This window comes from Lepidochelys kempii, chromosome 23, assembly GCF_965140285.1.
Source record: "Lepidochelys kempii isolate rLepKem1 chromosome 23, rLepKem1.hap1, whole genome shotgun sequence".
Taxonomy (NCBI): Eukaryota; Metazoa; Chordata; order Testudines; family Cheloniidae; genus Lepidochelys; species Lepidochelys kempii.
In genome coordinates, this window is record NC_136402.1 from 12,666,596 (window position 1) to 12,738,510 (window position 71,915).

At 47.6% G+C, this 71,915-nt stretch overlaps 1 protein-coding gene across 1 annotated transcript; it reads right to left on the bottom strand.

Moving 5' to 3' along the window:
- Positions 1-12,477: 12,477 nt before the first annotated feature.
- On the bottom strand, positions 12,478-40,406 carry LOC140902059 (scavenger receptor cysteine-rich domain-containing group B protein). The gene is made up of 7 exons (XM_078850361.1): positions 40,343-40,406; positions 39,250-39,439; positions 39,053-39,192; positions 19,463-19,652; positions 19,266-19,405; positions 18,405-18,599; positions 12,478-13,243 (listed from the first exon to the last, which is right to left on the bottom strand). Exons 1-7 carry the CDS (start codon positions 40,404-40,406, stop codon positions 12,834-12,836), a joined length of 1,329 nt encoding a protein of 442 aa, XP_078706487.1. The 3' UTR covers positions 12,478-12,833.
- Positions 40,407-71,915: the final 31,509 nt, after the last annotated feature.

Genomic DNA, 71,915 nt, shown 5'->3' on the forward strand with positions numbered 1-71,915 from the left:
ACAGGATACCTCACTCAAAGGAAATCTTATGGTGAAAATTCATTAATATGTCCATTCGTGAGAGAAAATGCAGGCCTAGTTTTAGCTACCTTTTAAATCCTCTGTCCTCAAGCTATGCCCTTTTTGGTAAGATCTGAAATGTGGATTAATTAAAGTTCTGTGTACTAAGTAAAATAAAAACAGGAATGAAGTATTTGGGAACCCTATATGTTAGTATTTGAGAGACAATATTTACAAACAAAATTTTATTCTTAAGGTTTAGCAGTAAATATTTTGCATTAATAACGTATTTGGCACATTTAGCAACATACACACAAGAGATTAACAATCACTAAACACTTAGATATGCGCACACACACACACTAGTACACAGAGTTATCTGATAGAGCGATCTGAGAAACAGTTAATTTTTTTCATTTTATTTATCGTCACACTGAAGCAGCACCAAGGTATTAATGTTCTTTCTCTTATAAAAAAATTGTTGTATCGTGTCATACTGTCTGGACTGGCTCACGACTGTGAATGCTACCTCAGGGCAGACTGCCAGAAAACAGAACAGACCCCCCCAAGCTGGTGGTGTGTTCTATAATTAGATTTCACCAAATGGTGGTAGAGAGGTAACAAGTAGCCAGTTTCCCAAAAGGATCTCAGGGCTACCCAGATTAACCCAGGTTATTCCAGCTGTTAGAATCCAAACAGCCCAGAGATGAAGGATCTTTCCCTAACGCCATACTTACAGCTTCTTCTCACAGCAAGCAAACTCACAGGGTCACTACCCACGTGGGCTCTTCCTTTGATTACACAGAGTGAGGAATGCACTTAGCGTCTTTGACCTCCGATCACCACACACACAATGATCACTTGCCTTAAAATTAGCACTTTTCTGTTAAAGTTCTTCATTTGCGTTCCACAAGGCTTCTTTTTCGTTTGATGGGTTATTTATTTACACTGTGGATGTTTGCTATTACATTATAACAGGAAACAGATAAGTGAAAACAAATGCATGTAACATCCCACTAGTTTTCATTAAGTTTAAACACCAAATATACTCTCACCAATCGTTTACCAATCATTTGGATCTGTACTAATACAGAAGTGAATTGGTCTGCCTTCCAACTCTGGATTTATAAACATTGAATGAGGCCTGGGGCTTTGGCATGAGCTGGCACCTGGTCTGCCAGCCTCACATATAGCGCCTTTAAAACCATAACCTCTAATGCAGTGGTGGGCAACCTGCGGCCCATGGGCCGCATTGCAGCTCATCAGAGCAATCTGACTGTGGGATGCAAGACATTTTGCTTACGTCCGCAGGCATGGCCCCCCGCAGCTCCCACCACTGCTCTAACACGCCCTCCCCATGCCTCCACTTCACGTCTCATAAACGTTACTGTTTTGCCCTAACCAAAGAGAAGGGGTTCTGGTGAAATAAAAAGGACTTTACAATGCTGAAAAGAGAAACTAGCTCATCCTTTTCACTAAAAGCATTCGCTTGTTTTTGAAGTGATGCCTACATGAATTTCTAAACATGCAAAAAAACCCCGACAAAAACAATCTTCACTAAGGGCAGTTTACAAGGATATGATATGTAACCCTTCTGCCTGTCAGAGTTGGCAGCAACAAGGGCTGGGTTCAGTATCTAGGGGCTCCATTCCAATAACACAATGCAAAACCAGCTCAAGCCCCCACCCAGTGACCTGGGACAAATACATACCACCCCTGCAGCCTCCAGGAGACAATACTTCCCCTCTCGCAAGCACATAGTCTGAGTGTAGCAAAAATCCTTTTAATAACAAAGACAAACAATGTGGCATTATGTTGGGGAAACACCACCTAGAGGATTCATAACACAACCCATGAGCAAGCAAATTGGGGCATGTCCTTTCCCTTTGGTTCTTGAGTCCATCAACCCAAAATCACCCGAAGTCCCAAAAGTCCAATGACTCAACAGTCTCTGACCCCCGTCAGAGCAGCCCCAGAGTTCAAAAGTTTATCTACAGAGTTTTACCTCCCAACCTGGGTGGAGATTGGGAGGGGGGTTAAGGGGCACCTTACGTGTTCCAAAGCTGATGGCCCCACCTCTCCATGGGGCTCCGCTCTGCCAGCCACCCCATGAGCTGCTCTCAGCATCCGGCAAACTGCTCTGCTCCACCAGGCGCTCTGCTCCACCAGCCGCTCTGCTCGCCGTCCCGCAAACTGCAATGCTCTGCTCTGCCAGCCATCCTGCAAATTGCTCTGCTCCATAAGTTGCTTTGCTCGCTGTCCCGCAAACTGCTTCACCATATATCTTCATGTTCCCCCCACTACTTAACACAACACTCCGTGATTTCAGCTCTAGGTACGCTCAGCTCTTTTCTGATTTCAGCTTGTAGTAGGAGAGTCTCAGTACAACGTGAATTCAGCTCAGCAGCCTGTCACTAAACTCCTAATTCGAATCAAAATTAGCTCTGATATTCCACAGTGGAGAGAGGGGGAAGCGCACTTAGCATGTGGGGCCCATGCCAACAAGCATTCATACCTGTCCCCAGCCTCTCTTCATTCACAGAGTTTTGGAACCCATGTCCCTTGCCTAGCGAGTGCTACTTAGTTGATGGCGAGTCCCTCCATCATAAAAAAAGGCCAAGTACAGTTCCACTGTCCTTGATTCCCATTATCAGGGTGTCTTAAATATAAAGGGAAGGGTAAACCCCTTTAAAATCCCTCCTGGCCAGAGGAAAAAGCCTCTCACCTGTTAAGAAGCTCAAGGTAACCTCGCTGGCACCTGACCAAAATGACCAATGAGGAGACAAAATACTTTCAAAAGCTGGGAGGAGGGAGAAAAACAAAGGATCTGTGTCTGTCTCTGTGATTTTTTGCCGGGGACAGAACAGGAATAGAGTCTTAGAACTCAGTAAGTAATCTAGTTAGGTATGTGTTAGATTATGATTTCTTTACATGGCTGAGAAAACAGCTGTGGTGAATAGAATGAATATTCCTGTCTGTGTGTCTTTTTTACAACTTAAGGTTTTGCCTAGAGGGTTTCCCTATGTTTTGAATCTAATTACCCTATAAAGTATTTACCATCCTGATTTACAGAGGTGATTCCTTTTTTACTTCTATTAAAAGTCTTCTTGTAAGTAAACTGAATGCTTTTTCATTGTTCTAAGATCCAAGGGTTTGGGTCTGTGGTCACCTATGCAAATTGCTGAGGCTTTTTACCAAACCTTCCCCAGGAAGTGGGGTGCAAGGGTTGGGAGGATTTTGGGGGAAAGACGTGTCCAAACTATGTTTTCTCAGGAACCCATATAAAGTTTGGTGGTGGCAGTGGAAGTCCAAGGGCAAAGGGTAAAATAGTTTGTACCTTCGGGAAGTTTTAACCTAAGCTGGTAAAAGTAAGCTTAGGAGGTTTTCATGCAGGTCCCCACTTCTGTACCCTAGAGTTCAGAGTGGGGAAGGAACCTTGACACAGGGTAATAACAATTTATTCTTCCTGCCCCAATAACAGAGACACTGGGGATCCCACAGGCGCCAATGTGACCATTTGGGCAGCTATGGCCTCATTCTCGGCGTTGTGGGTGTGCCTATGCAAATGAGATTGGCCCCTGAAGTTCTTTTCCACAATTTGCCTCACCTCACCACCAGATGTCAGGGTGGAGTTCATCCTGACCCTGCTTACAGATATAAGCTCAATTGTAAATTGTGAAGAAAGTTTCCAGGATACGTAAACCTTTGATCATTTACCAGAAGGTTTTACAATAAAAATGTCAACCCTGAAAAGCCAAGCCAGAGCTTTGTAACAGCATAAAGGAGAGCGAGAACTTCTGTAGCATCTGACACTATGTGAAAAAGCTTGTCACCCCACACCCTACCCCATGCCTCTCTTTTCCTGACCTTTTTTTATTTTATTTTATTATCTGAAACAGCCATCTCCTTCTTCTCCTGCAGCTAAACTCACTGGTTTTAATCACATCAAGCAACATTTTACAAAGTAAACTGTCATAAACTTTTCAAAGTTGAATATGAAAAAAACAGGAACCTAGGAATAAAAGACCTGACATAGATTTGTGGGGCGGTTTGACTATGGACTGAAATCTTTTTTTGTTTACTGTAACAGTTTTGTATCCATTCTTTGTTAGTTGCCTTGCTATAGAAAGGGCCAGCCTTTGTCTCACAGAAACATTTGCTGTACTTCAGAAGGCTTTATTGCCTTTTTTGGATTATTTTGCCAAATTTTGTCACGGTGCATGGAGGTCGGCTCTGGGGTGGGGGATGTTTTTCCAGATAACAGGCTACAGACTTTGTCTCTCTCCTACATGCAGTTACAAAGCTTTTCAAATCTGATATTTTTTATCTGCAAATGACAGTGGGGATTAAACTGTACCCTGGAATCTAACACGTTCTTCACAATTTACAAACGAGGTTTATTAATGATAGGTTTCAGAGTATCAGTCATGTTAGTCTGTATCCGCAAAAAGAAAAGGAGTACTTGCGGCACCTTAGAGACTAACAAATTTATTTGAACATAAGCTTTCGTGAGCTACATCTGATGAGGTGAGCTGTAGCTCAAGAAAACTTATAGTCAAATAAATTAGTCTCTAAGATGCCACACTTACTCCTTTTCTTTTTGAGATTTATTAAAAGGTTTATGTTCCGTCTTCGTAATCTGCCTTTAGAGGAGTCTTTTGTTCATGGGTTTGTTTTTTATGGGGGTTTGCATGCTGGGTAATTCATTTTTTATAAACAAGTTTATGCTTTTATTTAAAAGTTTGGGATAGTCTCGCTTGTAAATATTATAATGTAATTTTTATTTCACCAGACTTCTTTCTCTTTGCTTAAGACAAAACCATGATGTTTATCAGCGGTATGGTGGAGACAAGAATTTGCTAAGAGGTTACAGTTTTAAAGGCACTAAGCAATGTGCATTTTGATAAAATCGCAGAGAAAATAATATTTTGGGGCCACTCCAATTGATGATAAAAATGAAAAAAGTAATTGTCATACAGCTGCATAAATTATTGCTACAAAAGTAAAGATGTTGGTGCATTTTGATTATATCACAGGGCTTTTTTAGTATGCCTGAGCTGGGGGTTTTGAAGCAGTGAGCTGCACAGTGCTAACAATGACTTTACCCCTCTACACCATTTAGCTTTCATGTTTCTTCACTGTTGTTCTTTTAGGGTCCAGTATGTGTCTTAGGCTATTGTGACAGGGTCGGGCCAGATGGCTATAGGAGAGTACCTTTTTTTTAAGCAAAAAGACATTTTATTTGCATAACACAAAAAAAAAAATCACCAAAAAATAAAATAAAACAAAACTATGCAACAAAACAAAGCAAACACCTTCAGGAGGGAGAAAGTGTTCACCCTGCCTTCTACCCTCTATCACCCCGCCTTCTAAATTTTGCCAGTTCTCCGGCGGGGAAGGATGCGTGGCGGAAAGGTAAACGCCGAGATAGAACAGTGGACCCGCACTCCACCGGATGGTCTGAAGCACGGGTGGGCGGGAGCTTACCTGCCGCCAGTCCCCCACCGCCAAGCCATAGCTCTTGACCCAGTTGGCTCGGGCGGAGGAGGCTGCCGAATAGATGGCCTGGTGATTAATAACCAATCGCGCCAAGTCGCCGGGTCCTGGACCACGAGGAGTACGTCATCGGCATACGCCGACAGGACCAGTCCACAGCTCCAGCTCCCACAGCACCAACCCTGTCAACTTCCTGCGGAGGAGACAGAGGAAGGGCTCGATCACCAGAGCATACAGCTGGCCCGAGAGGAGGAACCCCTGCAGCACTCCTCACCCGAAGCTGACCGGTTCGGTCAGGGTCCAGTTGAGCCTAGCCAAACACTCCGCGGAAGAGTACAGCACCCGGAGAAAGCTCACAAACTGAGGTCCGAATCCAAACGCCTACAGAGTGTTCAGGAGGTATCCATGGTCCACACTATGGAACGCCTTCTCCTGATCAAGAGACAGGAGGGCGAACGACAGACCATCTCTCCGCCCGAGTTCCAAAAGGACCAACCAGAAATAGGTTGTCAAAGATGCTGCGACCCGGGACAGTATAGGTCTGGTCTGGGTGCATCACGGACACTAGCTGCAGCAAGATTGCTTTCGCTGAAATTTTGTAGTCCATGCTAAGGAGCGAGACGGGACGCCTGTCTCGTAAATCGCGGTGGTCCCCCTTCTTCGGCAACAAGGCGAGCACTGCTCGCCTGCACGAAAGAGGGAGGATCCCGCCCTGCAAAGACTCGGCCCAGACAGTGGCTAGGTCTGGGCCAAGGATGTCCCAGAACGCGCGGTAGAACTGCACGGTCAGCCCGTCCATGCCCGGAGATTTATTGGTGGGCATGCGACGGAGGGCTTCCGAGAACTCAGCCAGGGTGAGAGGCAGCTCTAGTCGGTCTCGGTCACCCACGCTGACCGTGGGGAGTTCCTCCCAGAGCACCCAGGATCGGTCGGATCCGGGGAGAAAAGGCTTGTGTAGAAGTCAAGGGCCCTCCCACACATCTCCTCCGGATCCGTGAGGGGGGGGGTCCCATCTTCCGCAAGAAGGCAGGTGACGTGTTTCTTGCCCCCCCCCGCCATTTTCTCCAGGGCATAGAAGAAGCGGGAGCCGCGGTCCATCTCCCGAAGGCGGCGGATGCGGGACCGAACGAAGTCACCTCGGGCCCTGTGGTCCTCGAGGTGCTGGAGTTCCTCCCGCTTCTCCTGGCACGCTCCGCAGAGGGACGGGTCCTCGGGATCGGCGGCCAGGCGCCTCTCCATCTCTAAGACCTCCCGTTCCAACCGCTCTATCGCCGCATTTCACCGTCGGCTGGTGCCCCGAGTGTAGTCACGGCAGAAGAGCTTGGCACGCACCTTCCCGAGATCCCACCATCGCCGCACCGAGGGAAAGGCACGCCACTGCTCTCGCCAGGCCAGCCAAAACTCCCGGAAGGACGTCACGAAGCTCTCGTCCTCCAACAGGCTGTTGTTAAAGTGCCAATAGGCCGGCCCCGGTCTCTCTGCACGGACGGAGACAGTTACGGTGACTAAATGTTGATCCGCGAATGGGGCCGGCCGAATGGCAGAGGAGTGGGCCTGTGAAAGATGGAAACGGGATAAGTAAATACGGTCCAACCGAGAGTGGTGTGACCGATGGGCCTCCACCCGGAAAAAAGTGAACGTGGAAGTGTCATCTGGGTGATGATCACTCCATACGTCCACTAGGGAGTGATGTCATTTCAAAACAAAACACTGAAAAGTTTCATTCCAAAAAGCTCTATATCGGATGTTTTGACATTGTTGGGACTCTTTTCCTATGTTTTTTTAATCAGAAAGGCAATTTTGGCAAAAATTACACAACTTCACCGAGTGTTTTCTACTTCTGCAGATGGAAAATGGTTCTGCTGAAGATTTTCCATCCGGGTCTATTTCTTGCTGAAATACTTAAACAGGTACAAGCCCTAGAGTAGATGCAGTTATACCTGTATAAAGGTGCGGTCAGAGTTCCTTCCCCACTCTGAACTCTGGGATACAGATGTGGGGACCCGCATGAAAGACCCCCCCCAAGCTTATTCTTACCAGCTTAGGTTAAAACTTCCCCAAGGCAAAGATTCCTTTCTTGCCTTGGGACCGCTGCCACCACAACGTGATTCAACAAACAGTCAGGGAAAGCACCACTTGGAGTCCTACTCCCCCAAAATATTCCCCCAAGTATACACCCCCTTTCCTGGGGAAGGCTTGAGCATATATCCTCAACAATTGGTTACAAAGGGACTACAGACCCAAACCCCTGGGTTTTAGAACAATGGAAAAATCAGTCAGGTTCTTAAAAAGAAGGATTTTATTTAAAGAGAAAAAGGTAAAAGAATCACCTCTGTAAACTTAGGCTGGTAGTTAACCTTACCAGAAAATTCAATGAGCACAGAGGAACCCCTCCTAGCCTTAGTTTAAATGTTACAACAAAACAGGGATAAACCTCCCTCAAGCAAAGGGAAAATTCAGAAGTTGAGAAAACCAAAGGTAAACTAATACACCTTGCCTGGCTGTTACTTACTACGCCGGGCTGATTCTACGCCGGGGCTGCACAGCACAGGACAGGCTGAATGGCACTACCTAAGCATATACCATGGCCGGTATTGCATTTTCTTTTGTAAGGGTGCAGTGTGTGACAGCCCAGCTTTCCTGGTTTGACGCAGTCACAGGTCTGATGCTCTGGAACTGCTCTGTATGAAGTCAGACAGGTAGCGTGACTCCCCTCAGGGCACGCCTGTCCAGGGCACGTTACTCTCAGCCGAAGGGCTATGGCCTTCCTGGTCTGACCTCAGAGCATTCAGCATCCCTGTTCACACCATACACTTCCCCTTGGTGGGTCCACCTGGACGGAACCCCAGAGGAAGCTAGAGAGCCCTGCACGCCAGCTCCACAGTCAGCCGTTACTCTCAGCCAGCGTGTAAAACAGAAGGCTTATTAGTCGACAGGAACACCGCATAGAACAGAGCTTGGTAACACAGAAATCAGTGTAACAGCCGTGTTAGTCTGTATTCGCAAAAAGAAAAGGAGGACTTGTGGCACCTTAGAGACTAACCAATTTATTTGAGCATAAGCTTTCGTGAGCTACAGCTCACTTCATCGGATGCATACTGTGGAAAGTGTAGAAGATCTTTTTTACACACAAAGCATGAAAAAATACCTCCCCCCACCCCACTCTCCTCTTGGTAATAGCTTATCTAAAGTAACAACTCTCCTTACAATGTGTATGATAATCAAGGTGGGCCATTTCCAGCACAAATCCAGGGTTTAACAACAACCTCTGGGGGGGCGGAGGAGGCAAAAACAAGGGGAAATAGATTATCTTGCATAATGACTTAGCCACTCCCAGTCTCAATTTAAGCCTAAGTTAATTGTATCCAATTTGCAAATAAATTCCAATTCAGCAGTTTCTCGCTGGAGTCTGGATTTGAAGTTTTTTTGTTGTAAGATAGCGACCTTCATGTCGCTATCTTAGGGGCAGTCAGGGGGCGGGAAGTGGGAGGGGTCGGATAGGGGGCAGGGGCCAGGCTGTTTGGGGAGGTACAGCCTTTCCTACCCGCCCATCCGTACAGTTTTGCAACCCCAGTGTGACCCTCTGGCCAAAAAGTTTGCCCACCTCTGCTCCATATTCTGCTCTCAAGGCACATCTCTCTGGAACTCTAGCCATGCTTCTCTACTAAGCCACAGGAGCTTGCTTCTCCTTGGAACTGGCGAGCTCCCTTCATTGCTTGCAGGTTTTACATTCTAATGAATTTCTGTAATGCATCTTGCTGTGTAACTGGAAGAAGACATTGTCATTCTCTTTTCTTGTCCTGCTTCTTTAGGCATCTGGCTGCCTCCCTGCAGAGCACTGCTGGGAGACATCTCCAGCCCGGAGAGCAGGTAGCTCAAGAGGGAGCGTGTTACACAGAGTCACTTTGATCCCGTTCTCACACTGGATTTTATATTCGTTCTTTGTTATTTTTTCCTTGGTCTGAGCAGGGGGTTGGACTAGATGACCTCCTGAGGTCCCTTCCAACCCTGATATTCTATGATTCTATGATAAATGTAACCTAGAATGAAAAGCTTATTGATTCTGCACTGCTCCATATTCAGATCTCAGTTCCCTTTGGGTAAATCTGGAGTCCCCTACTGCCTGCAATGGATTTACACCATTCTAAAAGGGCAATAGATGAGGAAAGAATCAGACATTATTTATGCCTGTTATGAATTCACTTTCCCACCTGCGGCTCACACAACATGGAGCCAATTCAATGTGGGGACATTCAATTCAATGTGGGGACCCGCATGAAAGACCGCCCCCCAAGCTTATTCTTACCAGCTTAGGTAAAAACTTCAATTCAATGTGGGGACATTCAATTCAATGTGGGGACCCGCATGAAAGACCGCCCCCCGAAGCTTATTCTTACCAGCTTAGGTTAAAACTTAAAGAGAAAAAGGTAAAAGAATCACCTCTGTAAACTTAGGCTGGTAGTTAACCTTACAGAGTATCAGAAAATTCAATGAGCACAGAGGAACCCCTTCTAGCCTTAGTTTCAAAGTTACAACAAAACAGGGATAAACCTCCCTCTAGCAAAGGGAAAATTCAGAAGTTGAGAAAACCAAAGATAAACTAATACACCTTGCCTGGCTGTTACTTACAAGTCTGAAATATGAGAGACTTGTTCAGAAAGATTTGGAGAACATGGATTGATGTCCGGTCCCTCTTAGTCCCAAGAGCGAATGGCCACAGAAACAAAGAACCCAAAACAAAACCTCTCCCCCACACCAGATTTCAAAGTATCTTTTGTACCCATTGGTTCCTTTGGTTAGGTGCCAACCAGGTTACTTGAGCTTCTTAACCCCTTACAGGTAAGGAGGAATTTAGGCTACCCCTATGGTTATGACAGGTGCCTTATAGCTGTATAGAGTATTGCCCTTCCATACCGGAGTAGCTGCACCCCTCTCTACTGATATAATTGCATGATGACCAACAGACTAGATCGATTCTACGCCGGGGCTGCACAGCACAGGACAGGCTGAATGGCACTACCTAAGCATATACCATGGCAGGTATTGCATTTTCTTTTGTAAGGGTGCAGTGTGTGACAGCCCAGCTTTCCTGGTTTGACGCAGTCACAGGTCTGATGCTCTGGAACTGCTCTGTATGAAGTCAGACAGGTAGCGTGACTCCCCTCAGGGCACGCCTGTCCAGGGCACGTTACTCTCAGCCGAAGGGCTATGGCCTTCCTGGTCTGACCTCAGAGCATTCAGCATCCCTGTTCACACCATACACTTCCCCTTGGCGGGTCTACCTGGACGGGACCCCAGAGGAAGCCAGAGAGCCCTGCACGCCAGCTCCACAGTCAGCCGTTACTCTCAGCCAGCGTGTAAAACAGAAGGCTTATTAGTCGACAGGAACACCGCATAGAACAGAGCTTGGTAACACAGAAATCAGTGTAACAGCCGTGTTAGTCTGTATTCGCAAAAAGAAAAGGAGGACTTGTGGCACCTTAGAGACTAACCAATTTATTTGAACATAAGCTTTCGTGAGCTACAGATCACTTCATCGGATGCATACTGTGGAAAGTGTAGAAGATCATGGCAGGGGGCATTGCTGGCACATGATGGCATATATCACACTGGTGGATGTGCAGGTGAATGAGACTCTCTGATAGTGTTGCTGACGTTATTAGGCCCTGTGATGGTGTCCCCTGACAGGCTGGGGTTATTAAATCCATTTCACGCCTTGGGGTGGAAGGGGATGGCAGGGAAAAAATTGCAACTCCTAATGGGTCGCGACTAGAAAGTGCAAAGACTGCTCCCTGGGGGGAATCTGCAAAAGGCGGGAAAGAAATAACCCTAGGGGCGGCATTAACATTGCAGGAGGAGGGGAATTGGGCAGGGATAGGGGTGGGGCCGGGGGCAGAGGTAAGGCTCTGGACTTCATGAGGCTCGCAGCTAAAAGAAGGTGCCTCCTGAGCAGAGTGAAGGGTTAAGGGATAAGGGCGGAGGCTCCCAGTGACTCTAGGCGCTGGCTCCGTGGTGGTCTTGGCGGCCATGGCATCAGGTGGTGGACCACCTTCTGCAGGGCGCTCACCCGGGAAGGCAATTAGTGGGAGGAAGCATGGGGAAAGGGGGGCTGGGGTGAGGTTACCCAGATCGAGGCCAGCTGGCAGTAGATCATCTTCTCCCTGGGTGACCAGGGTCAAATCTAGGGCCTCAATCTCCACATACACGGAGGAGAGGACAACTCCGTCTACCCCGGGGGCCTCTCCTCTAGGGCCCGCCTCAACAGTCGCCTCGGGGTTCGCGGGGGGTTCGGCTGTTATCCGGGCAAAAGGAGCTTCCTCAGGGGTCTCGGCGGGGAGGGTATCTCGTGGAGGAGAGATTATACTTTCCAATGCTATTCTGTCTTCCCCTCCCGACACAAGCGGATGGATCTCACTCGTGCCCGTAGTGGAAGGCTCGATATCAGTGCCTCCCTTCCTGGTCTTCCGGGGGGCTTCCACATCGGATGGGTGCAGCGGAACTCAAGCTTTTCGATTGCCTCGCTTCCCCTGGACTAGGGTCCAGCCCTCCATAGCTGGGGGTTGGTTAGCAAGGGTCGTGTCGGGGGGGGCGAAGGCGATGGTTCAGGGGTTCGGGGGGTAACGGTAAGGCAGCATGAGGGGCGGCGAGTTCTCCTTGGGGCGGGCCCTTTCCTATACCCGGTAGTATCTTTGCCACACCCTCCTCCATAGGCTCTACCAGATTGGTAATAGCAAGGGTGGGACTCCCTTGCTCGCCTGGGCGCACTGCTCCATATTCAGATCTGAGTTCCCTTTGGGTAAATCTGGAGTCCCCTACTGCCTGCAATGGATTTACACCATTCTAAAAGGGCAATAGATGAGGACAGAATCAGACATTATTTATGCCTGTTATGAATTCACTTTCCCACCTGCGGCTAACATAATGTGAACAACATGGAGCCAATTCAAAGCCAGGGTTACAAGACTGTCTTTGCGACATTATTTATTTTATTAGAGATGCTCTAGTTCAAGAGGAATTATCTGGGGGGAGTTTTCTGGACTGTATTATACAGGATATATGACTAATTGATCACAATGGTCCCTTCTGGCCTTAGACACCTCTTGCAGTGTCTATGCTCTTTCCAAGCACTATGATAAGTGAGGGCCAGTTCTGTCCCAAGGTAGGTTCCTGCGCTGGTGTCTATGCAGTAGTGGGTTATTTCTGCCTGTAGATCGGGCCCATGTGGAGTCATTTCATGTCTTAGGCTGGATGTCAGTCGTAGCAGCAGTCTTTACTCTAGGAGTGTGTCTTGTAGTAAATCGGGTTCTTTGAGTAGGGAGGTGGGTTCCCTTTTTCCTCTACAAGCACTTTAATGACTGCTTTGGCAGCATTGGACATGGTGGCCGTGACACGGATATTCCCTGCGGAGACCACAAGCGCTTCCTGGCATTGGCCCAGCTTGGCTTTCTTGAACGTTGTGCAGCTGTTGGCAGGCATATAATTGTACATCCTTGCATAGACTTCCTCCATGTCACCAAGGTGCTCTTTGCCTGGGCAGATCTCGAGGCCAAACTCAACACAGTAGAGGTTGTAGTCAAAGGGGTTGGAGAACATGATGGCAAGGGTGAAGGCGTCTGACTTGTACACCAGCAGGCCCACGCTCCCACGAAAGCAGTACCGTCCTTTTGTGAACAGACAGCTCTCCTTGGATCCTGGCAGGATTTGGGGGGAAGGAGGCAGGAGGCTGTGGCCGCTGAAGCAGTAACTCCTGTGGGACGAGAGGGATTGAGATGAACATAGTCTGACTTCCATGGTGCAGCGCTAGCTACTTGGGGACAGCGTGGGGGTGGTGGGAATCAAACAGGGAGGGGTTAGAAGAGGTTTGTGCACTGCATTTGCAAATATTTTAGCACTGAGGCAACCGAATGAAAATCTGTTGACTCTAATGGAGATGTGCCTGCTTAAACCCGGTGTTATTGGTGTCACAGATCCGAGCTGAGTGCCCCCACTCAAGTGCTCACTAGACAGCTGAGAGGCGAATCCTGGCCCGTGGATCTTGGGTGTTTTAAGCCTCTGGAGCCTGAAAGGAGTCCAGACACTGGTCTAGTCTTGGGGTCCCTCGGCACACTCCTGGGGTGCAGTCCCTCCATCTAGCACCCCCTCCTGAGAACTATGCACATGCCTAGCCCTGGGTCTCAATGCTGACCCTTCAGACGCCCCTGTTGCTTAGCACACCATCTCCCAGAACTCCACTTAGAAGTGAGAGCCTTCTGGTGACAGTCTAACTCTCTCAGGATACAGGCAGTAATTGTAAAGCAGAGAACACACTGAGGGTGTGTCTAGCTGCAGACAAACACCCAAGGCAGAGCACAGGTCAACAGACTTGGGCTTGCAGGGCTCATGCTATGGTGCTCAACATAGCCTTGTGAACGTTCTGGCTTGGTCTGGAGCTCAGGCTCTGAAGCCTGGTAGGAGGGCGGGTCTCAGCGCTCCAGCCCCAGCCACAAGTTCAAAGTGCTGCCGACACAGCTATTTTTAGAGCCATAGCGCAAGCCCCATGAGCCCAAGTCTGGTGACCTGGACTCAGACACTCGCTGCCATGAGGGTTTTTTTGCAGTGTAGACGTACCCACAGACACTTTACACAGCATGCTACCATTGCTCGTTTATACTTAACAGGAAAAGCACATGGGAGTGCAGATCAGAGAGAACACAATAAGCTTCCTGACCACAATGCCCCTGGCTAGATCACCCTTCCCTTGATGCCATCTGGGCTCAGGGAGGCAGACAGGGTCAAAGTGCCCCTGAGGCATTAGCTGATCAGGCTGATGTAGTTACAGCACACGAGTTTCCTAGCCAGTGGAACACAAAGGAGAGATGCAGCCAGTATCACATCTGAGCATCTTTGATCACCCTAACCCAGTGGGTCACTTACCAAGAGCCCGCTTGGAAAAGTCTTTCTCCCCAAAATCCTCCCCATACCTTACACCCCCTTTCCTGGGGAAGGCTTGATTAAAATCGTCACCAATTTGTATAGGTGAACCCAGACCCATGGATCTTAAGAACAATGAAAAAGCAATCAGGTTCTTAAAACAAGAATTTTCATAGAAGAAAAAGTAAAAAAAAATCACCTCTGTAAAATCAGGATGGTAAATATCTTAAAGGATAATCAGATTCAAAACACAGAGAATTCCTCTAGGCAAAACCCTAAGTTACAAAAAGACACAAGAACAGGACTATATTCCATTCAGCACAGCTTATTTTATGAGCCTTTTAAACAAAACAGAATCTAATGCATATCGAGCTAGATTACTTACTAAATTCTAAGACTCCAGTCCTTTCTGTTCCCGGCAAAAGCAACACACAGACAGAGAGAGCCTTTGTTTCTCCCCCCCCCATTTTGGTCAGGTACCAGTGAGGTTATCATAGCTTCTTAACCCTTTACAGGTGAAAGGGTTTTTTCTTTGGCCAGGAGGGATTTTAAAGGTATTTACCCTTCCCTTTATATTTATGACACCTAGAGATACAAGAATTCAGTTATTGCTGCTGGGAATGTTTTCACTGCAGGCTCATACCTGTTGCCATTTCATGTCACCTTTCTGATGTTTATGTCTGAGGTGGATGGAATCAATATGGGTCTAGAAAATTATAAATCTGACACATGACCTGACCAGGCAAGAAACCTTTCTCCTAATGGCTACTACTTGCCTTCTAGTCATTACACCTGTCTCTCTCCGAGGAAAATAGAAAGCAAAGAGTGTGCTTGATTGGCTGGTTGTCAAGAATACTATCTTATGACGAATGATTCAGGTCAAGATGCAGGAAGAATGAATAAACAACTTCAAAGAACTAAACCAGGGATCGGCAACCTTTGGCATGCAGCCATCAGGGAAATCTGCTGGCAGGCTGGTACGGTTTGTTTCCCTGCAGCGTCCATAGGTTCGGCCGATTGTAACTCCCTCTGGCCGAGGTTCGCTGTTCCAGGCCAATGGGGGCTGTGGGAAGTGGCATGGGCTGAGGGATGTGCTGGCCGCCGCTTCCCACAGCCCCCATTGGCCTGGAACGGCAAACCGCGGCATGTGGGAGCTGCAATTGGCCAAACCTGCAGACGCTGCAGGGAAACAAACCGGCACGGCCCGCCAGCGAATTTCCCTGACAGGCCTCGAGCCAAAGGTTGCCAAAGGTTGCCAATCCCTGAACTAAACAACTAAACTAAACATCTGACCAAGTGTGAAGTAAGTATGAAGAATGTAGAGTCAGCCACCCTTATGTTACAAGTAAAAGGGGGCATTCAGTGAGGCAGAAAGGGGAGAGATTTAAAACCAATCAAAAGTTTCTATACACACACCAAAGAATTGGCTAGTGGGTCTCACTGCCAGTAGATATCACAGAGGACAAGATCTGATATGGATTTGTAAAATAGGGACTGGAGATTTATCGGCAGAATGAGACCATCCAGAGTGACAGGAGAGAGGAGAGAAGGAACAAAAAATGTCTTGCTTCAAAGCATGAACCAGCCACAAAGTGACGAACGGGGGGGTGAGGAACAAACTTCCCCTGGGGGCAGGACTTCCCTCTGCTGCCCACTGATGGGTTTTCTGCATCTTCCTCTGAAGCAGCAGGCGTTGGCCATTGCTGAAGATAGGACAATAGACTGATACAAGGCACAAAACTCTGTGAGTAGCCAGCAAAGGAGATGGCAGCTGGTGCGGGAGTGACACGGAGACACATTCCCGCTGCCCTGATGAGGCCTCACCAGTGTCGAATAGAGGGGAACGATCACGTCCCTCGATCTGCTGGCAGTGCCCCTACGTATACATCCCAAAATGCCATTGGCCTTCTTGGCAACAAGGGGACACTGTTAACTCCTATACAACTTCTCGTCCACTGTAACCTCTAGGTCCTTTTCTGCAGAACTGCTGCCGAGCCATTCGGTCCCTAGTCTGTAACGGTGCATTGGATTCTTCCGTCCTAAGTGCAGGACTCTGCCCTTGTCCTTGTTGAACCTCATCAGATTCCTTTTGGCCCCATCCCCCAATTTGTCTAGGTCCCTCTGTATCCTATCCCTACCCTCCAGCGTATCTACCTCTCCTCCCAGTTTAGTGTCATCTGCAAACTTGCTGAGGGTGCAATCCACACCATCCTCCAGATCATTTATGAAGATATTGAACAAAACTGGCCCCTAGGCCCTCCAAGACTCTCAGGGGCCAGGGGCTCCCCCGAGGGGGGCTTTCACCTCTTCGCTGCCCCCCCCCCACCTGCTCCTCTTCTTCCCTGGGGCTCGGCCGGCTGGAGCGATGCCATCGGGGCCTGCAGCGCCCACGTCGCTGGGGGGGAGGGTTGTTTCATGCTGGCAGGGAAGGGGGAGAGCCACGGGCAGATCTGCTGGTGTAACGCAGCCTAGCTCAAGTCACGGTCCGTGCTCTGCTGAGATCCATAGGGGCTCTCCATCTCTGCGTGTGTGTGTGTCTCCGTTCACAGCAGCAACACAAACAACAGCCCCTGGCAATTACCTCCGCAGTAAGTTATGGGAGAAGAGAGAGTTGGGGGCACCCAGAGCCCATGGCCTGAGGGGGAGGAGGAATGGGAGGTGCACAGAGCACCTGGCTTGGGAGGAAGGGCAACACCAACTCTCTGAGCTAAAAGAGGAGCTGTCAGTTCCTCCCAGGGCTGGGTTTACGGCACGCAGCTGAGACACCAGTCTCTCCACTGGAGGGAGTGATGCACACAGGCTTTCTCATGACCCTGTAACAAGGAGGTGATAGAGCTGATAAAATTGGCTGTTCCTGGTGTTTCCTAAATTTATTTAAAATAAGCCCTGTTCAGAATGTGCCCTGCCATTAAACGACAGTCAGGATATTTGCTGCTAGCACAGCCCTCCTCACCCCGAAGGATAGTCACGGCCATCCAGCACATGCCCCTCACACGCACTAGTGCAAGAGACAGGGAGGGTGGAACTTTTGGATGCTAAGAGAAGAAGTTTCCATCTCCCCAATCCAGGCCAGCCTCCCCTGCATCCCTGTCTTGCTGGCATCCTCCTAGTCAGTACATCTCTCGCTGAGGTCTCTGGGTGCGCACAAAACTTGAGACATCTGTGAATGAAACAATGTGAAAGGCGGTGACAATGGAGACTGAGAAGCAAAGGGAGCTGAACCAAGGACATCATGGAATGAGCTAAATCATTACAGCGATAATCCTCCTGGCAAACTTCATCATCCCCCCCCCACACACACACACACACTTCCACCCCGAGGCACAGAGTCCTGCACTCACACTGTAACCGCTTCCTCCGATAATTCCCACATACATCTCAGCAGCTACGGAGCACACTCTGCCCTATGGCACAGGGTGGCATCTGGGGAGCAGAGGAATCTCAGCTCTGAAAATAATGGACAAATCCTACAGCAATAACAGGGACCTCGGAAGCATCATTTCTGATTCCCAGAGGTGGGACAGTTTGACAGTGGCTCTCGGAGAGCAACAGGCCAGAGCCACAAAAGTAGACCCAGTTTCAAACAGGCCAGATTTTAAACTGTTTGGTCTCTGCTGTGGGCCAGTGAAGATTTAAGATCATGACAAATTTCCTCCTGCTCACAGATAGACAATCTACCCATGATTTAGCTCACAAACAGTATGCTACTCTGAGGATGATTTTGGCCCATCCTTGTAGCACCACATGATTCTGGGATTTCACCATTTAGAGGCAAATTATCAGCCAAAGATGGGATTCCCCCTCCTCCCCTCGCCAATTTCGAGGAAGTGGAACATTTTTCTGGATACAAATAATGAAAGATGTCCAAGGTTTCTTTGAGTCCTTGAGTCTGGGGCGTGGACTCAGACTTATGTTTTTCAGGCTGACCAGAGACATTGCTGCCAGAATGACCCAGCTGAATGTCTGAACCGAACCACCCACAAATGACAGTTACTCACTGGCGTATATAGCCGACTCCTCTTCCATCGCTGGGTCCTCTTCAGGCTGCCCCTTGCTGCCATTGCCAGTTCTCAGGGGCTCAGGGAGGGTGGGGGCTCCTTTCTTCAGGATGCAGGTGATGATGGGGGCAGACACCAGCAGGAGCAGAACCAGGGCAGAGGGGAGAAGCCAAACTCCAAGGGACATAGCAGGCCCTGGGGTGTGGGAGGAAAGGCAGAGGTAGGGCTGTGCCATAGTTTATAACACCAGAAGGGATCATTGTGATCACCTTGTCTGCCTTCTTACATAAGACAGGCCACAGGATGCCCCTGAACTAATTCCTGTTTGAACAGGGAGGTGGAAGGGCGGGGAATATTCTGCCCAGTGACACAGATTGATGGGGAAACTAGTATTGAGATCATGTACGATCTGGCTACATTTGGGCCCTGAAGAGTGTTGAGCGCCCCCTGAGAAATGCTGGGAGCTCTCCCATCCCACTGACATCTCAACACCTTGTGGGACCTGCCCAGCGACTCTCAGCATTAGACATTGGGGATTGAAGCAAAAAAAACTTTGGGCCAGGAAGTGAGGAGAATCCTGTGTCCACTTGTGTCCAGTCTGAATTGCAGGTGTTCACCTCACCTGGAATTCAGACCCAGCATTAACTCCCGGACTGCTGAGAAAGTGCCAAGAGAGAGAGAATGGGCAGGGCCTCAGTTTTAGCTCTCAGCAGGAAAGACCCAGCTCAGGCCAGTCTGGGACATCGGGGTCAGGGCTGATTCAGAGGGGAGAATGACCCCTGTTGAGTAACACATGCTGCTCTACTCCCTGCAGCACAGTACTCACCACACAGTGCCATATGTGTCATGGGTGAGGGTTACCTGAGCACACAACACCGACATCTTCTCTGTGGTTACAGTTATGGTCTTCCCAAGGCCCACTGCAGCATTCCGTGAGGGCAGCTTCTCTCCCTGTGCAGTTAACCTCAGTTAGCCAGATGCGGGTCAGACTCTTCTCCAAACTCAGCCCACCCTGGGGCTAACAACACCATCCCACAACCCAGCTGCCTGCACACAACTCAGCCCACCCTGGGGCTAACAACACCATCCCACAACCCAGCTGCCTGCACACAACTCCAGCATTGTTTATGTCCCAGTCAACATCACACACGCTTCCCCACTGCTGGTTGTGAAGCACCTCGACTCTCCCAGCGCAGTGACTCGAGCCATTCACCACTCGGAGCTGAGCTTGCTCTGAAATGGTCAAACCTACAAGTGAACCATGGGAATAAAGACATAGAGAAGGGGAGATTAGGTCTGACCCATGAATGTCCTTTCTAGCATCCTTTATGTTCACATATGCTTACAGTGGGATGTTCCCTGTCTTCTGGGGACCTGGAGCTGACCAGCTGTTTTCTTGAGCTAGGGCTTAGAATATGCATTTTAACAGCTTAAAATCCTAACTGTATAAAGGTAATGAGTTCTCTTCAGCTCAGACTATTTGCAGCAAGGGCTTCACAAAAAATATGACGATTTCCCAGTTGAACATATACCTCCCTTTCAAATTGCTTAATCTATTTGTAGAAACTCTACCCATAATTCCTTCCTTCACAGATGGGTGAGCCTGTGACCTGCACTATACATGGATTGCACTATTGCAACTGAAACCACTTCAAAAACCAATTTGTTGAACCTGTGCAAACCCAATGTAGATGTTCTCATTTTGATTTTGGCAGTTTTGATATTAGCTTCCCCCTGCGAGAACAGGAACAAACGGAACCAAGATAAGTATAGACACGCCAGCTGGCATGGTTTTTACTCAGCTTGCAAACAGCACTTTAGTTAACCCAGTGCAGGTTTGCACCTAAGGAACTGACTGAAGCTGAACAGCAGTGGGAACCCAGGTCAAGGGAGGGAGCATCCCACATCATCCACATCAACTGGAAGGGAGCATCCCACATCATATCATCCCATTCGGAATCCAGGAGTCCTGACTCCCAGCACCCCCTTGCTCTAACCACTAGACCCCACTCCCCTCCCAACTTTAGGAATAAAACCCAGGTGTCTGGATTCCCAGGGAAAGGCTCTGGAGTAAAAGGTGCCAAAGAAACCTTATTTATGAGGCTTTTAATATTTCTGTGCAGCTGAACACCAGGAGAAAAGGGCACTCACCCCCGAGCCAGCCCAGCAGGGCGAGCAGCGCTGTGTTCCCAGTCCCGTAACCCCTGGAGACCATCTCCACAGCCCTCGCTGTGAGCTGTGTGGCCCCCCTCAATGAGGACTGCTCAGTGGGGAAGGGAGATCCTGGTTCTGGGCTTCTCCAATCTGTGGGTTTCATTTCTCAGGCTGGCCAAAGCTGCAGCGGCTGGTTTCCTGCATGAGACGCATGATGCGCCAGACTCGCGAGTACAGGAAGGGGTGTGAGAAGACACCTGTGCAGAGCCCAGAGGGGTATGAAATGAGCCTCCTGGCAAGACCTTGCACCCCATGGCAACTGCTACAATTCATGCCCCATGCACCTCACCGCAGGGACAGCCTCAGGTACCATCTGGCGGGGCTTAGCTTGGTAAACCTCACCCACTCCCATCTTCGCCTCTCTGCATCTGCTCGTAGCCCCCCAGCACCCGTTGCATAATCTCTCCCCCTATCTCTGCACCTGTTGATGCCCCCCAGCCCTTCCCACTGCCTCTGCACCAGCTCCCCCCAACCAAGGGGGCAGACGGTCAGTGTTTCACTCATGCTGTCATGCAAACCCTGTGCTGGCAGGGACTCGAGGAGCGAGGAAGGCGTTCCTGGCTGGCTGCTGGGTGCTGTGGCTGAAGCAAGCAGTTGTCTGCAGGGCCTGGGAGCTGGAGAATAGCTTCTGGCTGGCTGCCAGGGCTCAACTAAGATGAGCTATGAGGAAGTGGCCCAAGGAAATGTAGATCAGCAATTAGTTAAGGGGCGCAGCACAAGGCTGCTATACTTCAAGGATCCCTGGTTTTGGACCCAAAGCAGTGGGTGGGACTAGGTTCCCCACCAGCCTCTGTGGGAAGTGGCTATGCCATTAGGAAGGGAATTAGAATGGTGACACCGCAGGGAAGGGGGCTGCCCTAGGACTGACTCAGCGGGGAGCTGTGGTCAGTGAACTGAGTCCAAGAGGGTGGCGCAAGTAGAGGCAAGGAGTCCCAGGGAAGAAGCCCTTGGGGCGCTGCTCAATTCCAGAGTAGGAACCTTTCAACCTAGCCAGATCGAGCGAGGGTACCGTGATGGGCCCCATTGGGCTGCTTAAAGACTGAGCCCAGGGAGGGCTATAGGAAGATGTACCAGCTGAAGGGGGACTGAGACAGGCCACCATTGGACTAATTAGGGGTGTCAGAGCAGGAAGAGTTAGAGGTTGATACCAATGGAGAAGGTACCAGGACGGGCCCTATTGGACTGTTAAAGACTGAGCCCAGGGAGAGCTACAGGACATTTTGGACTGTGTACCCCAGAAGAGGTTTGTTGGTTTCACACACAGACTTGGGCTGAGTCACTGAAGACCTGCCTGACAAGTGCAGCAGCCAATGGGGGCACCATGAGCGGAGAAAAACTGCGGGCATCCACGCACTTGACCAGGGGGTGCTTGCGATAGGTGGGTGTCAGCCTCTTACAGTGGTACCAGAAGTGGGGATCATTACAGAGACATTCAAGAAAGTTTTTTTAAAAGCACAGAGAGAAGAGAAAAGCATTTCACAGCACAGATTGTCACCAACCAAACTGCAGAACCCCCTGCTCTGGAGTCTTACAGCAAACCACCCATCACTGGTGAGCCAATCAGAAGGGATTCTTTAACCACGTGATTTGTTGTGGAATCACACGTCACTGAACAGTAAATTGCATCACAGTTTCCTAAACCAATCACAAGGATTTTATAACCCCATGGATTTTTGATGGAATTATTCAGCAGAGCATATTAAATTGTAAAGTAAAGATAAAATACTAATTCCAGTGAGCATGTATGTAGGTTTCTTTATCAACTTTTTTACAATACCTGTGTAAATTCAGCAGTTAACCTTATTTGTTTCTTAATTTGGACCAGGAATAAAATGTCCTCTTTCTCCACAATTCTTTTAGCATTTGTCTTTAAAAACTGGTAGGCTGGCCCTAATGGAATTACATGCCTAAATTTTATTCCAATTTCCCTTATTCCATATACTCAAATAATGTATTTCTTCCTAACCTTTTATATTTATTGGAAATTAGCACCTATTGGTTTAAGATGTATTAGGGGCCTCTTAATTTTTGTAAAGTTTTTGACAAACAGATAAATTTAAAAAAAAAGTAGGAAAACATGCAACACACACCCATCACTTCCAACCTCAAATGAGTGTATGTTCAAGCCAAGTTGTTCACTATTTATAAATAACCCTTTCAAAATACATTCAAAGTAGTTTTATATTATTTTATATATGTGTCTTTCTCACACACACTTGTTTTTTCAACATTGTTTCATATAAAACGCACAGGATACCTCACTCAAAGGAAATCTTATGGTGAAAATTCATTAATATGTCCATTCGTGAGAGAAAATGCAGGCCTAGTTTTAGCTACCTTTTAAATCCTCTGTCCTCAAGCTATGCCCTTTTTGGTAAGATCTGAAATGTGGATTAATTAAAGTTCTGTGTACTAAGTAAAATAAAAACAGGAATGAAGTATTTGGGAACCCTATATGTTAGTATTTGAGAGACAATATTTACAAACAAAATTTTATTCTTAAGGTTTAGCAGTAAATATTTTGCATTAATAACGTATTTGGCACATTTAGCAACATACACACAAGAGATTAACAATCACTAAACACTTAGATATGCGCACACACACACACTAGTACACAGAGTTATCTGATAGAGCGATCTGAGAAACAGTTAATTTTTTTCATTTTATTTATCGTCACACTGAAGCAGCACCAAGGTATTAATGTTCTTTCTCTTATAAAAAAATTGTTGTATCGTGTCATACTGTCTGGACTGGCTCACGACTGTGAATGCTACCTCAGGGCAGACTGCCAGAAAACAGAACAGACCCCCCCAAGCTGGTGGTGTGTTCTATAATTAGATTTCACCAAATGGTGGTAGAGAGGTAACAAGTAGCCAGTTTCCCAAAAGGATCTCAGGGCTACCCAGATTAACCCAGGTTATTCCAGCTGTTAGAATCCAAACAGCCCAGAGATGAAGGATCTTTCCCTAACGCCATACTTACAGCTTCTTCTCACAGCAAGCAAACTCACAGGGTCACTACCCACGTGGGCTCTTCCTTTGATTACACAGAGTGAGGAATGCACTTAGCGTCTTTGACCTCCGATCACCACACACACAATGATCACTTGCCTTAAAATTAGCACTTTTCTGTTAAAGTTCTTCATTTGCGTTCCACAAGGCTTCTTTTTCGTTTGATGGGTTATTTATTTACACTGTGGATGTTTGCTATTACATTATAACAGGAAACAGATAAGTGAAAACAAATGCATGTAACATCCCACTAGTTTTCATTAAGTTTAAACACCAAATATACTCTCACCAATCGTTTACCAATCATTTGGATCTGTACTAATACAGAAGTGAATTGGTCTGCCTTCCAACTCTGGATTTATAAACATTGAATGAGGCCTGGGGCTTTGGCATGAGCTGGCACCTGGTCTGCCAGCCTCACATATAGCGCCTTTAAAACCATAACCTCTAATGCAGTGGTGGGCAACCTGCGGCCCATGGGCCGCATTGCAGCTCATCAGAGCAATCTGACTGTGGGATGCAAGACATTTTGCTTACGTCCGCAGGCATGGCCCCCCGCAGCTCCCACCACTGCTCTAACACGCCCTCCCCATGCCTCCACTTCACGTCTCATAAACGTTACTGTTTTGCCCTAACCAAAGAGAAGGGGTTCTGGTGAAATAAAAAGGACTTTACAATGCTGAAAAGAGAAACTAGCTCATCCTTTTCACTAAAAGCATTCGCTTGTTTTTGAAGTGATGCCTACATGAATTTCTAAACATGCAAAAAAACCCCGACAAAAACAATCTTCACTAAGGGCAGTTTACAAGGATATGATATGTAACCCTTCTGCCTGTCAGAGTTGGCAGCAACAAGGGCTGGGTTCAGTATCTAGGGGCTCCATTCCAATAACACAATGCAAAACCAGCTCAAGCCCCCACCCAGTGACCTGGGACAAATACATACCACCCCTGCAGCCTCCAGGAGACAATACTTCCCCTCTCGCAAGCACATAGTCTGAGTGTAGCAAAAATCCTTTTAATAACAAAGACAAACAATGTGGCATTATGTTGGGGAAACACCACCTAGAGGATTCATAACACAACCCATGAGCAAGCAAATTGGGGCATGTCCTTTCCCTTTGGTTCTTGAGTCCATCAACCCAAAATCACCCGAAGTCCCAAAAGTCCAATGACTCAACAGTCTCTGACCCCCGTCAGAGCAGCCCCAGAGTTCAAAAGTTTATCTACAGAGTTTTACCTCCCAACCTGGGTGGAGATTGGGAGGGGGGTTAAGGGGCACCTTACGTGTTCCAAAGCTGATGGCCCCACCTCTCCATGGGGCTCCGCTCTGCCAGCCACCCCATGAGCTGCTCTCAGCATCCGGCAAACTGCTCTGCTCCACCAGGCGCTCTGCTCCACCAGCCGCTCTGCTCGCCGTCCCGCAAACTGCAATGCTCTGCTCTGCCAGCCATCCTGCAAATTGCTCTGCTCCATAAGTTGCTTTGCTCGCTGTCCCGCAAACTGCTTCACCATATATCTTCATGTTCCCCCCACTACTTAACACAACACTCCGTGATTTCAGCTCTAGGTACGCTCAGCTCTTTTCTGATTTCAGCTTGTAGTAGGAGAGTCTCAGTACAACGTGAATTCAGCTCAGCAGCCTGTAACTAAACTCCTAATTCGAATCAAAATTAGCTCTGATATTCCACAGTGGAGAGAGGGGGAAGTGCACTTAGCATGTGGGGCCCATGCCAACAAGCATTCATACCTGTCCCCAGCCTCTCTTCATTCACAGAGTTTTGGAACCCATGTCCCTTGCCTAGCGAGTGCTACTTAGTTGATGGCGAGTCCCTCCATCATAAAAAAAGGCCAAGTACAGTTCCACTGTCCTTGATTCCCATTATCAGGGTGTCTTAAATATAAAGGGAAGGGTAAACCCCTTTAAAATCCCTCCTGGCCAGAGGAAAAAGCCTCTCACCTGTTAAGAAGCTCAAGGTAACCTCGCTGGCACCTGACCAAAATGACCAATGAGGAGACAAAATACTTTCAAAAGCTGGGAGGAGGGAGAAAAACAAAGGATCTGTGTCTGTCTCTGTGATTTTTTGCCGGGGACAGAACAGGAATAGAGTCTTAGAACTCAGTAAGTAATCTAGTTAGGTATGTGTTAGATTATGATTTCTTTACATGGCTGAGAAAACAGCTGTGGTGAATAGAATGAATATTCCTGTCTGTGTGTCTTTTTTACAACTTAAGGTTTTGCCTAGAGGGTTTCCCTATGTTTTGAATCTAATTACCCTATAAAGTATTTACCATCCTGATTTACAGAGGTGATTCCTTTTTTACTTCTATTAAAAGTCTTCTTGTAAGTAAACTGAATGCTTTTTCATTGTTCTAAGATCCAAGGGTTTGGGTCTGTGGTCACCTATGCAAATTGCTGAGGCTTTTTACCAAACCTTCCCCAGGAAGTGGGGTGCAAGGGTTGGGAGGATTTTGGGGGAAAGACGTGTCCAAACTATGTTTTCTCAGGAACCCATATAAAGTTTGGTGGTGGCAGTGGAAGTCCAAGGGCAAAGGGTAAAATAGTTTGTACCTTCGGGAAGTTTTAACTTGTGAAAAGGCTTGTGTAGAAGTCAAGGGCCCTCCCACACATCTCCTCCGGATCCGTGAGGGGGGGGGTCCCATCTTCCGCAAGAAGGCAGGTGACGTGTTTCTTGCCCCCCCCCGCCATTTTCTCCAGGGCATAGAAGAAGCGGGAGCCGCGGTCCATCTCCCGAAGGCGGCGGATGCGGGACCGAACGAAGTCACCTCGGGCCCTGTGGTCCTCGAGGTGCTGGAGTTCCTCCCGCTTCTCCTGGCACGCTCCGCAGAGGGACGGGTCCTCGGGATCGGCGGCCAGGCGCCTCTCCATCTCTAAGACCTCCCGTTCCAACCGCTCTATCGCCGCATTTCGCCGTCGGCTGGTGCCCCGAGTGTAGTCACGGCAGAAGAGCTTGGCACGCACCTTCCCGAGATCCCACCATCGCCGCACCGAGGGAAAGGCACGCCACTGCTCTCGCCAGGCCAGCCAAAACTCCCGGAAGGACGTCACGAAGCTCTCGTCCTCCAACAGGCTGTTGTTAAAGTGCCAATAGGCCGGCCCCGGTCTCTCTGCACGGACGGAGACAGTTACGGTGACTAAATGTTGATCCGCGAATGGGGCCGGCCGAATGGCAGAGGAGTGGGCCTGTGAAAGATGGAAACGGGATAAGTAAATACGGTCCAACCGAGAGTGGTGTGACCGATGGGCCTCCACCCGGAAAAAAGTGAACGTGGAAGTGTCATCTGGGTGATGATCACTCCATACGTCCACTAGGGAGTGATGTCATTTCAAAACAAAACACTGAAAAGTTTCATTCCAAAAAGCTCTATATCGGATGTTTTGACATTGTTGGGACTCTTTTCCTATGTTTTTTTAATCAGAAAGGCAATTTTGGCAAAAATTACACAACTTCACCGAGTGTTTTCTACTTCTGCAGATGGAAAATGGTTCTGCTGAAGATTTTCCATCCGGGTCTATTTCTTGCTGAAATACTTAAACAGGTACAAGCCCTAGAGTAGATGCAGTTATACCTGTATAAAGGTGCGGTCAGAGTTCCTTCCCCACTCTGAACTCTGGGATACAGATGTGGGGACCCGCATGAAAGACCCCCCCCAAGCTTATTCTTACCAGCTTAGGTTAAAACTTCCCCAAGGCAAAGATTCCTTTCTTGCCTTGGGACCGCTGCCACCACAACGTGATTCAACAAACAGTCAGGGAAAGCACCACTTGGAGTCCTACTCCCCCAAAATATTCCCCCAAGTATACACCCCCTTTCCTGGGGAAGGCTTGAGCATATATCCTCAACAATTGGTTACAAAGGGACTACAGACCCAAACCCCTGGGTTTTAGAACAATGGAAAAATCAGTCAGGTTCTTAAAAAGAAGGATTTTATTTAAAGAGAAAAAGGTAAAAGAATCACCTCTGTAAACTTAGGCTGGTAGTTAACCTTACCAGAAAATTCAATGAGCACAGAGGAACCCCTCCTAGCCTTAGTTTAAATGTTACAACAAAACAGGGATAAACCTCCCTCAAGCAAAGGGAAAATTCAGAAGTTGAGAAAACCAAAGGTAAACTAATACACCTTGCCTGGCTGTTACTTACTACGCCGGGCTGATTCTACGCCGGGGCTGCACAGCACAGGACAGGCTGAATGGCACTACCTAAGCATATACCATGGCCGGTATTGCATTTTCTTTTGTAAGGGTGCAGTGTGTGACAGCCCAGCTTTCCTGGTTTGACGCAGTCACAGGTCTGATGCTCTGGAACTGCTCTGTATGAAGTCAGACAGGTAGCGTGACTCCCCTCAGGGCACGCCTGTCCAGGGCACGTTACTCTCAGCCGAAGGGCTATGGCCTTCCTGGTCTGACCTCAGAGCATTCAGCATCCCTGTTCACACCATACACTTCCCCTTGGTGGGTCCACCTGGACGGAACCCCAGAGGAAGCTAGAGAGCCCTGCACGCCAGCTCCACAGTCAGCCGTTACTCTCAGCCAGCGTGTAAAACAGAAGGCTTATTAGTCGACAGGAACACCGCATAGAACAGAGCTTGGTAACACAGAAATCAGTGTAACAGCCGTGTTAGTCTGTATTCGCAAAAAGAAAAGGAGGACTTGTGGCACCTTAGAGACTAACCAATTTATTTGAGCATAAGCTTTCGTGAGCTACAGCTCACTTCATCGGATGCATACTGTGGAAAGTGTAGAAGATCTTTTTTACACACAAAGCATGAAAAAATACCTCCCCCCACCCCACTCTCCTCTTGGTAATAGCTTATCTAAAGTAACAACTCTCCTTACAATGTGTATGATAATCAAGGTGGGCCATTTCCAGCACAAATCCAGGGTTTAACAACAACCTCTGGGGGGGCGGAGGAGGCAAAAACAAGGGGAAATAGATTATCTTGCATAATGACTTAGCCACTCCCAGTCTCAATTTAAGCCTAAGTTAATTGTATCCAATTTGCAAATAAATTCCAATTCAGCAGTTTCTCGCTGGAGTCTGGATTTGAAGTTTTTTTGTTGTAAGATAGCGACCTTCATGTCGCTATCTTAGGGGCAGTCAGGGGGCGGGAAGTGGGAGGGGTCGGATAGGGGGCAGGGGCCAGGCTGTTTGGGGAGGTACAGCCTTTCCTACCCGCCCATCCGTACAGTTTTGCAACCCCAGTGTGACCCTCTGGCCAAAAAGTTTGCCCACCTCTGCTCCATATTCTGCTCTCAAGGCACATCTCTCTGGAACTCTAGCCATGCTTCTCTACTAAGCCACAGGAGCTTGCTTCTCCTTGGAACTGGCGAGCTCCCTTCATTGCTTGCAGGTTTTACATTCTAATGAATTTCTGTAATGCATCTTGCTGTGTAACTGGAAGAAGACATTGTCATTCTCTTTTCTTGTCCTGCTTCTTTAGGCATCTGGCTGCCTCCCTGCAGAGCACTGCTGGGAGACATCTCCAGCCCGGAGAGCAGGTAGCTCAAGAGGGAGCGTGTTACACAGAGTCACTTTGATCCCGTTCTCACACTGGATTTTATATTCGTTCTTTGTTATTTTTTCCTTGGTCTGAGCAGGGGGTTGGACTAGATGACCTCCTGAGGTCCCTTCCAACCCTGATATTCTATGATTCTATGATAAATGTAACCTAGAATGAAAAGCTTATTGATTCTGCACTGCTCCATATTCAGATCTCAGTTCCCTTTGGGTAAATCTGGAGTCCCCTACTGCCTGCAATGGATTTACACCATTCTAAAAGGGCAATAGATGAGGAAAGAATCAGACATTATTTATGCCTGTTATGAATTCACTTTCCCACCTGCGGCTCACACAACATGGAGCCAATTCAATGTGGGGACATTCAATTCAATGTGGGGACCCGCATGAAAGACCGCCCCCCAAGCTTATTCTTACCAGCTTAGGTAAAAACTTCAATTCAATGTGGGGACATTCAATTCAATGTGGGGACCCGCATGAAAGACCGCCCCCCGAAGCTTATTCTTACCAGCTTAGGTTAAAACTTAAAGAGAAAAAGGTAAAAGAATCACCTCTGTAAACTTAGGCTGGTAGTTAACCTTACAGAGTATCAGAAAATTCAATGAGCACAGAGGAACCCCTTCTAGCCTTAGTTTCAAAGTTACAACAAAACAGGGATAAACCTCCCTCTAGCAAAGGGAAAATTCAGAAGTTGAGAAAACCAAAGATAAACTAATACACCTTGCCTGGCTGTTACTTACAAGTCTGAAATATGAGAGACTTGTTCAGAAAGATTTGGAGAACATGGATTGATGTCCGGTCCCTCTTAGTCCCAAGAGCGAATGGCCACAGAAACAAAGAACCCAAAACAAAACCTCTCCCCCACACCAGATTTCAAAGTATCTTTTGTACCCATTGGTTCCTTTGGTTAGGTGCCAACCAGGTTACTTGAGCTTCTTAACCCCTTACAGGTAAGGAGGAATTTAGGCTACCCCTATGGTTATGACAGGTGCCTTATAGCTGTATAGAGTATTGCCCTTCCATACCGGAGTAGCTGCACCCCTCTCTACTGATATAATTGCATGATGACCAACAGACTAGATCGATTCTACGCCGGGGCTGCACAGCACAGGACAGGCTGAATGGCACTACCTAAGCATATACCATGGCAGGTATTGCATTTTCTTTTGTAAGGGTGCAGTGTGTGACAGCCCAGCTTTCCTGGTTTGACGCAGTCACAGGTCTGATGCTCTGGAACTGCTCTGTATGAAGTCAGACAGGTAGCGTGACTCCCCTCAGGGCACGCCTGTCCAGGGCACGTTACTCTCAGCCGAAGGGCTATGGCCTTCCTGGTCTGACCTCAGAGCATTCAGCATCCCTGTTCACACCATACACTTCCCCTTGGCGGGTCTACCTGGACGGGACCCCAGAGGAAGCCAGAGAGCCCTGCACGCCAGCTCCACAGTCAGCCGTTACTCTCAGCCAGCGTGTAAAACAGAAGGCTTATTAGTCGACAGGAACACCGCATAGAACAGAGCTTGGTAACACAGAAATCAGTGTAACAGCCGTGTTAGTCTGTATTCGCAAAAAGAAAAGGAGGACTTGTGGCACCTTAGAGACTAACCAATTTATTTGAACATAAGCTTTCGTGAGCTACAGATCACTTCATCGGATGCATACTGTGGAAAGTGTAGAAGATCATGGCAGGGGGCATTGCTGGCACATGATGGCATATATCACACTGGTGGATGTGCAGGTGAATGAGACTCTCTGATAGTGTTGCTGACGTTATTAGGCCCTGTGATGGTGTCCCCTGACAGGCTGGGGTTATTAAATCCATTTCACGCCTTGGGGTGGAAGGGGATGGCAGGGAAAAAATTGCAACTCCTAATGGGTCGCGACTAGAAAGTGCAAAGACTGCTCCCTGGGGGGAATCTGCAAAAGGCGGGAAAGAAATAACCCTAGGGGCGGCATTAACATTGCAGGAGGAGGGGAATTGGGCAGGGATAGGGGTGGGGCCGGGGGCAGAGGTAAGGCTCTGGACTTCATGAGGCTCGCAGCTAAAAGAAGGTGCCTCCTGAGCAGAGTGAAGGGTTAAGGGATAAGGGCAGAGGCTCCCAGTGACTCTAGGCGCTGGCTCCGTGGTGGTCTTGGCGGCCATGGCATCAGGTGGTGGACCACCTTCTGCAGGGCGCTCACCCGGGAAGGCAATTAGTGGGAGGAAGCATGGGGAAAGGGGGGCTGGGGTGAGGTTACCCAGATCGAGGCCAGCTGGCAGTAGATCATCTTCTCCCTGGGTGACCAGGGTCAAATCTAGGGCCTCAATCTCCACATACACGGAGGAGAGGACAACTCCGTCTACCCCGGGGGCCTCTCCTCTAGGGCCCGCCTCAACAGTCGCCTCGGGGTTCGCGGGGGGTTCGGCTGTTATCCGGGCAAAAGGAGCTTCCTCAGGGGTCTCGGCGGGGAGGGTATCTCGTGGAGGAGAGATTATACTTTCCAATGCTATTCTGTCTTCCCCTCCCGACACAAGCGGATGGATCTCACTCGTGCCCGTAGTGGAAGGCTCGATATCAGTGCCTCCCTTCCTGGTCTTCCGGGGGGCTTCCACATCGGATGGGTGCAGCGGAACTCAAGCTTTTCGATTGCCTCGCTTCCCCTGGACTAGGGTCCAGCCCTCCATAGCTGGGGGTTGGTTAGCAAGGGTCGTGTCGGGGGGGGCGAAGGCGATGGTTCAGGGGTTCGGGGGGTAACGGTAAGGCAGCATGAGGGGCGGCGAGTTCTCCTTGGGGCGGGCCCTTTCCTATACCCGGTAGTATCTTTGCCACACCCTCCTCCATAGGCTCTACCAGATTGGTAATAGCAAGGGTGGGACTCCCTTGCTCGCCTGGGCGCACTGCTCCATATTCAGATCTGAGTTCCCTTTGGGTAAATCTGGAGTCCCCTACTGCCTGCAATGGATTTACACCATTCTAAAAGGGCAATAGATGAGGACAGAATCAGACATTATTTATGCCTGTTATGAATTCACTTTCCCACCTGCGGCTAACATAATGTGAACAACATGGAGCCAATTCAAAGCCAGGGTTACAAGACTGTCTTTGCGACATTATTTATTTTATTAGAGATGCTCTAGTTCAAGAGGAATTATCTGGGGGGAGTTTTCTGGACTGTATTATACAGGATATATGACTAATTGATCACAATGGTCCCTTCTGGCCTTAGACACCTCTTGCAGTGTCTATGCTCTTTCCAAGCACTATGATAAGTGAGGGCCAGTTCTGTCCCAAGGTAGGTTCCTGCGCTGGTGTCTATGCAGTAGTGGGTTATTTCTGCCTGTAGATCGGGCCCATGTGGAGTCATTTCATGTCTTAGGCTGGATGTCAGTCGTAGCAGCAGTCTTTACTCTAGGAGTGTGTCTTGTAGTAAATCGGGTTCTTTGAGTAGGGAGGTGGGTTCCCTTTTTCCTCTACAAGCACTTTAATGACTGCTTTGGCAGCATTGGACATGGTGGCCGTGACACGGATATTCCCTGCGGAGACCACAAGCGCTTCCTGGCATTGGCCCAGCTTGGCTTTCTTGAACGTTGTGCAGCTGTTGGCAGGCATATAATTGTACATCCTTGCATAGACTTCCTCCATGTCACCAAGGTGCTCTTTGCCTGGGCAGATCTCGAGGCCAAACTCAACACAGTAGAGGTTGTAGTCAAAGGGGTTGGAGAACATGATGGCAAGGGTGAAGGCGTCTGACTTGTACACCAGCAGGCCCACGCTCCCACGAAAGCAGTACCGTCCTTTTGTGAACAGACAGCTCTCCTTGGATCCTGGCAGGATTTGGGGGGAAGGAGGCAGGAGGCTGTGGCCGCTGAAGCAGTAACTCCTGTGGGACGAGAGGGATTGAGATGAACATAGTCTGACTTCCATGGTGCAGCGCTAGCTACTTGGGGACAGCGTGGGGGTGGTGGGAATCAAACAGGGAGGGGTTAGAAGAGGTTTGTGCACTGCATTTGCAAATATTTTAGCACTGAGGCAACCGAATGAAAATCTGTTGACTCTAATGGAGATGTGCCTGCTTAAACCCGGTGTTATTGGTGTCACAGATCCGAGCTGAGTGCCCCCACTCAAGTGCTCACTAGACAGCTGAGAGGCGAATCCTGGCCCGTGGATCTTGGGTGTTTTAAGCCTCTGGAGCCTGAAAGGAGTCCAGACACTGGTCTAGTCTTGGGGTCCCTCGGCACACTCCTGGGGTGCAGTCCCTCCATCTAGCACCCCCTCCTGAGAACTATGCACATGCCTAGCCCTGGGTCTCAATGCTGACCCTTCAGACGCCCCTGTTGCTTAGCACACCATCTCCCAGAACTCCACTTAGAAGTGAGAGCCTTCTGGTGACAGTCTAACTCTCTCAGGATACAGGCAGTAATTGTAAAGCAGAGAACACACTGAGGGTGTGTCTAGCTGCAGACAAACACCCAAGGCAGAGCACAGGTCAACAGACTTGGGCTTGCAGGGCTCATGCTATGGTGCTCAACATAGCCTTGTGAACGTTCTGGCTTGGTCTGGAGCTCAGGCTCTGAAGCCTGGTAGGAGGGCGGGTCTCAGCGCTCCAGCCCCAGCCACAAGTTCAAAGTGCTGCCGACACAGCTATTTTTAGAGCCATAGCGCAAGCCCCATGAGCCCAAGTCTGGTGACCTGGACTCAGACACTCGCTGCCATGAGGGTTTTTTTGCAGTGTAGACGTACCCACAGACACTTTACACAGCATGCTACCATTGCTCGTTTATACTTAACAGGAAAAGCACATGGGAGTGCAGATCAGAGAGAACACAATAAGCTTCCTGACCACAATGCCCCTGGCTAGATCACCCTTCCCTTGATGCCATCTGGGCTCAGGGAGGCAGACAGGGTCAAAGTGCCCCTGAGGCATTAGCTGATCAGGCTGATGTAGTTACAGCACACGAGTTTCCTAGCCAGTGGAACACAAAGGAGAGATGCAGCCAGTATCACATCTGAGCATCTTTGATCACCCTAACCCAGTGGGTCACTTACCAAGAGCCCGCTTGGAAAAGTCTTTCTCCCCAAAATCCTCCCCATACCTTACACCCCCTTTCCTGGGGAAGGCTTGATTAAAATCGTCACCAATTTGTATAGGTGAACCCAGACCCATGGATCTTAAGAACAATGAAAAAGCAATCAGGTTCTTAAAACAAGAATTTTCATAGAAGAAAAAGTAAAAAAAAATCACCTCTGTAAAATCAGGATGGTAAATATCTTAAAGGATAATCAGATTCAAAACACAGAGAATTCCTCTAGGCAAAACCCTAAGTTACAAAAAGACACAAGAACAGGACTATATTCCATTCAGCACAGCTTATTTTATGAGCCTTTTAAACAAAACAGAATCTAATGCATATCGAGCTAGATTACTTACTAAATTCTAAGACTCCAGTCCTTTCTGTTCCCGGCAAAAGCAACACACAGACAGAGAGAGCCTTTGTTTCTCCCCCCCCATTTTGGTCAGGTACCAGTGAGGTTATCATAGCTTCTTAACCCTTTACAGGTGAAAGGGTTTTTTCTTTGGCCAGGAGGGATTTTAAAGGTATTTACCCTTCCCTTTATATTTATGACACCTAGAGATACAAGAATTCAGTTATTGCTGCTGGGAATGTTTTCACTGCAGGCTCATACCTGTTGCCATTTCATGTCACCTTTCTGATGTTTATGTCTGAGGTGGATGGAATCAATATGGGTCTAGAAAATTATAAATCTGACACATGACCTGACCAGGCAAGAAACCTTTCTCCTAATGGCTACTACTTGCCTTCTAGTCATTACACCTGTCTCTCTCCGAGGAAAATAGAAAGCAAAGAGTGTGCTTGATTGGCTGGTTGTCAAGAATACTATCTTATGACGAATGATTCAGGTCAAGATGCAGGAAGAATGAATAAACAACTTCAAAGAACTAAACCAGGGATCGGCAACCTTTGGCATGCAGCCATCAGGGAAATCTGCTGGCAGGCTGGTACGGTTTGTTTCCCTGCAGCGTCCATAGGTTCGGCCGATTGTAACTCCCTCTGGCCGAGGTTCGCTGTTCCAGGCCAATGGGGGCTGTGGGAAGTGGCATGGGCTGAGGGATGTGCTGGCCGCCGCTTCCCACAGCCCCCATTGGCCTGGAACGGCAAACCGCGGCATGTGGGAGCTGCAATTGGCCAAACCTGCAGACGCTGCAGGGAAACAAACCGGCACGGCCCGCCAGCGAATTTCCCTGACAGGCCTCGAGCCAAAGGTTGCCAAAGGTTGCCAATCCCTGAACTAAACAACTAAACTAAACATCTGACCAAGTGTGAAGTAAGTATGAAGAATGTAGAGTCAGCCACCCTTATGTTACAAGTAAAAGGGGGCATTCAGTGAGGCAGAAAGGGGAGAGATTTAAAACCAATCAAAAGTTTCTATACACACACCAAAGAATTGGCTAGTGGGTCTCACTGCCAGTAGATATCACAGAGGACAAGATCTGATATGGATTTGTAAAATAGGGACTGGAGATTTATCGGCAGAATGAGACCATCCAGAGTGACAGGAGAGAGGAGAGAAGGAACAAAAAATGTCTTGCTTCAAAGCATGAACCAGCCACAAAGTGACGAACGGGGGGGTGAGGAACAAACTTCCCCTGGGGGCAGGACTTCCCTCTGCTGCCCACTGATGGGTTTTCTGCATCTTCCTCTGAAGCAGCAGGCGTTGGCCATTGCTGAAGATAGGACAATAGACTGATACAAGGCACAAAACTCTGTGAGTAGCCAGCAAAGGAGATGGCAGCTGGTGCGGGAGTGACACGGAGACACATTCCCGCTGCCCTGATGAGGCCTCACCAGTGTCGAATAGAGGGGAACGATCACGTCCCTCGATCTGCTGGCAGTGCCCCTACGTATACATCCCAAAATGCCATTGGCCTTCTTGGCAACAAGGGGACACTGTTAACTCCTATACAACTTCTCGTCCACTGTAACCTCTAGGTCCTTTTCTGCAGAACTGCTGCCGAGCCATTCGGTCCCTAGTCTGTAACGGTGCATTGGATTCTTCCGTCCTAAGTGCAGGACTCTGCCCTTGTCCTTGTTGAACCTCATCAGATTCCTTTTGGCCCCATCCCCCAATTTGTCTAGGTCCCTCTGTATCCTATCCCTACCCTCCAGCGTATCTACCTCTCCTCCCAGTTTAGTGTCATCTGCAAACTTGCTGAGGGTGCAATCCACACCATCCTCCAGATCATTTATGAAGATATTGAACAAAACTGGCCCCTAGGCCCTCCAAGACTCTCAGGGGCCAGGGGCTCCCCCGAGGGGGGCTTTCACCTCTTCGCTGCCCCCCCCCCACCTGCTCCTCTTCTTCCCTGGGGCTCGGCCGGCTGGAGCGATGCCATCGGGGCCTGCAGCGCCCACGTCGCTGGGGGGGAGGGTTGTTTCATGCTGGCAGGGAAGGGGGAGAGCCACGGGCAGATCTGCTGGTGTAACGCAGCCTAGCTCAAGTCACGGTCCGTGCTCTGCTGAGATCCATAGGGGCTCTCCATCTCTGCGTGTGTGTGTGTCTCCGTTCACAGCAGCAACACAAACAACAGCCCCTGGCAATTACCTCCGCAGTAAGTTATGGGAGAAGAGAGAGTTGGGGGCACCCAGAGCCCATGGCCTGAGGGGGAGGAGGAATGGGAGGTGCACAGAGCACCTGGCTTGGGAGGAAGGGCAACACCAACTCTCTGAGCTAAAAGAGGAGCTGTCAGTTCCTCCCAGGGCTGGGTTTACGGCACGCAGCTGAGACACCAGTCTCTCCACTGGAGGGAGTGATGCACACAGGCTTTCTCATGACCCTGTAACAAGGAGGTGATAGAGCTGATAAAATTGGCTGTTCCTGGTGTTTCCTAAATTTATTTAAAATAAGCCCTGTTCAGAATGTGCCCTGCCATTAAACGACAGTCAGGATATTTGCTGCTAGCACAGCCCTCCTCACCCCGAAGGATAGTCACGGCCATCCAGCACATGCCCCTCACACGCACTAGTGCAAGAGACAGGGAGGGTGGAACTTTTGGATGCTAAGAGAAGAAGTTTCCATCTCCCCAATCCAGGCCAGCCTCCCCTGCATCCCTGTCTTGCTGGCATCCTCCTAGTCAGTACATCTCTCGCTGAGGTCTCTGGGTGCGCACAAAACTTGAGACATCTGTGAATGAAACAATGTGAAAGGCGGTGACAATGGAGACTGAGAAGCAAAGGGAGCTGAACCAAGGACATCATGGAATGAGCTAAATCATTACAGCGATAATCCTCCTGGCAAACTTCATCCCCCCCCCCCCCCCCACACACACACACACTTCCACCCCGAGGCACAGAGTCCTGCACTCACACTGTAACCGCTTCCTCCGATAATTCCCACATACATCTCAGCAGCTACGGAGCACACTCTGCCCTATGGCACAGGGTGGCATCTGGGGAGCAGAGGAATCTCAGCTCTGAAAATAATGGACAAATCCTACAGCAATAACAGGGACCTCGGAAGCATCATTTCTGATTCCCAGAGGTGGGACAGTTTGACAGTGGCTCTCGGAGAGCAACAGGCCAGAGCCACAAAAGTAGACCCAGTTTCAAACAGGCCAGATTTTAAACTGTTTGGTCTCTGCTGTGGGCCAGTGAAGATTTAAGATCATGACAAATTTCCTCCTGCTCACAGATAGACAATCTACCCATGATTTAGCTCACAAACAGTATGCTACTCTGAGGATGATTTTGGCCCATCCTTGTAGCACCACATGATTCTGGGATTTCACCATTTAGAGGCAAATTATCAGCCAAAGATGGGATTCCCCCTCCTCCCCTCGCCAATTTCGAGGAAGTGGAACATTTTTCTGGATACAAATAATGAAAGATGTCCAAGGTTTCTTTGAGTCCTTGAGTCTGGGGCGTGGACTCAGACTTATGTTTTTCAGGCTGACCAGAGACATTGCTGCCAGAATGACCCAGCTGAATGTCTGAACCGAACCACCCACAAATGACAGTTACTCACTGGCGTATATAGCCGACTCCTCTTCCATCGCTGGGTCCTCTTCAGGCTGCCCCTTGCTGCCATTGCCAGTTCTCAGGGGCTCAGGGAGGGTGGGGGCTCCTTTCTTCAGGATGCAGGTGATGATGGGGGCAGACACCAGCAGGAGCAGAACCAGGGCAGAGGGGAGAAGCCAAACTCCAAGGGACATAGCAGGCCCTGGGGTGTGGGAGGAAAGGCAGAGGTAGGGCTGTGCCATAGTTTATAACACCAGAAGGGATCATTGTGATCACCTTGTCTGCCTTCTTACATAAGACAGGCCACAGGATGCCCCTGAACTAATTCCTGTTTGAACAGGGAGGTGGAAGGGCGGGGAATATTCTGCCCAGTGACACAGATTGATGGGGAAACTAGTATTGAGATCATGTACGATCTGGCTACATTTGGGCCCTGAAGAGTGTTGAGCGCCCCCTGAGAAATGCTGGGAGCTCTCCCATCCCACTGACATCTCAACACCTTGTGGGACCTGCCCAGCGACTCTCAGCATTAGACATTGGGGATTGAAGCAAAAAAAACTTTGGGCCAGGAAGTGAGGAGAATCCTGTGTCCACTTGTGTCCAGTCTGAATTGCAGGTGTTCACCTCACCTGGAATTCAGACCCAGCATTAACTCCCGGACTGCTGAGAAAGTGCCAAGAGAGAGAGAATGGGCAGGGCCTCAGTTTTAGCTCTCAGCAGGAAAGACCCAGCTCAGGCCAGTCTGGGACATCGGGGTCAGGGCTGATTCAGAGGGGAGAATGACCCCTGTTGAGTAACACATGCTGCTCTACTCCCTGCAGCACAGTACTCACCACACAGTGCCATATGTGTCATGGGTGAGGGTTACCTGAGCACACAACACCGACATCTTCTCTGTGGTTACAGTTATGGTCTTCCCAAGGCCCACTGCAGCATTCCGTGAGGGCAGCTTCTCTCCCTGTGCAGTTAACCTCAGTTAGCCAGATGCGGGTCAGACTCTTCTCCAAACTCAGCCCACCCTGGGGCTAACAACACCATCCCACAACCCAGCTGCCTGCACACAACTCAGCCCACCCTGGGGCTAACAACACCATCCCACAACCCAGCTGCCTGCACACAACTCCAGCATTGTTTATGTCCCAGTCAACATCACACACGCTTCCCCACTGCTGGTTGTGAAGCACCTCGACTCTCCCAGCGCAGTGACTCGAGCCATTCACCACTCGGAGCTGAGCTTGCTCTGAAATGGTCAAACCTACAAGTGAACCATGGGAATAAAGACATAGAGAAGGGGAGATTAGGTCTGACCCATGAATGTCCTTTCTAGCATCCTTTATGTTCACATATGCTTACAGTGGGATGTTCCCTGTCTTCTGGGGACCTGGAGCTGACCAGCTGTTTTCTTGAGCTAGGGCTTAGAATATGCATTTTAACAGCTTAAAATCCTAACTGTATAAAGGTAATGAGTTCTCTTCAGCTCAGACTATTTGCAGCAAGGGCTTCACAAAAAATATGACGATTTCCCAGTTGAACATATACCTCCCTTTCAAATTGCTTAATCTATTTGTAGAAACTCTACCCATAATTCCTTCCTTCACAGATGGGTGAGCCTGTGACCTGCACTATACATGGATTGCACTATTGCAACTGAAACCACTTCAAAAACCAATTTGTTGAACCTGTGCAAACCCAATGTAGATGTTCTCATTTTGATTTTGGCAGTTTTGATATTAGCTTCCCCCTGCGAGAACAGGAACAAACGGAACCAAGATAAGTATAGACACGCCAGCTGGCATGGTTTTTACTCAGCTTGCAAACAGCACTTTAGTTAACCCAGTGCAGGTTTGCACCTAAGGAACTGACTGAAGCTGAACAGCAGTGGGAACCCAGGTCAAGGGAGGGAGCATCCCACATCATCCACATCAACTGGAAGGGAGCATCCCACATCATATCATCCCATTCGGAATCCAGGAGTCCTGACTCCCAGCACCCCCTTGCTCTAACCACTAGACCCCACTCCCCTCCCAACTTTAGGAATAAAACCCAGGTGTCTGGATTCCCAGGGAAAGGCTCTGGAGTAAAAGGTGCCAAAGAAACCTTATTTATGAGGCTTTTAATATTTCTGTGCAGCTGAACACCAGGAGAAAAGGGCACTCACCCCCGAGCCAGCCCAGCAGGGCGAGCAGCGCTGTGTTCCCAGTCCCGTAACCCCTGGAGACCATCTCCACAGCCCTCGCTGTGAGCTGTGTGGCCCCCCTCAATGAGGACTGCTCAGTGGGGAAGGGAGATCCTGGTTCTGGGCTTCTCCAATCTGTGGGTTTCATTTCTCAGGCTGGCCAAAGCTGCAGCGGCTGGTTTCCTGCATGAGACGCATGATGCGCCAGACTCGCGAGTACAGGAAGGGGTGTGAGAAGACACCTGTGCAGAGCCCAGAGGGGTATGAAATGAGCCTCCTGGCAAGACCTTGCACCCCATGGCAACTGCTACAATTCATGCCCCATGCACCTCACCGCAGGGACAGCCTCAGGTACCATCTGGCGGGGCTTAGCTTGGTAAACCTCACCCACTCCCATCTTCGCCTCTCTGCATCTGCTCGTAGCCCCCCAGCACCCGTTGCATAATCTCTCCCCCTATCTCTGCACCTGTTGATGCCCCCCAGCCCTTCCCACTGCCTCTGCACCAGCTCCCCCCAACCAAGGGGGCAGACGGTCAGTGTTTCACTCATGCTGTCATGCAAACCCTGTGCTGGCAGGGACTCGAGGAGCGAGGAAGGCGTTCCTGGCTGGCTGCTGGGTGCTGTGGCTGAAGCAAGCAGTTGTCTGCAGGGCCTGGGAGCTGGAGAATAGCTTCTGGCTGGCTGCCAGGGCTCAACTAAGATGAGCTATGAGGAAGTGGCCCAAGGAAATGTAGATCAGCAATTAGTTAAGGGGCGCAGCACAAGGCTGCTATACTTCAAGGATCCCTGGTTTTGGACCCAAAGCAGTGGGTGGGACTAGGTTCCCCACCAGCCTCTGGGGGAAGTGGCTATGCCATTAGGAAGGGAATTAGAATGGTGACACCGCAGGGAAGGGGGCTGCCCTAGGACTGACTCAGCGGGGAGCTGTGGTCAGTGAACTGAGTCCAAGAGGGTGGCGCAAGTAGAGGCAAGGAGTCCCAGGGAAGAAGCCCTTGGGGCGCTGCTCAATTCCAGAGTAGGAACCTTTCAACCTAGCCAGATCGAGCGAGGGTACCGTGATGGGCCCCATTGGGCTGCTTAAAGACTGAGCCCAGGGAGGGCTATAGGAAGATGTACCAGCTGAAGGGGGACTGAGACAGGCCACCATTGGACTAATTAGGGGTGTCAGAGCAGGAAGAGTTAGAGGTTGATACCAATGGAGAAGGTACCAGGACGGGCCCTATTGGACTGTTAAAGACTGAGCCCAGGGAGAGCTACAGGACATTTTGGACTGTGTACCCCAGAAGAGGTTTGTTGGTTTCACACACAGACTTGGGCTGAGTCACTGAAGACCTGCCTGACAAGTGCAGCAGCCAATGGGGGCACCATGAGCGGAGAAAAACTGCGGGCATCCACGCACTTGACCAGGGGGTGCTTGCGATAGGTGGGTGTCAGCCTCTTACAGTGGTACCAGAAGTGGGGATCATTACAGAGACATTCAAGAAAGTTTTTTTAAAAGCACAGAGAGAAGAGAAAAGCATTTCACAGCACAGATTGTCACCAACCAAACTGCAGAACCCCCTGCTCTGGAGTCTTACAGCAAACCACCCATCACTGGTGAGCCAATCAGAAGGGATTCTTTAACCACGTGATTTGTTGTGGAATCACACGTCACTGAACAGTAAATTGCATCACAGTTTCCTAAACCAATCACAAGGATTTTATAACCCCATGGATTTTTGATGGAATTATTCAGCAGAGCATATTAAATTGTAAAGTAAAGATAAAATACTAATTCCAGTGAGCATGTATGTAGGTTTCTTTATCAACTTTTTTACAATACCTGTGTAAATTCAGCAGTTAACCTTATTTGTTTCTTAATTTGGACCAGGAATAAAATGTCCTCTTTCTCCACAATTCTTTTAGCATTTGTCTTTAAAAACTGGTAGGCTGGCCCTAATGGAATTACATGCCTAAATTTTATTCCAATTTCCCTTATTCCATATACTCAAATAATGTATTTCTTCCTAACCTTTTATATTTATTGGAAATTAGCACCTATTGGTTTAAGATGTATTAGGGGCCTCTTAATTTTTGTAAAGTTTTTGACAAACAGATAAATTTAAAAAAAAAGTAGGAAAACATGCAACACACACCCATCACTTCCAACCTCAAATGAGTGTATGTTCAAGCCAAGTTGTTCACTATTTATAAATAACCCTTTCAAAATACATTCAAAGTAGTTTTATATTATTTTATATATGTGTCTTTCTCACACACACTTGTTTTTTCAACATTGTTTCATATAAAACGCACAGGATACCTCACTCAAAGGAAATCTTATGGTGAAAATTCATTAATATGTCCATTCGTGAGAGAAAATGCAGGCCTAGTTTTAGCTACCTTTTAAATCCTCTGTCCTCAAGCTATGCCCTTTTTGGTAAGATCTGAAATGTGGATTAATTAAAGTTCTGTGTACTAAGTAAAATAAAAACAGGAATGAAGTATTTGGGAACCCTATATGTTAGTATTTGAGAGACAATATTTACAAACAAAATTTTATTCTTAAGGTTTAGCAGTAAATATTTTGCATTAATAACGTATTTGGCACATTTAGCAACATACACACAAGAGATTAACAATCACTAAACACTTAGATATGCGCACACACACACACTAGTACACAGAGTTATCTGATAGAGCGATCTGAGAAACAGTTAATTTTTTTCATTTTATTTATCGTCACACTGAAGCAGCACCAAGGTATTAATGTTCTTTCTCTTATAAAAAAATTGTTGTATCGTGTCATACTGTCTGGACTGGCTCACGACTGTGAATGCTACCTCAGGGCAGACTGCCAGAAAACAGAACAGACCCCCCCAAGCTGGTGGTGTGTTCTATAATTAGATTTCACCAAATGGTGGTAGAGAGGTAACAAGTAGCCAGTTTCCCAAAAGGATCTCAGGGCTACCCAGATTAACCCAGGTTATTCCAGCTGTTAGAATCCAAACAGCCCAGAGATGAAGGATCTTTCCCTAACGCCATACTTACAGCTTCTTCTCACAGCAAGCAAACTCACAGGGTCACTACCCACGTGGGCTCTTCCTTTGATTACACAGAGTGAGGAATGCACTTAGCGTCTTTGACCTCCGATCACCACACACACAATGATCACTTGTCTTAAAATTAGCACTTTTCTGTTAAAGTTCTTCATTTGCGTTCCACAAGGCTTCTTTTTCGTTTGATGGGTTATTTATTTACACTGTGGATGTTTGCTATTACATTATAACAGGAAACAGATAAGTGAAAACAAATGCATGTAACATCCCACTAGTTTTCATTAAGTTTAAACACCAAATATACTCTCACCAATCGTTTACCAATCATTTGGATCTGTACTAATACAGAAGTGAATTGGTCTGCCTTCCAACTCTGGATTTATAAACATTGAATGAGGCCTGGGGCTTTGGCATGAGCTGGCACCTGGTCTGCCAGCCTCACATATAGCGCCTTTAAAACCATAACCTCTAATGCAGTGGTGGGCAACCTGCGGCCCATGGGCCGCATTGCAGCTCATCAGAGCAATCTGACTGTGGGATGCAAGACATTTTGCTTACGTCCGCAGGCATGGCCCCCCGCAGCTCCCACCACTGCTCTAACACGCCCTCCCCATGCCTCCACTTCACGTCTCATAAACGTTACTGTTTTGCCCTAACCAAAGAGAAGGGGTTCTGGTGAAATAAAAAGGACTTTACAATGCTGAAAAGAGAAACTAGCTCATCCTTTTCACTAAAAGCATTCGCTTGTTTTTGAAGTGATGCCTACATGAATTTCTAAACATGCAAAAAAACCCCGACAAAAACAATCTTCACTAAGGGCAGTTTACAAGGATATGATATGTAACCCTTCTGCCTGTCAGAGTTGGCAGCAACAAGGGCTGGGTTCAGTATCTAGGGGCTCCATTCCAATAACACAATGCAAAACCAGCTCAAGCCCCCACCCAGTGACCTGGGACAAATACATACCACCCCTGCAGCCTCCAGGAGACAATACTTCCCCTCTCGCAAGCACATAGTCTGAGTGTAGCAAAAATCCTTTTAATAACAAAGACAAACAATGTGGCATTATGTTGGGGAAACACCACCTAGAGGATTCATAACACAACCCATGAGCAAGCAAATTGGGGCATGTCCTTTCCCTTTGGTTCTTGAGTCCATCAACCCAAAATCACCCGAAGTCCCAAAAGTCCAATGACTCAACAGTCTCTGACCCCCGTCAGAGCAGCCCCAGAGTTCAAAAGTTTATCTACAGAGTTTTACCTCCCAACCTGGGTGGAGATTGGGAGGGGGGTTAAGGGGCACCTTACGTGTTCCAAAGCTGATGGCCCCACCTCTCCATGGGGCTCCGCTCTGCCAGCCACCCCATGAGCTGCTCTCAGCATCCGGCAAACTGCTCTGCTCCACCAGGCGCTCTGCTCCACCAGCCGCTCTGCTCGCCGTCCCGCAAACTGCAATGCTCTGCTCTGCCAGCCATCCTGCAAATTGCTCTGCTCCATAAGTTGCTTTGCTCGCTGTCCCGCAAACTGCTTCACCATATATCTTCATGTTCCCCCCACTACTTAACACAACACTCCGTGATTTCAGCTCTAGGTACGCTCAGCTCTTTTCTGATTTCAGCTTGTAGTAGGAGAGTCTCAGTACAACGTGAATTCAGCTCAGCAGCCTGTAACTAAACTCCTAATTCGAATCAAAATTAGCTCTGATATTCCACAGTGGAGAGAGGGGGAAGCGCACTTAGCATGTGGGGCCCATGCCAACAAGCATTCATACCTGTCCCCAGCCTCTCTTCATTCACAGAGTTTTGGAACCCATGTCCCTTGCCTAGCGAGTGCTACTTAGTTGATGGCGAGTCCCTCCATCATAAAAAAAGGCCAAGTACAGTTCCACTGTCCTTGATTCCCATTATCAGGGTGTCTTAAATATAAAGGGAAGGGTAAACCCCTTTAAAATCCCTCCTGGCCAGAGGAAAAAGCCTCTCACCTGTTAAGAAGCTCAAGGTAACCTCGCTGGCACCTGACCAAAATGACCAATGAGGAGACAAAATACTTTCAAAAGCTGGGAGGAGGGAGAAAAACAAAGGATCTGTGTCTGTCTCTGTGATTTTTTGCCGGGGACAGAACAGGAATAGAGTCTTAGAACTCAGTAAGTAATCTAGTTAGGTATGTGTTAGATTATGATTTCTTTACATGGCTGAGAAAACAGCTGTGGTGAATAGAATGAATATTCCTGTCTGTGTGTCTTTTTTACAACTTAAGGTTTTGCCTAGAGGGTTTCCCTATGTTTTGAATCTAATTACCCTATAAAGTATTTACCATCCTGATTTACAGAGGTGATTCCTTTTTTACTTCTATTAAAAGTCTTCTTGTAAGTAAACTGAATGCTTTTTCATTGTTCTAAGATCCAAGGGTTTGGGTCTGTGGTCACCTATGCAAATTGCTGAGGCTTTTTACCAAACCTTCCCCAGGAAGTGGGGTGCAAGGGTTGGGAGGATTTTGGGGGAAAGACGTGTCCAAACTATGTTTTCTCAGGAACCCATATAAAGTTTGGTGGTGGCAGTGGAAGTCCAAGGGCAAAGGGTAAAATAGTTTGTACCTTCGGGAAGTTTTAACCTAAGCTGGTAAAAGTAAGCTTAGGAGGTTTTCATGCAGGTCCCCACTTCTGTACCCTAGAGTTCAGAGTGGGGAAGGAACCTTGACACAGGGTAATAACAATTTATTCTTCCTGCCCCAATAACAGAGACACTGGGGATCCCACAGGCGCCAATGTGACCATTTGGGCAGCTATGGCCTCATTCTCGGCGTTGTGGGTGTGCCTATGCAAATGAGATTGGCCCCTGAAGTTCTTTTCCACAATTTGCCTCACCTCACCACCAGATGTCAGGGTGGAGTTCATCCTGACCCTGCTTACAGATATAAGCTCAATTGTAAATTGTGAAGAAAGTTTCCAGGATACGTAAACCTTTGATCATTTACCAGAAGGTTTTACAATAAAAATGTCAACCCTGAAAAGCCAAGCCAGAGCTTTGTAACAGCATAAAGGAGAGCGAGAACTTCTGTAGCATCTGACACTATGTGAAAAAGCTTGTCACCCCACACCCTACCCCATGCCTCTCTTTTCCTGACCTTTTTTTATTTTATTTTATTATCTGAAACAGCCATCTCCTTCTTCTCCTGCAGCTAAACTCACTGGTTTTAATCACATCAAGCAACATTTTACAAAGTAAACTGTCATAAACTTTTCAAAGTTGAATATGAAAAAAACAGGAACCTAGGAATAAAAGACCTGACATAGATTTGTGGGGCGGTTTGACTATGGACTGAAATCTTTTTTTGTTTACTGTAACAGTTTTGTATCCATTCTTTGTTAGTTGCCTTGCTATAGAAAGGGCCAGCCTTTGTCTCACAGAAACATTTGCTGTACTTCAGAAGGCTTTATTGCCTTTTTTGGATTATTTTGCCAAATTTTGTCACGGTGCATGGAGGTCGGCTCTGGGGTGGGGGATGTTTTTCCAGATAACAGGCTACAGACTTTGTCTCTCTCCTACATGCAGTTACAAAGCTTTTCAAATCTGATATTTTTTATCTGCAAATGACAGTGGGGATTAAACTGTACCCTGGAATCTAACACGTTCTTCACAATTTACAAACGAGGTTTATTAATGATAGGTTTCAGAGTATCAGTCATGTTAGTCTGTATCCGCAAAAAGAAAAGGAGTACTTGCGGCACCTTAGAGACTAACAAATTTATTTGAACATAAGCTTTCGTGAGCTACATCTGATGAGGTGAGCTGTAGCTCAAGAAAACTTATAGTCAAATAAATTAGTCTCTAAGATGCCACACTTACTCCTTTTCTTTTTGAGATTTATTAAAAGGTTTATGTTCCGTCTTCGTAATCTGCCTTTAGAGGAGTCTTTTGTTCATGGGTTTGTTTTTTATGGGGGTTTGCATGCTGGGTAATTCATTTTTTATAAACAAGTTTATGCTTTTATTTAAAAGTTTGGGATAGTCTCGCTTGTAAATATTATAATGTAATTTTTATTTCACCAGACTTCTTTCTCTTTGCTTAAGACAAAACCATGATGTTTATCAGCGGTATGGTGGAGACAAGAATTTGCTAAGAGGTTACAGTTTTAAAGGCACTAAGCAATGTGCATTTTGATAAAATCGCAGAGAAAATAATATTTTGGGGCCACTCCAATTGATGATAAAAATGAAAAAAGTAATTGTCATACAGCTGCATAAATTATTGCTACAAAAGTAAAGATGTTGGTGCATTTTGATTATATCACAGGGCTTTTTTAGTATGCCTGAGCTGGGGGTTTTGAAGCAGTGAGCTGCACAGTGCTAACAATGACTTTACCCCTCTACACCATTTAGCTTTCATGTTTCTTCACTGTTGTTCTTTTAGGGTCCAGTATGTGTCTTAGGCTATTGTGACAGGGTCGGGCCAGATGGCTATAGGAGAGTACCTTTTTTTTAAGCAAAAAGACATTTTATTTGCATAACACAAAAAAAAAATCACCAAAAAATAAAATAAAACAAAACTATGCAACAAAACAAAGCAAACACCTTCAGGAGGGAGAAAGTGTTCACCCTGCCTTCTACCCTCTATCACCCCGCCTTCTAAATTTTGCCAGTTCTCCGGCGGGGAAGGATGCGTGGCGGAAAGGTAAACGCCGAGATAGAACAGTGGACCCGCACTCCACCGGATGGTCTGAAGCACGGGTGGGCGGGAGCTTACCTGCCGCCAGTCCCCCACCGCCAAGCCATAGCTCTTGACCCAGTTGGCTCGGGCGGAGGAGGCTGCCGAATAGATGGCCTGGTGATTAATAACCAATCGCGCCAAGTCGCCGGGTCCTGGACCACGAGGAGTACGTCATCGGCATACGCCGACAGGACCAGTCCACAGCTCCAGCTCCCACAGCACCAACCCTGTCAACTTCCTGCGGAGGAGACAGAGGAAGGGCTCGATCACCAGAGCATACAGCTGGCCCGAGAGGAGGAACCCCTGCAGCACTCCTCACCCGAAGCTGACCGGTTCGGTCAGGGTCCAGTTAGCTACAGATCACTTCATCGGATGCATACTGTGGAAAGTGTAGAAGATCATGGCAGGGGGCATTGCTGGCACATGATGGCATATATCACACTGGTGGATGTGCAGGTGAATGAGACTCTCTGATAGTGTTGCTGACGTTATTAGGCCCTGTGATGGTGTCCCCTGACAGGCTGGGGTTATTAAATCCATTTCACGCCTTGGGGTGGAAGGGGATGGCAGGGAAAAAATTGCAACTCCTAATGGGTCGCGACTAGAAAGTGCAAAGACTGCTCCCTGGGGGGAATCTGCAAAAGGCGGGAAAGAAATAACCCTAGGGGCGGCATTAACATTGCAGGAGGAGGGGAATTGGGCAGGGATAGGGGTGGGGCCGGGGGCAGAGGTAAGGCTCTGGACTTCATGAGGCTCGCAGCTAAAAGAAGGTGCCTCCTGAGCAGAGTGAAGGGTTAAGGGATAAGGGCGGAGGCTCCCAGTGACTCTAGGCGCTGGCTCCGTGGTGGTCTTGGCGGCCATGGCATCAGGTGGTGGACCACCTTCTGCAGGGCGCTCACCCGGGAAGGCAATTAGTGGGAGGAAGCATGGGGAAAGGGGGGCTGGGGTGAGGTTACCCAGATCGAGGCCAGCTGGCAGTAGATTATCTTCTCCCTGGGTGACCAGGGTCAAATCTAGGGCCTCAATCTCCACATACACGGAGGAGAGGACAACTCCGTCTACCCCGGGGGCCTCTCCTCTAGGGCCCGCCTCAACAGTCGCCTCGGGGTTCGCGGGGGGTTCGGCTGTTATCCGGGCAAAAGGAGCTTTCTCAGGGGTCTCGGCGGGGAGGGTATCTCGTGGAGGAGAGATTATACTTTCCAATGCTATTCTGTCTTCCCCTCCCGACACAAGCGGATGGATCTCACTCGTGCCCGTAGTGGAAGGCTCGATATCAGTGCCTCCCTTCCTGGTCTTCCGGGGGGCTTCCACATCGGATGGGTGCAGCGGAACTCAAGCTTTTCGATTGCCTCGCTTCCCCTGGACTAGGGTCCAGCCCTCCATAGCTGGGGGTTGGTTAGCAAGGGTCGTGTCGGGGGGGGGCGAAGGCGATGGTTCAGGGGTTCGGGGGGTAACGGTAAGGCAGCATGAGGGGCGGCGAGTTCTCCTTGGGGCGGGCCCTTTCCTATACCCGGTAGTATCTTTGCCACACCCTCCTCCATAGGCTCTACCAGATTGGTAATAGCAAGGGTGGGACTCCCTTGCTCGCCTGGGCGTTGTACGGAAGGTGTTTCTTGGGCCCGGACGGGAGCAGCGGTGGATCGAGTAGGAGGAGGGTTGGTTTGGGTGCCGGGCGGCCAGGGGCGTCGGAAACGACGGGGCCGATGTCTTGCCGGGTCTCGGGGGTCTCGAGTGCCCCTCCCCCCTGGGCCAAAGGGCAGTCTTTGCGGACATGCCCCGCTGAGTGGCAGAGGTAGCACCGGGCCTCTCCGGTGGAGTAAAAGACCCGATAGCGGGCTACGCACGAGCGCCTCTCCATCACTCACCGACACCAGCGGTAGAAGCTGCACTTGGCGGCGGAACGAAAGGACGTGATGGAGGGTGGGGTCCTTGCAGCCCAATGGGAGAGGGCTGATGACAGAGACAAGTTTCCCCAGGGTGGAGAGAGCGGGTAACAGGGCAGCATTGGGTAAAAAGAGAGGAATGGAGGTGAGGACAAGGCGAGCGCCCAGGTCTTCTAGTGGCTCTAGGGGGACAAACACCCCCCGCACCGCCAGGCCTCTATCCACCGCCTCCTGAAGCTAAGAAGAAAACGACCTTCCCATACATTTTGGAGGCCGCCACAATAGCCGTGGGTCCTACCACCTTCGCCAACGCCTGCACGTATGTCTCCACGTGGGGCGAGGCGGGCACCAGGAGGCAACGGACAGAGGGGAAGGGGCCCCGGTCGCTGGTGATGGTAGAGGGGCAGTGGGTGGGCGAGATGGCGAGGAGGCAGGCAGGGGGGAGCCTGCCATCGCCCGGGCATACGTCCTGGGGCCGGGGGAGGGACGATCACAGAGCTGGTGGAGGGACCAGCAGGGGGACGCCGCGGTCGATGGAGGGGCCACAGCGGTGGGGGCAGCCCCTGCCAGCATAATGGTCATTCTCATTCCTAGCTCTTAACATCCTTAGAGCTCACGGCATCTTATAAAGGAGGTCAGGATTATGTTACAGACCATAATACCAAATTTTAAAAAGGCAAAATCAAAACATTTTGGTATAGCCAAAACAATTTTTCCATGCATATTTCTGAAATATACAGATCTCGTTCTTAATTTGAATTAAGACAAAACTCAAAAATCTCAAAATGCTTTGGGAAATAGAATTTCCATCCTCCACACAGCTCTAAAGAGAAATCTCTGCTGAGCCAGTACAACCTGATTATTGGGAACAGCATGTAGGGAACAGCCCCAAGAGCAAAGTTACTTCTATTCTGCTGACTTCTCCAACATTTCTCTGTTAGCAATGGAGGAAAGACCCAGCCAGGAGCTGTGACATGCATTGCTGTCTTTCTTCTGTGGAGAAAAACTTCAGTTTGTGTGAATTAAAATGACTTTAGTCCACATGATGAAATTCTTTAAGTGTACTAACTGTCGGGTTAATACATAGTCTATAATCCCCTTTGAAAGTGGATTAAAATAATTGCTGATTGAGTTAGTATGGACTAATGTTTATGTGGGTGCATCTCTACCTCTCAGTAGCTTGGCAGTCCTCCAACTGCTATCCCACACTGCTTTGCACGATGTCAGGACTAGCCTGTCTATGCACCTGTGTCCCCTCCACTGCTCTGGGATCATCTTGACTGGATGTCACCTCCCTTTACCCCTTACTCTATACATTGCTATGGCAGCACTATTCCACGCCTCATGCAGCCACCTGGAGTGTGCAGAGGTCCTGGATCTCCTAGCTCTCTGGAGAGAGCTGAAGGCGCAGCAACGCTTGCCAAGCATCAACGCAAAAAGAGGTTCATGAAGCCATCTCTAAGGAGGTGGCAGAGAAGGGTTACAGTCGGGATGCTATGCAGCACCAAAACAAAAGCAAGAAGTTCAAAAGTGCTTATAAGAAAGTTCAGGACAAAAAACAGGACCTCCAGCGGTGCTCCTGATGCCTGTCTAGTATTCTGAGCTATAGTCCACAAAAATTATCAGCATCAGCACCGAGGCAAATCCCAAAAGGATGTAGCCTCCTTGTAGAACTACACAAAAATGTAGTGTATTTAGATTTTCAGAAAGCCTTTGACAAGATCCTTCACCAAAGGCTCTTAAGCAAAGTAAGCAGTCATGGAATAAGAGGGAAGGTTCTCTCAGGGATTGGTAATTGGTTAAAAGATAGGAATAAACGGTCAATTTACAGAATGGAGAGACGTAAATAGTGGTGTCCCCCAGGGGTCTGTTCTGGGACCAGTCCTATTCAACGTATTCATAAATGATCTGGAAAAAGAGGTAAAACAGTTAGGCAGCAAAATTTCCAGATGATACAAAACTAATCAAGATAGTTAAGTCCCAGGCAGACTGCAAAGAGCTACAAAAGGATCTCACAAAACTGGGTGACTGGGCAACAAAATGGCAGATGAAAACCAATGTTGATAAATGCAAAGTAATGAACATTGGAAAACATAATCTAAACTATACATATAAAATAATGGGGTCTAAATTATCTGTTATCACTCAAGAAAGAGATCTCGGAGTCATTGTCGATACTTCTCTGAAAACACCCGCTCAATGTGCAGCGGCAGTCAAAAAAGTGAAGAGAATGTTGGGAATCATTTAGAAAGGGATAGATAATAAGACAGAAAATATCATATTGCATCTATATAAATCCAAGGTACACCCACAGCTTGAATACTGCATGCAGATGTGGTCACCCAATCAGGGATGGAGGGATAGCTCAGTGGTTTGAGCATTGGCCTCCTAAACCCAGGGTTGTGAGTTCAATCCTTGAGGTGGCCATTTAGGGATCTGGGGCAAAAAAGGGGATTGGTCCTGCTTTGAGCATGGGATTGGACTAAATGACTTCCTGAGATTCTATGATCTCAGAAAAGATATATTGCACTTAGTTCAGAAAAGGGCAACAAAAATGGCTTCCGTATGAGGAGAGATTAATAAGACTGGGACTTTTCAGCTTGGAAAATAGACGAGTAAAGGGGGATATGATTGAGGTGTATACAATCATGACTGATGTAGGGAAAGTAGATAAGGAAGTGTTATTTATTCCTTTTCATAACACAACAATTAGGGGGCACCAAATAAAATTAAAAGGCAGCAGGTTTAAAACAAACAAAAGGAAGTACTTTTTCACACAACGCAGAGTCAACGTGTGGAACTCCTTGCCAGAGGATGTTGTGAAGGCCAAGACTCTAATGGTTCAAAAAAGAACTAGATAAATTCATGGAGGATAGGTCCATCCATGGCGATTAGCCAGGATGGGCAGGAATGGTGTCCCTAGCCTCTGACTGCTAAAATCTGGGAATGGACGACAGGGGATGGATGATGATTACCTGTTCTGTTCATTCCCTCTAGGGCACCTGTCATTGGCCAGTGTTGGAAGACAGGATTCTGGGCTAGATGGCTCTTTGGTCTGACCCAGTATGGCTGTTCTTGTGTTCTTAGATTGAGCACCACAACGATCAATCTCTAGCTAGGTCCTTAATATGGTCTGGGTGGCTGTTTAGTCGATGTGCATCATAGCCAATGCTATCACTCCACTGAAGCTTCTGGCGACCACCTGATTTCCGGCCATGTAGCGGCATTCCTTGGTAAACACGTTTCATAATTCATTGGTCTTCCATCCTAATCATATGTCCGTACCAAGAGAGACTTCAAAACTGAACCAGTGCTGATGGAGGCAGTTGGTGGGTTCAGCTCTGAATAACTTCATGGCTGAGCTTTGCCTGCTGCTTAACCTGGAGCAGCTGGCGAAGATGATCGTAAAGAAACATGTCAATCCACAACTGTTAGTGCCCAAAACCTCAGCGTGAAATAGCTCCCTGCCTAGACAAGGCCTGACTATGTTTGTGTGTGTGTGTGTGTGTGTGTGTCTGGTGTGTGTGTTATCTCTGCAGCCAAGTGAATGCCCAGCTAGCACTGTAAATACAAACCAGATGTTCTATAGCAATTTCCCATTCGAGACGGTGGAACATTTCCATCGCCTTGCTTAACGTTTCTTCCCACATCTGGCAGTCCATTTCACTGTAGCGGTTTTGTTCTATTTGGAGCTAGGTTTGAAATGGAAACTGGGATTAAGTCCAGCAGCACGTGCTGGACCAGAGTTTCACTTATATCTGTGCCATGTGTGGAAGTATAATGTTGTATAAGGGGACATGCTGGACACATTGTATATGAGAGGGCATGCCAAAACATGTTACAAAGTATCTGAGGGAGCACACGTAGGGACAGTTAGCTTTTGAATAGAGAAGCAATTAAGATAGAGCCAGCACGTCTAAGAAGCAGAATGGAAGGTGTGAAGGGCAATTAGTTAAGTTAACTGGAAGCTGTTAAAGGGGATTGTTAAGGGTGGCAGGTAATTGAAGATACGTGACTGGTCTCAGGGATCTCGAAGGGTGGTGACTAAAATCTTTTTCTTCTTTTGTCTGTAACTTCTCTGTAACTTGTTCTCCAAAAAATTGTATAAATTAAAAGACAAAAGCCCCACTCGGGGGTCTCACTTCTAAATGTATTAGCAGAGCAGCTTTGCTAATAAAAGAGAGTGGTCTGATAAATTGTGAGTCTGAGTCAAACTCTGACACATGCTTTTCATTTCACTGGGGCTTTGTGGGACGAACTGAGAGCAGAAGTAGACCCATCACGTTTACTGTAATGCATGGGGAAGAAACAGGCATTTCTGAGATGCCTCCCTTCCCCTTCTGCAGGTGAGTTGGACCCCAGTGGTAAAGACTGGGGATAGACACTTCAGACATGGGGGCAAACTGCCAGAGCAGTGAGCCAGGGATGGGTGCTCTGCATCGGGAACATGTCTGGGGTGAGTCACACCTTAGACGTGCAGACTTCATTGCTGGAGATACAGACAGGGGGCAAAAGCAGGGCAGTTAGTGCCTCTGCTCTTCCAAACTCAGTCACCCCTGCTACCCAGGTCTCTTTATTTTCACCTGGGTCACAGAATCATAGAATCGTAGGACTGGAAGAGAGCTCGAGAGGTCGCCTAGTCCTGTCCCCTGCACTCACGGCAGGACTAAGTATTATTAGACAAGGGGTTCTCAACCTTTTTCTTGTTAAGGCCGCCCTCAACATCCTATAAAATGCCAGGGCTCGGCAGGGGCGGGGGAGCACGGGGCTATAGGCCGTGGGCCGTGCGAGGACCCTTGGGCATAGGCATACTTGTACGTATATTTTGGGAGGGCAAGGGCAAGTGCCAACTCCGCACAGCAGGGTCCAGGGAGGGAGCACCACCTCCACCCCTTGACGCACTCAGGAGGCCACCCAGCCTGCGTGGGCTGTGTGGGGACAAAACCAAAAAATATAACTCAAAGAGGGGACTCAGTTCAAAAAGTCTGAAAACCTCTCAGGGTGCAGGAATGGGGTAGCTAGAGGCTGTGCGAAGTGAGGGGAGTAGGTCAGAGTGCAGGGGGGAGTAGCTAGGGGCTGTGTATGGGTGGGGAGAGGGTTTCCAGTGCGGCTCCCAGCTTCAGTGGCGGGGAGCAATGGGGCTCCTGGCTCCAGACCCCTACTGCCCCTGGCTTGGGGGTGGGGGGAGGTTTGCTGGGTTCAGCACCACATTGCTCCCAGCTTGGGGAGAGGGGGACACTGGCTTAAGCCCTGTGCTGCTCCTAGCTGGGGGTGTGTGCCACCTTCAGCCATTGGGCTCCGCAGAACCGCTGATCTGGACCATCCCTGATAGGTGTTTGGCCAACCTGATCTTAAAAATCTCCAGTGACGGCGATTCCACAACCTCCCTAGGCAATTTATTCCGGTGCTTAACTATCCTGACAGTTAAGCCTGTTTTCTTCTTGTGCTATCCTCAGAGGTTAAGGAGAACAATTTACCTTCTTCCTCCGTTAACAACCTTTTATGTACTTGAAAACTGTTATCATTTCCTGTCATAAATATAAAGGGAAGGGTAAACCCCTTTAAAATCCTTCCTCGCCAGAGGAAAAATCCTCTCACCTCTAAAGGGATAAGAAGCTAAAGGTAACCTCGCTGGCACCTGACCAAAATTACCAATGAGGAGACAAGATACTTTCAAAAGCTGGGAGGAGGGAGAGAAACAAAGGGTCTGTGTCTGTCTGTATGCTGCTTGTGCCGGGGCCAGAACAGGCATGGAGTCTTAGAACTTTAGTAAGTAATCTAGCTAGGTATGTGTTAGATTATGATTTCTTTAAATGGCTGGGAAAGAACTGTGCTGAATAGAATGATTATTTCTGTCTGTGTATCTTTTTAAGAAAACTGAATGCTTTTTCATTGTTCTCAGATCCAAGGGTTTGGGTCTGTGGTCACCTAAGCATATTGGTGAGGATTTTTACCAAACCTTTCCCAGGAAGTGTGATGTAAGGGTTGGGAGGATTTTGTGGGGAAAGATGTGTCCAAACTACGTTTCCCAGTAAACCCAGTTACAGTTTGGTGATGGCAGTGGATTTTCCAAGGACAAAGGATAAAATTAATTTGTACCTTGGCGAAGTTTTAACCTAAGCTGGTAAAAGTAAGCCTAGGAGGGTTTCATGCAGATCCCCACATCTGTACCCTAGAGTTCAGAGTGGAGGAGGAACCTTAACATGTCCCCTCCTAGTCTTCTCTGCTCCAGACTAAACAAACCCAGTTTTTTCAATCTTCCCTCATAGGTCATGTTTTCTATACCTGAATAATTTTTGTTGCTTCTCTGGACTTTCTCAAATTTCTGCATCTCATCTTTCCAGAAATGTAGCGCCCAGAACCAGACACAACTGAAGAGTTGAGGCCTTATCAGCAAGAAGTAGAGTGGAAGAATTACTCCTTGTTTCTTACTTATGTAACCCTTCTGTGGGGTGGAGCCAACAGCTACAAGGGCCGGGTTCAGTATCTAGGGGTTCCTTTTCAACAAAACCCGCTTGAGCCCCCACCCAGTGACCTGGGACAATTACACACCACCCCTGGGCGCCTCTAAGAGGCAATACTTCCCCTCTGCAAGCACAGAGTATGAATGCAGCAAAAACATTTAATAAAAGGAGGGAATTAACTCAACATTAATTTGGGAAAACACCACAGCTAGGGTCCATAAACACAAACCATGAGCTAAAGACCCACCCCCAAATAAATTGGGCAGTGTCTTTTTTTCCACAGGATCTTAAGTCCAGAAACCCAAAAGTCCCGTTAACGTTCCTGTTGCCGGCACCCAGTGCCGAGAGGCTGAACCACAGCTTGAGTGGTTCGTTACCCGGTGTGCTACACCCAATAATCACAACGGGGTGGAGAAGCAGAAAAGTTTATTTGCAGCTGCAAAAAGGTACAGGGAGAATAAAATCTCAAATCCTGCACAACAGAGCAGGAAGTTACACAGGCTTTTATACATCCTTTTTCCCAGCATACTTATCCAATAGCAAGCTGCTCCAAGTATCCATATAGCCAGCCAATCCAGTTCCCAGCTAGTTCCCTGATTCTCTGTATCATTTGTTAAACTATACATAAAGCTGCTTTATTCAGCATTATTCTTCCATATCTCCCCTGTTTGGCCTTGCTTAGTTTCAGGCAGTCTGACTCTGCAACATACTGTTGCAGATTCTCAGCATAACTACTGTGTGTGCCTCCAGGCGGGGGGGCCAAGGACACTTGGCCTAGCACACAGAGCTGCTGCGAGTGCCTCCAGGCAGGAGGGGGGGCAGGGACACAGGGGCCTAGTGCGAGGGGGCTTCATCGACACTTGTGGTCTTTCATCCCCTCGAGTTACCTAGTGGCCATGCCCCAGTGTTCCCAACAACTCCCCCCTTTGAGAACACTCAACAGCCTTGGCTCTGAGTTTTCTCACTTGGGCTTGCTACATTGGAGATATTAACTGGACGGCAAGTTACATTTCCAAACTCCTCTTTTGTGGTAAGAGTATTTGTGTTTCCCTAAAAGGGGAGGAAGCATTACACCCACACCGTTGGCCTCCCCTGTTGGTCTTTATCCAATACCCATCAGCCCACTGTGTAATAACACAGGCGCTCTTTCCCACAGTATGCCCATAGGGATCAGATTGGTTTCGGGTAAAACATAACACTCCCTTAGTGAGTACTGCAACTGAATACTCCTGGTCCTGATAGGTGGCTTGCTGTAAAGAGGTCTTGTTCCAGAACGGTGAGTCCGTTCTTTCCTGCTCTTTGGTGGTGACTAATTCTGCTAGGGTCAAGGGCAGCATGTCAAGGGGCATTCCCGTTTTGGGGGACAGTGGAGTCGGAGCCCATACCCAGCAATCAGTCTGGTTTGTTAAATTAGCAACATGGTGCGCAAGCAAAACAAAGGAGTTATGCTCCCGATATGCACAGTTTGGAAATACCAATACAGAGAATAACAATGTTACCCAATTAAGTATTACCAGAGTCTTCCCAACCCAGGGTCTCCAGTACCTGGGTGGGCCCATTTTAGCATTAAGGTGCCCGCTATTTGTGTCTTTTAAACAGTAGCTTTAGCCCGAGATCGTCACTAGATGAGGAGTCAGCAGGTTGGACGGTCCACTGTTCTGCTGACGAGGGGGCAGGTACTGCCTTCAGACGAGAGTGATGGATCCAGTTCTTGTGTCCCTCGATTTTTGCTGCTGTATGGGAGATCAGCAGGACGGTATAGGGTCCTTTCCACTTTTTCTGGAGAGGCTCGTCTTTCCAGGTGCGAACAAGCACAGAGTCACCGGGCTGTAAGGAGTGAACGGGAGAGTCATAGAATCATAGAATCATAGAATATCAGGGTTGGAAGGGACCCCAGAAGGTCATCTAGTCCAACCCCCTGCTCAAAGCAGGACCAATTCCCAGTTAAATCATCCCAGCCAGGGCTTTGTCAAGCCTGACCTTAAAAATCTCTAAGGAAGGAGATTCTACCACCTCCCTAGGTAACGCATTCCAGTGTTTCACCACCCTCTTAGTGAAAAAGTTTTTCCTAATATCCAATCTAAACCTCCCCCACTGCAACTTGAGACCATTACTCCTCGTTCTGTCATCTGCTACCATTGAGAACAGTCTAGAGCCATCCTCTTTGGAACCCCCTTTCAGGTAGTTGAAAGCAGCTATCAAATCCCCCCTCATTCTTCTCTTCTGCAGGCTAAACAATCCCAGCTCCCTCAGCCTCTCCTCATAACTCATGTGTTCCAGTCCCCTAATCATTTTTGTTGCCCTTCGCTGGACTCTCTCCAATTTATCCACATCCTTCTTGAAGTGTGGGGCCCAAAACTGGACACAGTACTCCAGATGAGGCCTCACCAATGTCGAATAGAGGGGGACGATCACGTCCCTCGATCTGCTCGCTATGCCCCTACTTATACATCCCAAAATGCCATTGGCCTTCTTGGCAACAAGGGCACACTGCTGACTCATATCCAGCTTCTCGTCCACTGTCACCCCTAGGTCCTTTTCTGCAGAACTGCTGCCTAGCCATTCGGTCCCTAGTCTGTAGCTGTGCATTGGGTTCTTCCGTCCTAAGTGCAGGACCCTGCACTTATCCTTATTGAACCTCATCAGATTCCTTTTGGCCCAATCTTCCAATTGGTCTAGGTCCTTCTGTAGCCTATCCCTCCCCTCCAGCGTATCTACTACTCCTCCCAGTTTAGTATCATCCGCAAATTTGCTGAGAGTGCAATCCACACCATCCTCCAGATCATTTATGAAGATATTGAATAAAACCGGCCCCAGGACCGACCCTTGGGGCACTCCACTTGATACCGGCTGCCAACTAGACATGGAGCCATTGATCACTACCCGTTGAGCCCGACAATTTAGCCAGCTTTCTACCCACCTTATAGTATAGTATAGCATTCATCCAGCCCATACTTCCTTAACTTGCTGACAAGAATACTATGGGAGGTATAAAAGCTTTGCTAAAGTCAAGAAACAATACATCCACTGCTTTCCCTTCATCCACAGAACCAGTAATCTCATCATAAAAGGCGATTAGATTAGTCAGGCATGACCTTCCCTTGGTGAATCCATGCTGGCTGTTCCTGATCACTTTCCTCTCATGCAAGTGCTTCAGGATTGATTCTTTGAGGACCTGCTCCATGATTTTTCCAGGGACTGAGGTGAGGCTGACTGGCCTGTAGTTCCCAGGATCCTCCTTCTTCCCTTTTTTAAAGATTGGCACTACATTAGCCTTTTTCCAGTCATCCGGGACTTCCCCGGTTCGCCATGAGTTTTCAAAGATAATGGCCAGTGGCTCTGCAATCACAGCCGCCAATTCCTTCAGCACTCTCGGATGCAACTCGTCCGGCCCCATGGACTTGTGCACGTCCAGCTTTTCTAAATAGTCCCTAACCGCCTCTATCTCCACAGAGGGCTGGCCATCTCCTCCGCATTTTGTGATGCCCAGCACAGCAGTCTGGGAGCTGACCTTGTTAGTGAAAACAGAGGCAAAAAAAGCATTGAGTACATTAGCTTTTTCCACATCCTCTGTCACTAGGGGAGAGGCTGGGAATCCTTGGTATACCTGTGAAGAGACAAGAGAACAGCAGACAGGGAACACATACACTGTGACAAAAAAACATTACCCAACTCCCATTCCCCTGACAGAACCGGGGTGCCATTCATAGGCCATGCCCTTCCAAACATAATTTCAAAGGGACTGAGCCCTAATCTACCCTTTGGGAGAACGCGGATACGGAGTAGGACGAGGGGCAAAACATCAGGCCATCGCAGTGAGGCTTCTTGGCACACTTTTGAGAGATGCCGTTTAAGGGTCTGGCTTGCGGTCTCCAGGGCGTATGGAGTTTCCAGGGGATCTGTAAGGCATGTGAGATGCTTTGAATGATTTTTGACGTGAAGTGTGTCCCGTTGTCAGATTCCATCCACAGGGGGAGTCCAAAGCGAGGAATGATCTCCTTAACAAACTTGAGGGCCACTGTCCTGGCAGTGCAGTTACGGCATGGGAAGGCTTCTGGCCATCCGCTGAACCGATCCACTATGACAAGGAGATATTTGAACCCTTGGGTCCGGGGAAACTCGGTAAAGTCTATTTGCCACACTTGTCCGGGGCCCGGAGTGGGTTCTAGGGCAGCTGGTGGCACAGGATGTCCCGGTCGGGGGTTATTCTTTTGGCAGACTAAGCAGTCCGCCTGTACCTGGGCAGCCAGGGGTCGGAGTCCGGAAGTGATAAAGTATTTTCCCATTAGCTGGATAAGTGTTTTCCTGCCAGCATGAGTGGTTTGATGTAGTTTCTGCAGCACTGGCTGGATTAGGCCCTTTAGTAAGAGGATTTTCCCTTCTGGGGAATGGAGCCATCCCTCCTTTTCCCGGAGACTGAGTTTGTCAGTTAGCTGTCTCTCCTCCCCAGAGTACTGAGGGGTTGGAAGCTCCCCTACTGATGGGATAAGGGCATGCATATGGGCGTTCTCAGCCTGAGGGGATGGCAGGGTGGCAGCATGCTTAGCCTCTCTATCTGCCCGGGCGTTACCTCTGGCCACATCTTGATCCTCCCTTTGATGGGCTTTACAGTGTACCACCGCCACTTCCGAGGGGAGTTGTACGGCTTCTAGGAGCCGGAGGATTTGGGGCCCGTACTTGACTGGGGAGCCTTGGGCTGTCAGCATTCCCCTTTGCTTCCATAGGCCAGCATGAGCATGCAGCACATCAAAAGCATACTTTGAATCAGTAAAAATGTTGACCCGCTTTCCTTTTGACAGTTCAAGTGCATGGGTCAGGGCTAATTAGTTCGGCAAGCTGGGCAGAGGTCCCAGCAGGCAAACCTTCAGCTTCCACAGTGTCATGGAGGGTCACAACAGCATAACCCGCCCTCCTTTGCCCATTTATTACAGTACTGCTACCATCAGCGTACCACTCATAATCTGCATATGGGAGAGGTACATCCTTTAAATCCGGACGGCTGGACTACTGGACATCTATGATCTCTAAACAGTCATCTTTCTGTTCCTCTGTTTCTGGCAAGAGAGTGGCTGGGTTAAGGGAGGGGCAAGGCTGTAGGGTGACTTCAGAGTTCTCTAACAGCTTAGCCTGGTACCGAGCAATCCGAGCCTGGGTGAGACAAAGCCCTCCCTTTGCATCCAATAAGGATAGGACCATATGGGGAGTATAGATTTGCATAACCCCTCCCAATGTTAGCTTCTCGGCTTCCTCAAGCAATAGGGCAGTAGCTGCGACCGCCCGTAAACATGCCGGCCAACCCTTTGCAACCTGATCCAATTGCTTAGAAAAATAAGCCACAGGACGCTTCCATGCTCCTAACAGCTGTGTGAGCACTCCTAGGACCACCCCCCTTCGTTCATGTACATACAACTGAAACGACTTAGAGAGATCCGGCAGGTCCAGAGCTGGGGCTTCCATCAATTTTCTTTTCAGGATTTTAAATGCCCTGTCAGCCTCTGGGGTCCAATAGAAGGGGTCATGATCTGCTCCTTTTACACAGTCGTACAGGGTTTAGCCCACAGTCCAAACTCTGGGATCCAGATCCTGCAAAAGCCTGCCATACCCAGAAATGCCCTGAGCCGCTTACGGTTACTTGGGGTAGGAACTTGACAGATAGCTTCCTTTCTTTTGCTTCGCTTGAACGCTGACGCTCCCCTTGCCTTAGCTGTAACCTGATCCCTCTCCACCTCAGACCACAGGGGTCTCAGGAGAATATTACAGTCGTCTCAATCGGCTTGTGACTACTGAGGCACCCCTTAAAGACAGATATAAACCTGCTTGGTTTCGTTGAGAATTCCCCAGCCTGTGTTTTAAAAGCTGCTAAGTCTATTGGATTGAATGGCACATGGGTGTAAACTTGCATAGTGGTAGCCTGACGTCCATCTGCTCCTGGGCAAGCCACAACAGTCTCGGTAAGCAAAGGATAGAGTCCCACCGAGGGAGCAACCTCTATAACCCGAGGCATCCTACCCTTATACGGTGGAAGTGTGGGGGCCGAAGGGGACACCGGCTCTGCCATTACAGTGGGGTCTGGGGACTAACATTAGCTGCTACCGAACCAGTCGGAGTCAGATTACAGCGCTGTAAAATATCTGGTCGAGTACATAAAGTCAGAAACAAATGCGCGTACATATGTTCATTCCATTTCCTTGTTCTCTGACAGAACAGGAGTAACTGAAGGATCGTGTTGTAATTAATTGACCCTCCTGGTGGCCACCACTCCTGGTCCTCTAGTTGATATTGAGGCCAGTCAACTGTACAGAATGGTTTTAATTGGCTCTTAGTCATCGGATCCGCACCAAATACCTTCCAGTTTGCTAAAATGCACTCTAGGGGCGTACACCGTGCCCTAACCTCTGAGCTCTGTCCCTGTCCCATACCTACAGGGTAACTTTGGGCGTCCCCAGGTTCCAACAGAGCATATAATCCGGATTTTAAAAGGATCCTACCTTATCCAAGGGACCGGTTCTTCACCGCCGTCCTGCAGCTGCTGCTCCCCCACGTCTAAGGGACCGGTTCTTCACCGCCGTCCACAACAGCTTGTCCACTATATGAGTGCGTTGCACCGTTGTGCCCTCTGGGGTCGATCAAATCGCGTCTCCTCCGAGGCCCCCGATGAACTCACCGGTGCGCGCTGGGCGTCGGTTCTCGCCGCAATCCTCGACCTCCAGGAGGGCAAGGCTAAATTGCAGCCTCGAGCCCACCCAGGGACGCCAAAAGCTGTTGCCGGCACCCAGTGCCGAGAGGCTGAACAACAGCTTGAGTGGTTCGTTACCCGGTGTGCTACACCCAATAATCACAACGGGGTGGAGAAGCAGAAAAGTTTATTTGCAGCTGCAAAAAGGTACAGGGAGAATAAAATCTCAAATCCTGCACAACAGAGCAGGAAGTTACACAGGCTTTTATACATCCTTTTTCCCAGCATACTTATCCAATAGCAAGCTGCTCCAAGTATCCATATAGCCAGCCAATCCAGTTCCCAGCTAGTTCCCTGATTCTCTGTATCATTTGTTAAACTATACATAAAGCTGCTTTATTCAGCATTGTTCTTCCATATCTCCCCTGTTTGGCCTTGCTTAGTTTCAGGCAGTCTGACTCTGCAACATACTGTTGCAGATTCTCAGCATAACTGCTGTGTGTGCCTCCAGGCGGGGGGGCCAAGGACACTTGGGCCTAGCACACAGAGCTGCTGCGAGTGCCTCCAGGCAGGAGGGGGGGGGCAGGGACACAGGGGCCTAGTGCGAGGGGGCTTCATCGACACTCGTGGTCTTCCATCCCCTTGAGTTACGTAGTGGCCATGCCCCAGTGTTCCCAACATTCCTGTCCCTTCTCTGTACCGCACTCACAGTTGCTGTCCTTGACTAGTGCAGTCCGAGTTCAGAGGTTCATCTGCAGAGTTCACCTCCCATCCTGTGTGGAAGGCGGAGGTGGGGAAACGAGGGTAGGGGGATGAGGCTGCACAGCTCAGGCATTCGCTCATTTTCCCAATGGCCGATTGCCACGCCTTTGAAGGGCTCTGCTCTGGCCCTCTCCACGAGCTTCTCTGCTGGCCACTTGCCTCGTCTCTCCGCCAGATGGCCATACCTCTCCACCACCCACCCTGCTGGCTGTCTGCTGCATCTCTCCACCAGCCGCCCTGTTGGCCACGCCTCTTCACCAGCCGCCTTGCTGGCTGCACCTCTCCGCCACCTGTCCGCTCTCCAAGATGTCTTAATATAAGAACATAAGAATGGCCCTATTGGGTCAGACCAAAGGTCTATCTAGCCCCAGTATCCTGTCTACTGACAGTAGCCAGTGCCAGGTGCCCCAGAGGTAATGAACAGAACAGGTAATCATCAAGAGATCCATCCCTGTCGCTCATTCCCAGGTTCTGGCTAACAGAGGTTGGGGGCACCATTCCTGCCCATCCTGGCTAATCACCATTGATGGACCTATCCTCCATGAATTTTCTAGTTCTTTTTTGAACCCTGTTATGGTCTTGGGCGTCACAACATCCTCTGGCAAGGAGTTCCACAGATTGACTATGTGTTGAGTGAAGAAATACTTCCTTTTATTTGTTTTAAACCAGTTGCCTATTAATGTCATTTGGTGACCCCTAGTTCTTGTGTTATGAGAAGTAGTAAACAACACTTCCTTATCTACTTTCTCTACACTAGTCATGATTTTATAGACCTCAATCATATCTCCCCTTAGCTGTCTCTTTTCCAAGCTGAAGAGTCCCAGTCTTATTAATTTTTCCTCATACGGAAGCTGTTCCATACCCCTAATCATTTTTGTTGCCCTTTTCTGAACCTTTTCCAATTCCAGTATATCTTTTTTTAGATGGGATGACCACATCTGCACACAGTATTCAAGAAGTGGGAATACCATGGATTTATATAGAGGCAACATGATATTTTCTGTCCTATTATCTATTCCTTTCTTAATTATTCCCAGCATTCTCTTCACTTTTTTGACTGCTGCTGCACATTGAGTGGGTGTTTTCAGAGAAGTATCCACAATGACTCCAAGATCTTTCTTGAGCGGTAACAGCTAATTTAGACGCCATGATTTTATATGTATAGTTGGGATTATGCTTTCCAATGTGCATTACTTTGAATTTATCAACCTTTAATTTCATTTGCCATTTTGTTGCCCACTCACCCAGTTCTGAGAGACCCTTTTGTAGCTCTTCACAGTCTGCCTGGGTCTTAACTATCTTGAGTAATTTTGTGTCATCTGCAGATTTTGCCACCCTGTTTACACCTTTTTGGAGATCATTTATATGTTGACTAGGACTGGTCCCAGAACAGACCCCTGGGGGACACCACTATTTACCGCTTTCCATTCTGAAAACTGACCATTTATAGCTACCCTTTGTTTCCTATCTTTTAACCAGTTACCAATCCATGAGAGCACCTTCCCAACTTATCCCGTGGCAGCTTACTTTGCGTAAGAGCCTTTGGTGAAGGACCTTGACAAAGACGTTTTGAAAATCTAAATACACTATGTCCACTGGATCCCCTTGGGCCACATGTTTGTTTACCCCTTCAAAGAATTCTAGGAGATTGGTGAGGCATGATTTCCCTTTACAAAAACCATGTGGACTCTTCCTCAAAAATTATGTTTATCTATGTCTGACAATATTGTTCTTTATTATAGTTTCAACCAGTTTGCCCAGTACTGAAGTCAGGCTTACAGGTCTGTAATTGACGGGATCACCTCTGGAGCCCTTTTAAAAAATGACAGGTTACAGACAACAGTTAGTAGTTCTGAAATTTCACTTTTGAGTTCCTTCAGAACTCTTGGGTGAATGCCATCTGGCCCTGGTGACTTATTGCTGTTTAATTTATCAATGAGTTCCAAAACCTTCTCTAATGATGCCTCAATCTGGGACAGTTGCTCAGATGTCTCACCTGAAAAGCATGGTTCAAGTTTGGGAATCTCCCTCACATCCTCAGCCATGAAGACTTATGCAAAGAATTAATTTAGTTTCTCCACAATGGCCTTATCCTCTCTGACTGCTTCTTTAACACCTTCATCGTCCAGTGGCCCCATTGGTTGTTTAGCAGGCTTCCTGCTTCTGATGTACTTAAAAACATTTTGCTATTTCTTTTTGAGTCTTTGGCTAACTGTTCCTCAAATTCTTTTTTGGCCTTCCTAATTTTATGTTTACACTTCATTTGCCAGTGTTTATGCGCCTTTCTATTTTCCTCACTAGAATTTAACTTCCACTTTTTAAAGGATGCCTTTTTGCCTCTCACTGCTTCTTTTACTTTGTTGTTTAGCTACGGTGGCTCTTTTTTGGTTCTGTTACTATGTCTTTTTAATTTGGGAAATACATTTAAGTTGAGCCCCTATTATGGTGAGTTTAAAAAGTTTCCACGCAGCTTGAGGAGAGTTCAATTTTGGCACTGCACCCTTTAATTTCTGTTTAACTAACCTCATTTTTGAGTAGTTCCCCTTTCTGAAATTAAATGCTACAGTGTTGGGCCACTGTGGTGTTTTTCCTGCCACAGGGATATTAAATTTAATTATATTGTGGTCACTATTACCAAGCGGTCCAGCTATATTCACCTCTTGGACCAGATCCTGTGCTCCACTTAGGACTAAATCAAGAATTGCCTCTCCTCTGGTGGGTTCCAGACCAGCTGCTCCAAGAAGCAGTCATTTAAAGTGTCAAGAAGCTTCATCTCTGCATCCCGTCCTGAGGTGATATGTACCCAATCAATATGGGGACAATTGAAATCCCCCATTATTATTATTGAATTTTTATTTTAATAGCCTCTCTAATCTCCCTGAGCATTTCACAGTCACTAGCAACATCCTGGTCAAGGTGGTTTGTAATATATCCCTACCGCTGTAATCTTATTAGTAGAGCATGGAATTTCTATCCATACAGATTCTATGGTACATTTTGATTCATTTATAATTTTTACTTCATTTGATTTTACTCTTTCTTTCACATATAATGCCACTCCCCCACCAGCATGACCTGTTCTGGCCTTCTGATATATTTTGTACCCTGATATTACTGTATCTCATTGATTAGCATCATTCCACCAAGTTTCTGTGATGCCTATTATATCAATATCCTCATTTGAGACAAAGCACTCTAGTTCACTCATTTTATTATTTGTCTCCTTTTAGCTGTCTGCCATTATGCAATATAATTGAATCAGACTCTTTTTTATTTGACTGTTTCTGATCAGACCCTGCCTGTATTTTATCTTCAGCTCCCCCCCCCCCCCACTCTCAGGGATTTCACATGTTATTGGGGGAGCCTCACTGCTGGTGTGCGCTGGGCAATCTATTGCAATAGAGACACTGTCCCAAAGTAGGTCTAATACTTAGGCATCAGTGGTTTCAGCTCTGCAGCAGGTAACAAGACTCTCAAATGAGTCACAATTAGCTCTTTTATTTTACCATGGAGAAAGAAGGAATCAAATGGTATCTAGGATCCTTAAACAGGACCCACACAACTAAGTACAAGTACCTCTAGATGAATCCGCCAAGGAAAAGTCAGCCTTCACCACACAGCTTGGGCTGTATGAATTTAATATACTCCCTTTTGGGCTGCGAAATGCACCTGCCATCTTCCAAAGACTTGTAGATGGTCTCCTAGTGGGATTAGGAGAATATGCAGTCACCTACCTTGACAATGTGGCTATATTTTCGGATTCCTGGGCAGAACACATGGAACATCTACACAAAGTCCTTGAGCTCATAAGAGAGGCAGGACTAACTGTTAAGGCTAAGAAGTGTCAAATAGGCCTAAACAGAGAGACTTACCTTGGACACCAGGTGTGTCAAGGACCTATCAACCCCCTACAGGCCAAAGTGGATGCTATCCAAAAGTGGCCTGTCCCAAAATCAAAGAAATAGGTCGAATCCTTCTTAGGCTTGGCTGGATATTACAGGCGATTTGTACTGCAATGCAGCCAAATCGCCTCCCCACTCACAGACCTAACCAAAAGGAAAAAGCCAAATGCTGTTCAGTGGACCGAAGAGTGTCAGAAGGCCTTTCACCAGCTTAAAGCGACACGCATGTCTGACCCTTACTGAGGGCCACAGACTTTGACAAACCGTTCCTAGTAACCCCAGATGCTTCCGAGCGTGGTGTGGGAGCAGTTTTAATGCAGGAAGGACCAGATCAAGAATTCCACCCTGTAGTGTTTCTCAGCAAGAAGCTGTCTGAGAGGGAAAACAACTGGTCAGTCAGTGAAAAAGAATGTTATGCCATTGTCTACGCTCTGGAAAAGCTAAGCCCATATGTTTGGGGACGGCGTTTCCACCTGCAAACTGACCATCCTGCCCTACAGTGGCTTCATTTTGCCACGGGAAATAACAAAAAACTCATTCGGTGGAGTTTAGCTCTCCAAGATTTTGATTTCGACATCCAACACGTCTCAGGCGCTGCTAACAAAGTGGCTGATGCACTCTCCCGTGAAAGTTTCCCTGAATCAACTGGTTAAAATCATCCTTGAGATGTGGAAAATATTGTTAGTCTTTATATACTTGGTAGTATATTTAGAGATGCATGTGTCTTATTAACTCTGTTTTCTCCTAGCGCTCCCGCTAATACATCCCAGAATGATGTTTGCTTTTTTTGCAACAGTGTTTGCCAGGGTTCCCTCCCCACCCTGAACTCTGGAGTACAGCTATTGGGACCTGCATGAAAGAGCCCCTAAGCTTATATTCCACCAGTTTAGGTTAAGAACTTCCCCAAGGCAGAAATTCCTTTTCTTGTCTTTGGACGGTATTGCTGCCACTACCAAGTGATTTAAACAAACAGTCAGGAAGGGGCCACATGGAGGCCTATCTCCCGCAAAATATCCCTACAAGCCCCTTCACCCCCTTTCCTGGGGAGGCTTGAGAATAATATACCAACCAATAGGTTAACAAAGCGAGCACAGACCAAATCCCTAATTTTTAGGACACTGAAAATCAATCAGGTTCTTAAAAGAAGAATTTTATTAAAGAAAAGGTAAAAGGATCACAGCTGCAAAATCAGGATGGAAGATAACTTTACAGGGTAAATAAAAAGATTTAAAACCGAGAGGATTCCCCTCCGATTCTGCTTCCCAGTTACAAAACAGGAATAAAATGACCTCTTAGCACAGGGAAAATTCACAAGCTAAAACAAGATAATCTAACGCAGTTCCTTGTTATTACACTTTTTGTAATTTTAGATGTATCATTCAGGATCTTGTTAGGAGCTGGTTTACCTGCTTGGTCTCTCTCTTTGTCCCGAAACAGACAGAGGGCACAGATTTAAAATCCTCAGCACCCGTGATATCTCCTTATGATTTTAATGCACAAGGAAACTGCCCTTAAATAAACAGAATATGGCCTTCTCAGCAGATTACTTCATATCTTTAGGCTTATTAGTTGAGGATAAATTAACCACATGAACATTAATTTCCACAGAAAGACAAGATGCAGAATCTGAAGAAGAACCTCTTGAAAGCTTATATCTCACACCAAGAGAAGTTGATCCAATAAAAGATATTCCCTCACCCTCCTTGTCTTTTTAATATCCTGGGACCAACAGTGCAAACATCTCTGTGGAAGATATTGTGGGGAACACTCAACTATACAGCTTTTTTCCACTTGCTAACATGAAGCATATAGTATAAAGTAGGATTTTTTGGGTTAAATTCTATTATATTTACTTTTTTAAAAAAGTGTTGGGGGGGGGGGTGTTTCTGGTTGTACTGCTATAGGAAAGCCACCATGCATATGTGGAACTGCACCTTTTCCACGAATATTATACACGTATTAGTTATCCGAACCTTACTTCCAATTCGGTGTCCATTTGAGTAGTTTGAGCTGTTGCTGGCTGGTTAAGAAAGTTTTGTACTTCTTCAAATATGCCTCTTATACTTGTGTCATTCGGAACATTTTTCAGGTGATCCTGAAACTTAGATACCAGGACATTCTGCACTATTTCCTGCACGTACTTTTCCTCTTTTGACATACAGATTTGAGCTTGTTCCTCTCGTATCCGTTGGCTCTCTGTCTGCTTACGTATTTCTTTTTCTTTACAGCAGAACCAGAATGGGTAAAGTGTGTATAGGCCGTAGACAAAGATGATAAGAAAAAGGGCAAATAGTCCAAAAACCTGGGGGGAAAGCAAAGCTAGTTATTTTCATGGGAATTTTTCTTTATGCATCTTTTGCTTCTCACCAAAACGGCTATGTCCTCTCCCATAATATTTAGCTGCACAGATCTATTAAAGAAACAAACAAACAAGAAAAGCTCTTCAACCAGATTTCTTAGTGGGGAATAGTGAAATCTTTCAGTATTACTAAAACTGATGAACTAAACGTAAACGTTTTGGAGTTCGGATTTGGCAAAGTCACTAAAATTCCGTCTTTAGCTTTATTTTTTATTCTACCAAGCCTTGTGTCATCTGCAAACTTTATCCGCAAAGATTTTATATTTTCCACCAGCTCATTAATAAAGATATTAAATAACACTGGACATTTTGGCTGAAGATCCCCATTTATAATTTCTTTTTGAAATCTAGCAGTCAGTTTTAATCCATTTAAGATGCGGTATACTGTATTTTTAATGTGCTATCTTTTATCAGAATATTATGTGACACCAATTTAAGGCCTTAAGGAAATTTAAATATATGATGTCAACAAAAATTTGACTTTTGTCAATCAAATTTATGATCTCATCAAAAAAATTTGATCTGACAAGAGCTATTGGCCACAAAAACATTTTGATTGGCATCAGTTATCCTTTAACCTGCAATCAAAGACGGGGACGTTTTTTACCTTTTACGTGAAGAAATAAAAAAAGACACAGATATCCATTGTTGTTGCCAAGTACTAACATTTAAAAGGAGACTCAGACTTCGAACCAATGTACGCTTTATTAACTTATAACTGTTTCATTTACACCAGCTCCCATTTTTTCCTTTTATAAAAAGTTATTTATAGAAGTCATTTAGCATCTGGGTGCAAAATATCAATGGAAGTATTCCAGTAGTTCTAGCACATTTTCAGTGGCAAAGCTTTAGTTTCATGAAGGATGTTTATTAAGTTATATGGATATAGCTATTTTTTAAAAGTAATACATACAGCACAATTACAAATAGTCAAATAACATTAAAAAATACAACATAAATAAATCGCTCTTCAACATAAAACTATTTCTCTATCTATCTTATTTCCAGGGTTTTTCAAAAATGCCTGAAATCGTTCTGTCCCCTACTTCATTTGGCCTCTTACCTGCGATAGTATATAAGCTTCGCTGGGGGGCTGTGCTGGCATTGTTTGTGCTGTGGGTTCTGTGCTGCTTCCCTTCAATGCCCTATTTATGCACTCGGCGTATCGGCCATCAATGAGGAGAATCACACACCATAAAAGAGCAGCTCCAAAAGCCTTTCCTACTATTTCACACTTGCGGTCCCATCTGTGTTTCTCTGAGCAGCGAAGCCAATCAATGAAATCCTGCTGAAGTATCAAGCTCAGGACAAGGAAAATAAGGGCTGGAACAAAGAAAAATGCCAAGCTGTAGTAAATTCTCGCATTATTTCGTTGAGGACATTTAAATTCACCATCAATTACTTCTTCAACCACTACCAAAATTAAAGACCAAAATGACACGGATAATATGGGAAGAGTACTTTTCCAAGTCCCAAAGTATTTCTTTCTAACTGCCATTTGATCCTGCGACCAGTTCTTTGCGAAGTCAGGGCGTCTACGTTCTACAAATTACTAAGCACAAAGAGTAAACATGAAAGTGAAACTGTTACCGTACAAAACACGCCCTATAACTAGTTGCTCCATTGAAATACATTGTTGCAGCTAGGGCTGGTTGGTTACAAACTGCATAGTTTTCAGAGGAACAGCCGTGTTAGTCTGTATTCGCAAAAAGAAAAGGAGTACTTGTAAGGTGCCACAAGTACTCCTTTTCTTTAAACTGCATAGT

Excerpts from the sequence above, each read along its gene's own strand:
- LOC140902059 (XM_078850361.1), bottom strand. The coding sequence starts at position 40,406 with ATGGTCTCCAGGGGTTACGGGACTGGGAACACAGCGCTGCTCGCCCTG. Across the intron at positions 39,193-39,249 it reads TTAGCCCCAGGGTGGGCTGA|TTTGGAGAAGAGTCTGACCC; the intron begins GTTGTGTGCAGG and ends GGGTGGGCTGAG. Across the intron at positions 19,406-19,462 it reads TTAGCCCCAGGGTGGGCTGA|TTTGGAGAAGAGTCTGACCC; the intron begins GTTGTGTGCAGG and ends GGGTGGGCTGAG.